We start from the raw sequence: 71753 nt of genomic DNA, 5'->3' as shown, positions 1-71753 counted from the left end.
AATTTTGACCCTGTCCTCCAAAGCAGTTGCAATCCCTCCCAGTTTGGTATCGTCCGCAAACTTAATAAGCGTACTTTCTATGCCAACATCTAAATCGTTGATGAAGATATTGAACAGAACCGGTCCCAAAACAGACCCCTGCGGAACCCCACTTGTTATACCTTTCCAGCAGGATTGGGAGCCATTAACAACTACTTTTGTGAGACAATAGCACTCCGATTGTGAGTCAAGTACCCAGCACAATACACATGCAAATAAAGTGGTTTTATTTATTTATTTATTAAAGTGGTTTTTCTGGTTTACTTTACATTTAAAAGATTAGCTAGAGAAAAAAAAAAGGCACTGTTGCTAGGCAGACCCCAGGAGGCAACAGAGAGCCTGCAGTTCAGACAATAAACACGGGAGGGCACCCCAACACAAAAAAACAGGAACCATGACTTCCAAGGAAAAAAGGGAGGCAGAAGAACAAATCAAAGAAGCAGAACACAGGAGACAACTGAAAAAAAGAGAAAAAGAGGTGGAGCTAAAAGAAAAGGCAGGAGATAGAAAGATCACTCTCAGAGCCGAGAGGGTCAGACCCAAGACAAAGAACAAAGAACTCACACCCAAACTTCCCTCCACCCAGATTTGAAAAAGTCTTGTTTCCTGATTGGTCCTCTGGTCAAGTGTTTCAGGTTACTGGTGTTACCCCTTTACAGGTAAAAATACATTAACCCTTAGCTATCTGTTTATTCTTAGCTGGTGGCAGCGATACCAGGTCCAAGCTGGTACCTAAGCTTGGAGGTTTTCATGCTAACACCCATATTTTGGACGCTAAGGTCCAGATCTGGGAAAAAATGTTATGACACCCCGCCACCAGCACAGCTGTGCCCCTTGGCACAGGTCTTCTAGTAATCCTCTCTCTCTTTTTTTTTTCTTTTTTTTTGAAACTGAGATGAAAGTCACTCAGGAATTTCTTTGCTCTGTGAAGAAGAGCCCAGGGTGCGCAACGTAGAGGGGGGTGTGTGTGGGGGTGTGTGTGTGTGTGCTGCAAAGTCCCCATACGGACCACCAAGTGTAATTTTAGCACCTTCATGGCCAAAATGGAGTCTGCTCTGCAGGCAGCTTTGGCCAAGAGAAGGCGCGCACAGGAATCCAGAGGAGAAATCCCTTCCACCCCAGGGGCACCTATCCCAAACCCCCCAGAGTGAACACACACACACACACACACACACACACACACACACACAGAGGAAAAGTACAGTGGATATAAGAAAGGGAAATACTTATTTACAGAGGGATGAGAGGAAAAATACAACAAGGGGAAATATGGAGGGAGCTGTAGAACAGGGCTGCATCCAAACCAAAGCCCCACCAATGGCCCAGTGGTAGCACAGTCTGGAAGGGCAGACACTGAGCAATGTGCCTGCACACAGAGTTCAGGAGTCCTGAGAAAAGTTCCAGTTCGGTGGTGAGTCTTGGGTGCTCCTGGTCGTCTTCGGCACCTGTGAACTTTCCCCCAACAAACCCCTCTAGTGCCCTTTTCTGCCGCTTTCTGCAAAGCCACACAGAACGACCACCTCCCCACTTAACTGGCTAGTGACTCCCTCCTTGTTCCCAATGCAGAGTCACAAGCCCCAGTACTCCCCGCCCCATGGAGCTCTGGGCAGCCGTGATACTGGTTTCAGCTCTGACCTGTTCTTCTCGGGCAATTCCTCCCTGGCACAATGCTTCTCCTAGCTCCTGTCCTGGGAGTCCCCAGTCAGCCGCCCTGCCCTTCCCAGGCTTCAGGCAGGTTCTCTGCTGCTTCCTTTGCAGGTCTCTCCCTCCAAGCTCCAGAGCCACCCTCTGGAGTTTCCCTCCTTTTGTCTCACTCTCCCCATCCTCCCTAGGAAAAAGATTTAAAGGGGCCATGCTCTCTAAACCCCAAAGGGGTTATATTTATAACAGCCCTTAACATATCTGAAGACTCTGATCAGCCTCCCTCCAGTCTTTCTCAAGATTAAACATGCCCAGTTTTTTTTTAACTTATCCTCATAGATCAGGTTTTCTAAACCTCCTGTCATTTTTGTTGCTTTCCTCTGGACTCTCTTCAATTTGTTCACATCTTTACTGACATGTGGCACTCAGAATATGACACAATATTCCTGAGAAGGCCTCACCAGTGCTGAGTAGAGCAGGACAATTACTTCCCGTGTCTCACATGCAAGACTCCTGATGTACACTTCAGAACAATATTAGCCTCTTTTGCAAATGCATCACATTGTTAAGAGGTAAGATGAGTGAGGTAATATCTTTTATTGGACCAACTTCTGTTGGCGAGAGAGACAAACTTTCGAGTTTACAAGAGCTCTTCTTCAGGACCGACATGGCTACAACATCACACTGTTCACTCATACTCAGTTTGTGATCTGCTATAATTTCAGATCCTTTTCAGTAGTTCTATTGCCTAGCCATTTATTCCTCATTTTGTAGTTGTGCATTTGACCTTTCCTTCCTAAGTGCAGTACTTTGCACTTATCTTTATTGAATTTCATCTTGTTGATTTCAGACCAATTCTCGGATTGCTTAAGGTCATTTTGAATTCTAATCCCGTCCTCAAAAGTGCTTTCTACCCTTCCCCTCTGCAGATTTTATAAGCATACCTGCACTCCATTACCCATTATCCATATTGGTTTTACTGTGACATTATCACTTATATGAGCGATTGATATAAGCTCTTACATAGAAACACTGCCATTATTGGGTCATTTTTGGAATATTACAAATACTTTCGACGCAATTTTTAAAAAATACTTAATGGAAGGAAATTTCATAACACTGTGCTCCCTAAAGATGCTGGCTAATGGTTAGCTTCCCATTAGCTAACGCTGATTAGCTATCTCTTAGCTATCTGTCATCTGTTCTTTTATTGCAATACTACACAAACATATGGATTTACTCATATGTAGTGACAGAGCATGTTTCTCTTCTGCTGTGTCACACAATGTATAATATTTATTAAGATCCCCTGTCCTGACCCATTCCTCCATGCCCTGTTCAGCTAATTCAGAAAGCAGGAGCTAATGTAAAGCTCTTTAAGATGCATAACTGTAAATCATCAGTTTGAAAAAGTAATATAAGTTCTATGTGCAATTGTGAATCATGATGCATTAATCAAGTCAATGGCTTTCAAACTATTTATCATTCAGCCTTTCTTTTATCAAATGAAATAAACTAGGAGGGGAGAGACTTAAGATAGTATTTGAAATGGATGGCAGTTCCCCTATCTTAGTGAGGAGAAGGTATGGAGTCTCCATTTCAGCAGTCAGAGAGACGCGTGCATTTTTGTGTGCATTGAAGGTTGACTTTTTAACCTGAAATTATCTCTCTCTCTCACACACACACACACATACACACACACATTAGGAGAGGAGTAGGGCAGAATTAAAACATCAGAAAGACTAAAAAACATGAATTGATGGTTTCTTATCTCTCATGATTTTGGGGGCCAATCTCATAATTTTTGGTAGTCAAACTTATGATTTTTGATCTCTTGAGGGGGTCCAACTCATTATTTTTGATCTCTTGAGCTTGGCGATACTGCTAACCAAACTTAGCCTCAACAAAACATCTGCTAAGGCCTTATAGTCATATGACTGTTAGTTCCATAGCACCTACAGTCACAGTTCCAACTACTAGAAGGCTCCCAATACAGTAGTTAATGATGTGGATTCATACTTTCTATATGGAAATTACAACCCCAGTGTGCAAATAGACTCTCTCTCCAATTAAACCTTTCTGCCCAGGGTTCCCTCAGTGTAAAATTGTTACAAACTCGTCTACCTATATTTGGTCCTGCCTCAGTGTTGAGAGTGGACCAGTAAATTTACTGGTGCATCTGCTGTGATTCAGTGGGAGAACAAAAAATCTCTTGGGTGCTGCAGCCTGCCCAGGGTTCAGCTGCACTTAACCTGAGTTGCTCGCACACTTGCAGTGGTTGTGCACCACACAACTGGTCATCTATGTTACATGAAAATCTGGCTCTGACAGTATCATAATTAGACTTAACAGTTACTGCTGCGTTTCCTAGAGCTGTTGTCCCAGGCTGGCTGCAGACTCAGGCAGACAGACCTGTGTTGGCTAGACACCCATCACCTTTGGATGATTTTCCTTGTAGTCTTAAGGGCTTGAGACTGCCGTGTTTCTTCACTGCAAACTTGCAGTGTGCTGCCCCTGAATCTCAGATTAATACCTTCTGTGGGCAGGTGCAGAGCTCAGGGCTTGAAGGCCAATGGTTTGAGCCAGCACAGAACTAGGATCCTCCATCTCTTGTGTTGAAAGCAGAACTCCGACAATGACTCCCCAGGGGACCTTGGGCAAGTCACGTCCCTGATCTCTGCCTCAGTTTCCCCAGAAATGGGGCTCTATTTACCTGCTCCAGGGATGGAGCCTTGAAAGGTGGCACGTGCTGAGGATGGTTACACTTTTGCAGTTCTTTAACCCTGTATCCTCTGGCAGGGCTTTGATTCACCCCTGCAGGTGGACCAGTGTCCACAATCTCCTCTTCCTTTCCCCTACCCCCACCGCTGCATTGCTGTCTATAGGGCCAACTGTAGCCAGACTGATGTCACCCGCTCTGATCTGTAGTCGGCAGTCAGTGGGCAGCAGCCACTCCTGCGGCAGGGGCCCGGGACTGCCAGAGCCAGAGGGAGCGAGCTAGGGAGCGATCTAGCAGCCCGAGGGCACCGCGAAGGGAGGCGGCACTGCCTGAGGTTGCAGAGGACACCCACAGAGGTAGGTGCTAATAACACGGCTGCAAGCAGCCCATCCAGCCACCGGGAACAACAGTGTAAAAAAACATTTTGGGGCACCGCTTTTTAGCGCACCCAAATCTTGGCGCCCTAGGCAGCTGCCTAGTTCACCTAGTGGTTACACTGGCCCTGCCCAGGAGGTGTGTGGGTTACACAAGCTCATAATGAACATGTGTAACCCAGGTCCTTTATGCTGCAGGCTTTATTTTTCTCAAAGAAAGGGAGAGAAGCGTTGAGGAGCAGGAATGGGTTTTTGTTTACACAAGCAGAGAGCACAGCAGGGCAGCTCGGTTAAAAGAGCCTAGAAACACCCTGAAGAAGGGCACGGTCGTTTCTAAACCTCCTCAGCAGGTTTTTCAGAAGCTATTGTCATCCCTCTGACCTGAGCAGTTAGCCAAAAGGTTGCAGGGTTGTTTCTGCTGGGATGAGCAATCAGTGATGTGCGTCAGGTACATTCTTGATGTAATGTTTTTTATTGATAAAATTTTTTTACACAAAGTGCAGTTTCCCTGGATACAGTAGAAACAAACAGCTGCAGGCAGCTTCCTTGTTCAGAAATCACCACTTCTGCTATTCCAGGAAGCTGTCCCCAAGAAGCCCTGTTTCTCTGATTCCTCTCATCACCTCAACTCATAAGCTACCCCGCCTTTTCAACCAGGGACACCACCTCAATCCACACATGCAGGGCCGTCCCTAGCCATTTTGGTGCCCTACGCCGGGGGGCTGGCCCCAGACCACCGTGGGGGGGGACATGCTTGGGGGTCAGGGGGGAAATCGCCCCCCAGCACAAGTTGGCAGAGCGGAGCGGGTTGGGGCTGGGTCGCTCCACTTTCTGCAGCCTGGTGACTGCAAGGCAGCCACGCCTGACCCCTCGCTCATGGTGCGTCAGGAAGTGGAGTGACCTGGCCCCAGCCCACTCCGCTGCTCCCCTGGCTCCCAGCCTTGGGTGTCGGGGGGAACCGCCCCCCCCCGCACTCACCGGAGGTGTGGCCAGGAGACAGTGGCAAAGTGGGGGGTGGGGCCAGGTCACTCCTCCACTTACCACAACCTGGTGAGTGCAGGACACCTGACCCTTGCTGCAGTCCTCAGGTGAAGGGCTGGAGTGGGGGCGGGGCGGGGGCAGGAAAAGGAGGGATGGGGCTTTGGGGAAGGGGTGGAGTGGGGGTGGGGCTGGGGTGGAGCAGGGGTGGGAAGAGGCAGAACTGGGGTGGAGCAGGGGTGGGAAAAGGAGGGGCGAGGGCTTTGGGGAAGGGGTGTAGTGGGGTTGGGGGGCTGGGGTTAATACAAGAACTAGGGGTCACCAAATGAAATTAATAGGCAGCAGGTTTAAAACAAATAAAAGGAAGTTCTTCTTCACGCAGCGCACAGTCAACTTGTGGAACTCCTTGGCTGAGGAGGTTGTGAAGGCTGGGACTGTAACAGCATTTAAAAGGGAACTGGATAAATTCATGGTGGTGAGGTCCATAAATGGCTATTAGCCAGGATGGGTAGGGAATGGTGTCCCTAGCCTCTGTTCGTCAGAGGATGGAGATGGATGTTAGGAGAGAGATCACTTGATCATTGCCTGTTAGGTTCACTCCCTCTGGGGCACCTGGCATTGGTTACTGTCAGTAGATAGGATACTGGGGTGAATGGACCTTTGGTCTGACCCAGTAAGGCCACTCTTATGTTCTTATGGGGTGGAGCAGGGGCAGGAAAAGGCAGAGCTGGAGTGGAGCAGGGGCGGGGCCATGGGGAAGAGGTGGAGCAGGGGCTGGAGCAGCACGCAGCTGCACAGGGCACCAGGAAATTTGGGGCAATTTCCTGGTGCCCTAGGCAGCTGCATACTTTGCATATGAGTAGGGGCTTCCCTGCACACTTGCCATCTGGCCTCACCCTTTGTAAGTAGCCTCTATTGTTTGCAGCTGTTTTTACAACATAAAGGGGCTTGATTGCCAACATGGGTTAGACACCTGAAAGTGTATTTCTAGTAGAGAAAAAGTTGTCACCTTTTTCCAGTAATGATGTGTTTTCTTTTATTATTAAGTTACTCACTAATTAGAAATAAACATTATAATTAGGGCTGCCAATTAATCGCAGTTAACTCATGTGATTAACTCAAAAATTAATCATGATTAAAAAAATTAATTGTGATTAATTGCACCTTTAGTTGCGCTGTTAAACAAGAGATTACCAATTGAAATTTAATACATATTTTGGATTTTTTTCTGCATTTTCATATATATTTTATATTCTGTGTTGTAACTGAAATTAAAGTGTATATTTTAATTACAAATATTTGCACTGTAAAAATGATAAACAAAATAAATAGTATTTTTCAATTCACTTCATACAAATACTGTAGTGCAATCTCTTGTTCCTGAAAGCGCAACTTACAAATGTAGAATTTTTTTTGTTACATAACTTCACTCAAAAACAAGAGAATGTAAAACTTCAGAGGCTACAAGTCCACTTAGTCCTACTTCTTTTTCAGCCAATCACTAAGACAAACAAGTTTGTTTACATTTACAGGCAATAAGGCTGCCCTCTTCTTATTTACACTGTCACCAGAAAGTGAGAACAGACCTTTGCATGGCACTTTTGTAGCCGGCATTGCAAGGTATTTATGTGCCAGATACGTTAAACATTCGTATGCCCATTCATGCTTCGGCCATCATTCCAGAGGACATGCTTCCATGCTGATGATGCTTGTTAAAAAAATAATATGCGAATTAAATTTGTGACTGAACACCTTGGGAGAGAATTGTATGTCCCCTGCTCTGTTTTACCCACATTCTGACCTATATTTTATGTTATAGCAGTCTTGATTATGACCCAAAACGTGTTGTTCATTTTAAGAACACTTTCACTGCAGATCTCACAAAACACAAAGAAGGTACCAGTGTGAGATTTCTAAAGATAACTACAGCACTTAACCCAAGGTTTAAGAACCTGAAGTGCCTTCCAAAATCTGAGCGGGATGAGGTGTGGAACATGCTTTCAGAAGTCTTAAAAGAGCAACATTCTGATGCGGAAACTGCAGAACCCAAACCACCAAAAAAGAAAACCAACCTTCTGCTGGTGGCATCTGACTTAGATAATGAAAATGAACATGCATCGGTCCGCGCTGCTTTGAATGGTTTTCGAGCAGAACCTGTCATCAGCATGAACACATGTCCCCTGGAATAGCAGCTGAAGCATGTGCATCTGGCACAGCTGTGGCACTAGCAGTGGAGCCCCAGACAGGGGCTGGCAGCCAGGACTCCACATGAGGGGATAAGAGCAGAGCCCCAGCAGTAGGGCTGGGCATGGGGCCAGGGGCGGCTCTATGTATTTTGCCACCCCAAGCAGGCAGTCAGGCGGCTTTCGGCGGCATGCTTGCGAGAAGTCTGCTGGTAACATGGATTTGGCAGCATGCCTGCGGGAGGTCCCATTGTCCTGCGCCTTCGGCGTACCTTCGCCAAATTGCCACCGAAACCCCAGGACCAGAGGACCTCCTGCAGGCATGCTACCAAAGGCAGCCTGACTGCCGCACTCACGGCGACTGGCAGGCTGCCCCCCGCAGCTTGCCGCCCCAGGCACGTGCTTGGAGCACTGGTGCCTAGAGCCACCCCTGCAAGGGGCCCTGGGAACAGGGCCAGTGGCCAGGGATCGGGGCCAGCAGCTGGGGCCCCAGGAGCGGAACCCCGGGCGCAGGACCAGGAGCAGGGTGGGCCCTGGAATCGGAGGCCTGGGAGTGGGGATGAGGCCAGGAGCCATGACCCAAGCCCCAGGTGAGATGAGAGGTTGGGAAGCAGAGTGCAGGCAGAGGGCCAGGAGCAGGGCATAGGCACGGGAAACCCCCAGGTTTTATGCATGGAGACAATGGCTGAGGAGTGGGGCATGGGGCCACTGGCCCCACATAAAACCTGGGTTATTCCCCACACCCATACTTCCCACACCTATGCTGGCTGGGATGGTTTAGTTGTGGTTGGTCCTGCTTTGAGCAGGGGGTTGGACTAGGTGACCTCCTGAGATGCCCTTCCAACCCTGATATTCTATGGTTCTTCTATGATTCAATGAATGGGATGATTCTTAACCATGTCTTAATGAAAATATATGACACTATATATCTTAAATGTTATTAAGAAAATTTGCCCTCTAAACAATGTAATTTTCAAGGACATATATAACCAATGTATCTAATAGGGAAATATCTAGAGAAACCCATTGCAGGAAGGTAGGAGGAGGGCTATCCCTATGGGGCTGCAGAGCCAGGACAACCCCCACCCCTCTGGCCCAGACCATGCCCCCATTCCACCCCTTCCCCCAAGCCTCTGCCCCCACCCCACCTCTTTCCGGCTTCCGCCCCCTCCCCGAAGCGACACCAGGAGCCGGAGGGGCCGAGTAGAGCGGGGCGGGCTGGGTCTGGGTTGCTCGCTGCTACCAGCACCAGGCCCCCCGCTAATCCCCTAGGCTACCCTGAACCTTGTGTCTCAAAGCGTGGGGTCCCCCAAAGCGTGGGATCCAGGACAGCTCTGGGTAGGAGTGAGTTGTGTCTGGGTCATTGTTGCTAGGCAGATTAAGCACTCCACATCCAGAAGCTTCTGGATTTGGGGTGTGGTAATTTTGAGGATGCTCCAGTAGGTTCCCTGTTGCTGGGATCAGACTCCATGAGGGCAAGCGATCAGGGCAGCTGCTTTGCAGGGGGTCATGTGCCCTGGGTGAGTTGGGAGAACCTGAGCCCAGGAGCAGAAAGCAGGCTGTTTGCCCTAACTCTGAAGCATTTTGCAGCAGGTTAGTGATATTGTTAACCTTCTAACAGGGAAGCATGGGCAATGCTAATTATAGAAGGGGAAATCAGGAGGGAAAAATAACTTTTTCTGTTTTAATTGTATTCTTTGAATGTTGTTTTGATTTTAGTTATATTGTCTCAACTAGTTTGATTCACCAGCTTTTCTTTAAATGTAGTAATGGGGAAAGAGTCATTTCTATTTTACTATTCTCAGGCCTGGCCTGGTTTTATTTTCTGGTTGAGAAGAGGTATGTATAATAACTTCCTCTGATTTCCATCAGGAGCAACTGAAATGTATAAGGGAAGCACTGATGATTACACTGAAAATAAAACTGCTGAGCTTTATGGCAGAGACTTAAGGAGATCAGCACTCATCAGGTCTCTTCTCTCCACCAAGGCTAGCCAGAAACTGCTCCCTCCTGGCTCTCGTCCTATCAGTGGTGTGACAAGGAAGTGCTTTGAGTGCCTCTCTGGTGCTGGAGCCGCTAGCGCAGCTGCTACCTATGGGGGTTCAGGGGCAGGGCCGGCTCCAGGCATCAGCCCAGCAAGCAGGTGCTTGGGGCAGCCACGGGGAAGAGGCAGCACGTCCGGGTCTTTGGCGGCAATTTGGCGGCGGGTCCCTCACTCCCTCTCGGAGTGAAGGACCAGCCACTGAATTGCTGCCAAAGACTGAAGCCGCGGTGGTAAAGCTGCAGATTGCGATTGTGACTTTTTTTTATTTTTTTGCCTCTTGGGGCAACAAAAACTCTGGAGCCGGCCCTGGGTGGGGAGTGGCAGAGGGGTTTCTAATGGGCACACAGATTGGCTCTCAGTGGCCCAGCAGGAGGTAGCATTTGGGAACCTCTTTAAACTCAATCTGCAAAGTGTAGCCCAGTGGGCCAGCTTACCTGTATTAATTCATTGCTTTATTATATTTAGTAGTAATGCAAGAAACCAACAGGCTTTTATTCTATAAGATTTGGCTTTAGTAGACAGTGTGAGGCTTAAGACCTATTATCTTTGGCATAGATCAACTTAAGTAACTCATAAGTTATAGGGAACTAAAAGTAGCATGCAAGAGAGGGATTTTTGTCCAAAATACTGCCATCAGCCACCCACAGATCATAGCTGACACTAGCAAAGAACATAGCTGACACAAGCATCCAGAAGGTTCCGGACAGAACGTCCAATTGCAGAGGTGCCATGACAGCAAATTAACATGTATGCTAATAGGGTAACATCATATATATACTAACCTATTAAAAAAAAACACCTTAAAGGAAGAAAATACAAATAAAAACCTCTATTAAATATGCATGAAACATGGCAGCGTCAGTGTAGCTCACTATAAAATAACATCCCAGGGGCAGCAAAAGGGCCGAAAAAATGTAAACCTTGGGAGGGGCCAAAATAATGGCTGACGAAAAAAATAAAATAAAAAAAAAAGGTTAAGTATAAAAAATGAACCAGTATATAAAAGTATATATAAAATAATGGTTAAGTAGATTAAAAAAAATAAGGGTGTAAGTATAAATGTCCAAATGTACTTTCTGTGTTATCTCTATCTATCTGCCTTGTTAAGGTAAAGTGGATGTATAACTTTGCTAAATTGTTAATAAATTATATATTTGTAAATAGATATAAAAAGTTCCTATGGTGCAAGTGTTGCACCTGTGCACATCGGGGTTCCCAAATTATATAATCCTCAAGTTACAATTCTATATACCCAACTTTGGGTCAGGCTACAAAAGAGGAGGTGCAGGGGGTGGACATAGCCGGGGTATTTACATTTCCCACAGCCCAGAGCCAAGGCTGGAGGGAGTAGCTGATGATCTAGTTCCTCGGGTTCAGCCCTGTCAGCCAACAGCAACTTTTTACTCAGACCACACCTAAGGACTTTGGGTTCCTAGGGTGAGAGTTTCCTGTTTGCACTCCACTGGGGTATGAAACTTGGGGAGGGGGCAGAAGTTCCTGAGGTGTCCTAAATGACTCTTCTTCTTATTATTAATAATAATAATCAATAGGAGGAGGGATGGGGCAGGAACACTAAGAAAATGATCCCTTATTTTTGAAATACAAAGCTGGCAACCCTAAGAGGAGGAGTGCTGGCTGCCAGCCATCTTAGCTCAGAGCATCAGAGGGAAAGGTCCTGAAGGGTTCATCCTTCTGATAGCAGCTTGACATTCCCACCAGCTGCTGTACATGGAAGGGGACTGTAAGCCCATTATTGAAACTTAGTGGGATTTTTGGCTGGCTCTCTCCCAGTACCAAAAGAAAAGGGAAGGGCTGATGAGAAATCTTATAAGATCCTGAGAATGACAGTCCCCAGGGCCAACGCTCCCAGTCAGCCGGATTGACAGGGCAGGCAGGTCAATGAGGGAGTCAGGAGCCTGGAGTCCTTTCCTCTGTGTGAGCTGGAGCTGCCTGAGCCAGAGTAGGGGAGAGAAGCAGCCTGTGGGCTTGGCTACACTTGTGAGTTACAGTGCAATAAAGGGGCCACTGCCGCACTAGCTCAGTACCCGTCCACACTGGCAAGGCACATAGAAAGCTCTGACTCTGCGGCTAGAGTGCTTCTGGTACTCCACCTTGGGGAGTGGAATAGCATTTGCTGCGCCCCTGCTGGAGTGCCGCGACACCAGTGTGGACGAGGTGTTGCATTACTGCGCTGTGATCAGCCTCCGGAAACGTCTCATAATCCCCTTAAATCCCCTCTTGTCATTGTTTTGAACTTGCAGTAGGAATGCGGATATGCTGTTTGAAAGCTCCATTTCTCACAGCCGGCTGCTTATCTGCCCCAAGACAGATTAGTGTGGAATGCTGTGTGTGAGAGAGAGAGAGGTGGGGTGGGGGGATGGAGAGGTCTGCTGCTGTCTGAACTTACAAGATAGCATGCTGACATGCTCTCAGGTCCCTAAAAACCCACTCTCTCTCCCTCCACATACACACAACACACTCCCTGTCACACTCCACCCTACCCCATTTGAAAACACGTTGCAGTCACTTGCATGCTGGGATAGCTGCCCATAAGGCACCGCTCCCAATGTTGCTGCAAGTGCCGCAAATGTGCCACGTCAGTGCACAAGCAGCTGTCAGTGTGGACAGACTGCAGCGCTTTCCCTACTGAGCTCTCCGAAGGCGAGTTTAACTCACAGCACTCTACATCTGCAAGTGTAGCCATGCCCTGCAATGGGCTGGAGGCAGAGCAGCAGCAACAAGGAGCCAGAAGAGGCAAAGCTGGAGAGCTGGAGCAGTGCAGACCAGCCATGCCGAGGGGGGCCCAGGGCTGAGCCACCGCAGGAAGCTGCAGACCCAGAGCTAGGGAGTGGATGCCTGCTGTGTCACAAGTAACACCAGAGATGAGTGCGGTGAGCAGCTGGGGAGAGCAAGGGGAGGACCCTGGGCAGCAAGGGCTCAGTGTGGGGAAATGACATCAGACAAGAGGTCTGGCAGGCTGGACTTGGTGCTGGGGACATGACCCCGATAGGGTGGAGGCGACGCTGGGAAGAAAGGCTCTGCACCTAGAGAGCCTGAGGGCGTGTGGCCACCGCCAGAGCAGGCGCCTGACCTGTCGTGTCACTGCAGCGCAGCCACGGCATAAGAAGGAGGCCTGGGACATGTGAGGAATAGACTGAACTTTCCTTACATCCTAGAGACGCCTGTGTGTGGTTTCCCCGTGCCTACAGGGTGGAGTTCCTTGTTTCCTTGAATCTTTCCCATTTTTCCCTTATACTTGTTTAATAAATTGTATTTGGTTTGAATTTAAAGTAATTATCAGTGGGTCAGGGAAGCGTCCAGTGCAGAGAGAGTGCCCCAGAGTGGGGACATCCTAACTCCTATTCTAAATGACCATGATGAGACTGCGGGTTAAGCCTCCCAGGAATCCTGGGCCCAGCCTTGCCAGGGTTACAAGCTGTGCAGGGCAGTGAAAGAGGAGTCTTCAAGGTCAGGCAAGCCTCTGGGTAAAGGGAGTTGGAGCCAGGACTCAGATCCTTTTACTAGTGATTCCACAGAAACCAGGAAAGTTCCCCACAATAACGGGACCATTCTGTTGCTTACATATAGTAGCTGGGGGAGGGAAGAAAACCATTTCTGTATTTTGAGTTGGGACACTTCACTGTTGTGGGCTCCTAATACACTGTTCCTGTTGTGTTTTTTTGGAGTATTGTAAAAAACACCTTGGTTTAAACAAAAAATCTCCCAAATCTTGGCTAGCCAGTACACTGGTGACCTAGTCCCCCTCTGAGAATAGACAATCAGCCAGGTCTAGGGTAGGTTAAGTTTTTCTCCCTTGCTTCACAAACAAGAAGGAAAAGTGTGCAAAAAATAACACAAGCAACAGTCTGGCTAGGGGATCAGAATGGGGTCCTCTGATCTCTGCTAGCTACCAGGTAAGGACTATTCTGACTCCGCAAGGAGGCTCTACAGGACAGGCTACCTCCTGCTCTGATTAGCCATTCTCTTCTCCTGTTTTCCCTCTTTATATTGTCTAGCTGAGAATATGGGCCAATCATATGAGGATGAGCAGCTGTGTCAGCTGATTCTTGCCTGCTGGACTTCTCTCTGGGGCAGAGCTGGCTGTTCCCTGTTCCCCCCACCCCTGTGGGCTATTAAAGGGGCAGATTGCCTTGTTACAGAGCCTTTATCTCATCATTTCTGTGGTGGGTAGGGACATCCAGACACCTGCTTTGCAGTGCCACAATCTCCCTTGATCTGAACAATTTATCCAAACCCTTTAACTAATGCCCTTTGTAAGCAGCAAAAAGGCTTTATTGGAAGGGTGGTTACTTCCTCACTGATCATTGTAACAGCAGTATATCTACTGCCAGCTAAGAGTTACAGGCTAACTAACACAAACTGCACTTGAAATATTCAGCCACCTAAAGTCTCTGTTACTTCCAAAATCAAGGTTAGTGAGGTGAGGTTGTATATTTTCCTATAGTTGTAAAATCCCCACATTTGTAGAATGTGGTGACTCTCATGAGCCTGCACTGAGGGTTCCTGGAAGGGCTTAAAGCAGATGGCTATCTGAAAGGGGGAGCTCCCTCCCCACCTGCCAGTATCCACCTCCATCCATGTTTAAAAGTAAAGAGAGATTTTCAAAAATAATGGGAAAGCTGCACGAGGGGCTGCCCCTTTTGGCAGGGCCGGATAAGTTAAGGATTTGTACAAAATAAAAGAAGAAATACAGCTAAAATCAGAAAAAAAAAATGGCCCCTGTCCAGAGCTTCCTGAGAGACCTGATGGGTAAAGAGAAGAATTTCCAGTGCTGCTATTAATCAGGGAATGCAGAATGAACTGAAGGACTTCAGAAAAGACTCATCTCCCTCCTTGGTGAGGTAAATGACTCAGTTAATGTAATTAAAGAGTTTTGTCAGAAAAGAAGTGAGAATACAAGTTTTGGGGTTCAAAACTACTTATTGAATTGAGGAAACAATCTCTGTGAGAGGCACAGCTATGATTTTCCTCTGTACAATGAAGTAAAATAAATCTGTCCACCAAGACCAAACACTGTGGGTGCCTTGGCTCAGGTTTCACACACTTTGGCACTTGGGTAAATTTTCAAACTCACAGAAAATATTTTCATAGGAAGACATATGTTCGTACTACGTGATCACCTTCCAGTAGTGCATTAAGCAGTCTGATTAACATCTGTCACATGGTGATTGTTCTCTCATCCTCTCCCCCAAGGGAGACGCATGTGCAGTGGTGTATCTTATTTTGGTAGGATTTTAGGGTTTTGTTTGTTTTGTTTTGTTTTAAGATAAAAAATCATCTCTCTCTCTCTCTCCCTCTGGAGGAGTATTGAAGAGAGACCCAAACAGAATTCATCTGGAAAAAGGGACCCTGAAGGAACATTTAAAGCAAGCAAAAAATGAGGGATTCTTATGGCTCCATAAACAACACATGGGGTCAGCTCTGAGGATAAAAAAAAATATCTAGGAAAGTTATAAAGTGCACGAAATCACAGATGCATAGTCCCTCTGGTGATTGTGCAAGAAGCTGGAACTATTTTTCCATGATCCTGCCAAAAAGAACCATGCGTGGCACCACTAAGTAGGGAATTTCCAAAGTGTTCTGGCTTGCACTCATTCATCAAGGATTGCATCAATGGTAGATGGCTGGTGGAAGTCCCCACCGTGCTAGTTCAGTCTCAGAAGATGAATAGGGAACATGATGCGGTCCCTGAATAGTCGCTTTCTACCAGCAGCACTTTAAAAATACTGATTGTTCTCTTTGTCACGTCATATACAGTTTTATCTATGGCAGGCGTTTGACCTTGGACTGTAACTTCCTGGCCAAGTGTAAACACCTTCCCATACTCCATTAAAGCAAGACACACAATGAGGCTTCGCACTGTGCATTAGAGAAGGAGGAGCTGGCTTGAAAAGGGGCATCACCTACCACATGAGGGAGCTCTGAGTTATCCTCAGCTGCAGTTCACCAGAAGCAGCAGCCATTGCAAAAGCACTATTCTTTGGAATGGATATGGGAGGTCTCTGGCAATTAGGTTTCATAGCAGAAGATATTAATGTGGAATCTTTTGTTTCAACAGCCACCACAGCTGACTACTAGAATAAAATTTTAAAAAACATCACACACATTTCTTGGTCATCCTTTAGAGTAAGTTTCCATTTGTAAATGGCTTATAAAGGGTTAATGATTAATAGATGTTACAGACATCAGTAATATGTGGTTATAAGCACATCAGTAGAAGGTGTTGTAGATGTTTCTAAGCAATCTAGAGACCTGTTGGACTCTATAACAATCAATTAATCAGTTTTTAAAAGATACATTCATCCTTTAGAAACCATACAGAAGTGGAATTTTAATATAAAGTGTGTCCTGTTTATTAACTCTAACTTCTGTCAGCGGAGTATGTCAGAGAATGATTCCCACATGGCACCTTGATTTGGAAGGAGTTATATTCCACCTGTGGTTTTCCATGAGAACACAAGGCATTCTAAGAATGGGAACAGGACATCTTCATTCCCAACCTGCCAGCCCTATCAACAGATGTTTATTCAAATTGACCTTCCAGTACTTTGGAAGTTCATCTATCCCATGTAGAAATTACATTAAAAAGGAACCATACAAATTGGCACTGCAGTTTTCAAACTGTTCTTCTGCAAAGCCAGCCTGACATGTCCTGGGGGTGCTTTTCCTCCTTGTAATTGTAACTGACAGTCTGGTAGATGAACTCAGTTCTCACACACCAGAAAACCAGGTACCACCCAGTTCCTGTCCTAGTGAACAGAGTTTGCTTTTCCTCTCTGTAGTTAAATCCAAAGGGACTAGAGTGACCAGATGTTCCAATTTTATAGGGACAGTCCCAATTTTTGGGTCTTTTTCTTATAAAGGCTCCTATTACCCCCCCACCCCCTGTCCTGATTTTTCACATTTGCTGTCTGGTCACCCTAAAAGGGACAGAATTTTCCATTTGGGGGGTAAGTGTCCAAACCTGGCAGCTAAAGCTTTTCCCCATTCTTTCTGACCGACAACTGAAATGAAGCTGAGGGTGCACATAAGAGCCACCTACCTGTCAACCACTTCCTACACACCACAGCTAAACTGTATCACACATCATTAGTTTCATTCTCTCGCACAGATCTAGACAGCAAAGGGATGATGTGCTGACCAGAGAGAAATGTCCTAGCTGCACCCTCCAAATGGCTATCCCTTTTTCTGTTATAGTGCAATCGACAGATCATTGATTCACCGAAAGCCCCTTAACCTTTTAAAAATCTCTTCCTCATCAGTGTTGTGTCGAAAATACGTGAACAGGTTACATGGAACTCATTTTTCTTTTCTTGTGGGGCTTGCTCAGATCCGGAGAGACAGCTGGACATGGAAATGGTAAGAGATCATCGTTGCTTTCTGGAAAATAAAACCAGGTTTATTATTGCTTGGTTGCTCTGGTGTAGGTTACTGACACGCTGACTGCTTTAAGGTAAGGCAAGAGGTTAGTAGATTAAAGGACCTTTCTATTCTAAGGAAGCAAGAGAAATGTGCCCACAAACCATCAGCTGGAGACAATCCAGAGTGGGACCATTACCTGTTTTGTCTGAGTAACAGATGACTCTTCTAACCCATCACTGGAACAGTGGGCAGATCAAAGGAATACTAAGCAGTCTTCTAGCGCAAATAGCTCTTTGAATTTTTTTTTCCATTTTGCATGAAACTTTAGGAAATATAAAAATAGAAATTGAAATGTCAATGACCTCCTCAGATAACTTGCAAGTGACTTTGGTGTACTTGCTAGTAGAGGATATCTAATCAAGGTTTGCTGCAAATGTGATTAATACCAATTATGTGTTTTCACCCCTTTAATAAATGCTACCTATTCATTCTAGAAGGAATTAGATTAACCATTCTCCATGCACTACAGGTTTATATTAGTATTACCTGTTCGGGTATTCACTTACACTAAGAAATTGGCTGAATATAAGTAATTGGTATCTGTGTTTGAGTCTGAATTAGTATGTTTGAATGCAAAGATGTCTATAAATTGTAATGTCAGTACCTGGGATATTTCTATTCTAAACACTCCAAGGATTTCCAATTTCAGAGGTAAGAGCCGGGTAAAAAAATTCAGAAAGAAATTCTTTCATGGGAAAGAAACTCAGACGAACTGAAGACTTCATTGCTAATTGCTCACATCCAGCACTGGGTACTGAAATTGTATCAGAGCAATTGTAATTTTGAGAGGAGATTGTATTGTATATAATGGAACAACTTGACCTGGCTGTTGCCCCAATCTACTTATAAACAAAATGTTTAATCTCCAGGCAATTTTATCTTCAGACAATAATGCATTGAAACATCTGCATCTTTTTATTAAATGGAGACATTGTAAGGGCAAAATGAAATGCCAGCATCCCCTGCATGATTTTAAATGATGAATGTGACAGTCTCACTGTGAAATGTTCAGCAGGAGATATGTAAATGGAATCAGTTCTGGGATGAGTCAAGTCCTGTGTATCGCGTTCTCTGTATTACTGTGCCCTGAGAGAGTACACACGGTGAGAGTACACACTGAGATCTGCATTTGTCAGAAGCCTTTCTTAGAATCATGGAAAAACTGAGAGGTGTGTAACACTTCATGATGAATTCTGCAATCAAATTCTGTGATGAATTTATAAATATAGAAGACTAACTTAAGATATTTCCATATAGTTATCTCTCCTGTGTTACACCCCCTCTTTCCTTCACTTCCTGTACTTACTATGAATGCCTGTCCTGATACTTTCATGATTTTTACTTCATTTTGTTATTCTCTTTATAATAATGGCCTTTGAAACTGAACTCTTTACCACCATCTTTTCCCCTCCAGTTTAGTTATTGGAGGGCTGTCTCTGAGTACTGCAGGTGTTAGTGTGTTGTTTTCTTCCTTATGGGGAACATGTAAAGGACAGTAAGGAGTCTTGCAAACGCATAGAGCTAAAAGAGGATAGGCCAAATTATGGGCCAAACTTGACAATGGTAATCACTGCACCTACAGTACCTGCGGGCACCACATTTATCCTTTGATTTTCCAGCTCTCCCAGTATTGCAGATCAATGTAATAAAATAAACTCTGTTGCACAGTTCATATTGCACAGGGTTTCTGGGAAAATACACTGTCAATAATGAACATTTCTGGACGGGGAATGAAAATAAAAATACTTAGTTCTCATATCGCACTTTTCATCTGTGGCTCTCAAAGAGCTTTCCAGAATGTGGGCAAACTTCATTTCCCTCATTTTATAGATGAAGAGTCTGAGGCAGAGAGAGATCATTCACTTATTTAAGTTTCACAGTACAGCAGGGGCAGAGAGAACCCATGTCTCCTGTCTTCTGGTTCATTGGACATACCGTCTCTTACCTTCTTCTTATTTATTGTTTGTGTTGCGATAGCACTTAGATGCCCCAGACACACACCAGGACCCCATTGTGCTAGGTGCTGTACAAAGAGCTTGCCATCCAACTAATCATCCTAAATTAATAGAAAATCATAGAATCATACAACCATAGGGTTAGAAGGGACCGCAAGGGTCATCTTGTTTGATCCTCTGCCAAATGCAGGATTCGTTCTGTCTAATCCATGCAAGACAGATGGATCCAGCCTCTTTTTGAAAACCTTCAGTGAAGGAGATTTCACGACTACCCTAGGCGGTTTGTTCCATTGTCCTACTGTTCTTACCATTAGGAAGTTTCTCCTGAGATCTGCTCTGCTGCAGTTCGAACCTGTTGCCTCTTATCCTGCCCTCTGTGGCAAGAGAGAACAATTTTTCTCCATCTTTTTTATGGCAGTCTTTCAAGTATTTGAAGTCTACGATCATGTCCATTCTTAATCTCCCTTGTTCCAAACTAAACATACCCAGGTCCTCAGCCTTTGCTCGTATGACTTGCATTCCATCCCTTTGATCATCTTTGTCACTCGCCTCTGGACCCTTTCCAGTTTCTCTATGTCCTTTCTATACAGCAGTGACCAAAATTGGACACAGTACTCCAGCTGAGGCCTTGCCAGCGCTGAGCGAAGCGGTGTAATCACCTCCTGTGACTTGCATGCAATGCCTCTGTTAATGTAATCCAAAACTGCATTTTTTTTTTTTTTGCCACAGCATCACATTGTTGACTCATGTTGAGCTTGTGATCCGTCACAACTCCCAGATGCTTCTCAGCAATGCTGCTGCCAAGTCAGTTATCCCCCCATTCTGTATTTGTATATTTGGTTTCTCTTCCCTAAATGTAGCACCTTACATTTGTCTTTGTTGAATTTCATGTTGCTGTCTATAGCCCAGTGCTCCAATTTGTCAAGATCCCTTTGAATTTTAATATACTGTATTGAAGTGTGGCTCAGACCCAGGCAGGACTAAAATAAAAAATTGAGAATTTAATTTAAAATGTAGAGCACCAGTTCTCAGAAATGTATACACAACGTATGTATCTGTATACAGTGCCCATCACGATGGTATCTGGATGTTACATACAATGTTAAGTCATCAAGCACACGCACAACGCCCTCACTAGGCTGACCAGAAAGCAAATACTTTATAGCAACCCCTTGGATTCCCAGTTGCAGCAGCCCTTATCAAGTAAATGCCCAATATAAAAATACCCCTTGCTCTGTACTAAAAGACTGCCAACCCCACGGTCTGATGGTCTAGGAAAGGCAGAAGTTGCTACAGACAGGGACTCTTCACGGTATCTCTACTTTGAGATGAAGTAATTTCCTCTTGCCTCATTAGGGCCTGAGTGTACTCCAGTTTCTTATTATCCGGTGTAATCCTCTTCTTCCACTTCCTTTATCATGTTACCACTGGTAACTCTGTCAACTTGCCATCTCCCAAGCTCATGATTATGGTATTGTCTCTGACTCATCTCTTTCCTTCTAACCCCATGTCCAGTCTCTCACTTAAGTTCCATTTGTTGAAAACATATGCCCATGACTTTGGTCACGCTCGCCTTGATAACTGTAACCTCCTCTCTAGCCTCCTTGTTTCTCCCCTCCAGTCAGTCCAAAACTCTGCTGCTAAAACCTGTTCCACTGCACTGACAGCCCCCTCCACCCCTCAGATTCCTTCACTGGCTCTCTGTCTCTTGCTGCCCTTTGCCTCCATCTCCTCGGCCTGGCTGTGAACTTTAGAACAATTTCCTTTTCTTGTTTGCCAGATTTCCTCTCACCTGGTTCAAATCCTTCCTCACAAGCCACTCCGTCCCCCCTTATTCTCTTCACCAATGATCTCCTCATGTCCGCACCACCCTGCGCAGCTGGCTTTTCTTTATCTTCTCATTTTTAAAGCTTCAGCCCTCTAGGTCAGGGAAGATGCTTTACTCTCAATTTTGTAAAACGGCAGGGGCATTACAAGGTATAAATACATACTAATGAATAATGCTTATTCAATCCTTGCTTTCCCTGCTAAGACTGCCAGTGAAAAAATGGATGAGCGATTATTGTTATGAGGTGGACATCACTCAGGCATGGTTCTTAGACTTTTTTCCCTATCATTTCAAACCAAACTAGTGTGATTCATAGTTTTTTTCAGTATTATCCAAGGTTGGAGCATGTATTCCCCAACCACCCATATATTCTGGCTGTATGTTTGTCACCCAGAGTATCTTTGAAAACTCATGGCGAACGAGGGAGGTCCCAGATGACTGGAAAAAGGCTAATGTAATTCCCATATTTAAAAAACGGAAGAAGGAGGATCTGGGGAACTACAGGCCAGTCAGGCTCAACTCAGTCCCTGGAAAAATCATGGAGCAGGTCCTCAAGGAATCAATTCTGAAGCACTTAGAGGAGAGGAAAGTGATCAGGAACAGTCGCATGGATTCACCAAGGGCAAGTCATGCCCGACTAACCTAATTGCTTTCTATGAAGAGATAACTGGGTCTGTGGATGAGGGGAAAGCAGTGGATGTGTTATTCCTTGACCTTAGCAAAGCTTTTGATACGGTCTCCCACAGTATTCTTGCCAGCAAGTTAAAGAAGTATAGGCTGGACAAATGGACTATAAGGTGGATTGAAAGCTGGCTAGATCATTGGGCTGAATGGGTAGTGATCAATGCTCAATGTCTAGTTGGCAGCCGGTATCAAGCGGAGTGCCCCAAGGGTCGGTCCTGGGGCCGGTTTTGTTCAATATCTTCATTAATGGTCTGGAGGATGGTGTGGACTGTACTCTCAGCAAGTTTGCAGATGACACTAAACTGGGAGGAGTGGTAGATACGCTGGAGGGTTGGGATAGGATACAGGGGGACCTAGACAAATTAGAGGACTGGGCCAAAAGAAACCTGATGAAGTTCAATAAGGACAAGTGCAGAGTCCTGCACTTAGGATGGAAGAATCCCATTCACTGTTACAGACTAGGGACCGAATGGCTTGGAAGCAGTTCTGCAGAAAAGGACCGTGGGGTTACAGTGGACAAGAAGCTGGATATGAGTCAACAGTGTGCCCTTGTTGCCAAGAAGGCTAACGGCATTTTGGCTGTATAAGTAGGGACATTACCAGCAGATCAAAGGACGTGATCATTCCCCTCTATTCGACAACAGTGAGGCCTCATCTGGAGTACTGTGTCCAGCTTTGGGCCCCACACTACAAGAAGGATGTGGAAAAATTGGAAAGAGTCCAGCGGAGGGCAACAAAAATGAGTAGGGGACTGGAGCACATGACTTACGAGGAGAGGCTGAGGGAACTGGGATTGTTTAGTCTGCAGAAGAGATGAATGAGGGGGGATTTGATAGCTGCTTTCAACTACCTGAAAGGGGTTCCAAAGAGGATGGATCTAGACTGTTCTCAGTGGTACCTGATGACAGAACAAGGAGTCTCAAGTTGCAGTGAGGGAGGTTTAGGTTGGATATTAGGAAAAACTAGGAGGGTGGTGAAGCACTGGAATGGGTTACCTAGGGAGGTGGTGGAATCTCCTTCCTTAGAGATTTTTAAGGTCAGGCTTGACAAAGCCCTGGCTGGGATGATTTAGTTGGGAACTGGTCCTGCTTTGAGCAGGGAGTTGGACTAGATGACCTCCTGAGGTCCCTTCCAACCCTGATATTCTATGATTCTATGATAATTCCTCTCACAGATGATGTTCTATTACCCCTCCCCCCTAAAAAAGAACCAAAACCCAAAATTGGGGAGGTTAATGCCAAAGAATAGTGTTTGAATCTGTGTGCACGCAAACGCTTTTAATAGCCAAATCTCCTTCTTAGCAGAGTGACCTTTACCTGTGAGCATGAACACAGATGAGGCCAATGTTACGAAGGCCACATCTGAGCAAAAATGTGGTCAAGTCTATTTAAAACTGAACATGCCCATGCACCCAAATAATGTGCTGCTCACACGATCTGTTCAGTCCCAAATGAGTATGCTGCTACTGCAATGGACTCCACAGTTGCCCTGGAGAAGGACAAGCTCTTTGGTTTTACCACAATGATCAGTGAGGTAGAACCAAAAAAGACAGACTAGAAAATAAATTCTCTCATCTTTTGCTTTGTGCCTTTTCCACACAGCTCTCTGTGCTTGGAACAATTTCCCTCTTGACTGCATACTGAGTACTCTCCCTCTCTTCCTTAGCATCCCTTTTAAAAACTCTGCCCTGTGGTCAGTGGTCCCTGGCATGGCTGCTTAGCACAGGACAGGAGTTATGGACACTATATGTAGTGATACTCAGCAGCACAAACTGAGCCGGATTTTCTGGAATCATGTATAGCTCTGCAAAGTGCATGTAAAATACTACTAAGTCACAGGCCTTCACTCATGTATGCTGGTGGTGGCATTTCACGCCCAAAGTGTACTCACTTTGTACTGTTTAAATGATGACACAAGGTATCAGGCAATGATGAATGAGGCCTGTCATGTTTAGTTAGCCCATGAACCACAGAGCCTGAACTACAGGGCCTATCTAGGGACAGAAAACTGAATAAAGAAGCATCTATATAGTCATTACAATTGAGACTTGTCTCTTCTATACTGCAAGGAACTGTAGGTTTCTCCTAGCCTTTCAATGCTGATCTCCTTTCTGGTCCTGTTCACCATGCCTATGCCTGATTTTCTCATTTGTATTTTGTGTTAATTAGATTGTAAACTCCTTGAGGAAAGGATCTTGTCTTCTTATGAGATTTTGTTAAGTACTGTACTACATGTGTTTACGACACACATGATCCAAAACCCCAGATACAAACACTCCCAAACTTCAGGGAACTTTTGAACTGGACCCAAACGTCACAGCTCAGATCCATTTCTAACTTACCTGTCTACATAACAAATGACAATAAAACAAAACAACTTCAAGGAGGAAAAGTTACAAAGACAGAACAGACAGATACCCATTTTTTACTTTTAGATCAAAAATAGTTGGGAAAAGTTTTCAAAGCTGGAGCACAATAGTTACCATTTCAGTCCAGCAGATGGGTACCAGTTCTCCTCTTCACAGGTCAGTTTCAATTGTTGGATACCATCTAGAGATGATATAGTTTCAGAAAGAGCATCAAACCCCTTGGTGGAATGAGCTGATGAGGTAGCTTTTTGTGGGAATCTCTGGATTTTGATACAGAGTTGAGTTTTTGCTAGCTCTCGGGAAAGGTTTTCTTCACTTCTGAACTGTCTCTGTCTGCTGTGTTGCTTTCTCCAACAATTTCTGTGTCATTATTCAGAGCTGCCAGTCTACTACTGTTCCCTTCCATGTCACTCATGTACTCAGGGAAAAAAATGTCCTATTCTGTAGGGAGAGGGATAGCCCAGTGGTTTTAGCATTGGCCTGCTAAACCCAAGGTTGTAAACTCAATCCAAAAGGGGGGCCACTTAGGGATCTGGGGCAAAATCAGTACTTGGTCCTGTTAGCGAAGGCAGGACTTGATGACTTTTCAGGGTCCTTTCCAGTTCTATGAGATAGGTATATCTCCATATATTATTATTTGTATGTTACAGGTTTATATTCTGCATCAAACCATGTCAAAGCTAGTGTCACAAACCCACAGAAGAAAAAAAAAAGCAAATTCTGAGTTCAGATTACCATGGCATCTGACTCACTATGTTGTGTCTACCTAGTACTATAAATACCCATATCAAATTTCCCCTCTCACCTATTTTGGTCAAAAATGGTTGAATTTCTGTCTGGATTCCTGTATCAAACCAGTCCTCTAACTCAAATATTAGTATGAAGTAGTCATGCAATTGGCAAACACTTGGAAGCCATGATCTTATCAGATTTCAACAACTAATATGTTTTGGGACAACTCAACAGTATACCTGGATGGGAAACTTCTGGGAAAGAACCAAGTGCTAAAGTAAGTGATGTTGGTACTGAGATGTCACTCTTTCTTCTTAGACAGCATCATGGTGTTAGCAGACAATGAGCTCCTGGCATTAACCTCTATTGAATAAGCTATAAAGTGGTGGTTATGACCATTACAAAGTCCCATGGCACTTATGCAAGAGCAGAGGAGTTAGCTTCAATGTTCTAATCAAATCTGAATATAGCTAAATACATTCAGCATACCGAAATTTCCCTTCTAAGTCCAACTTGAGTTAATCTTCACTTCCTGTCCCAATCTGTTGTTAGTGTAACTTTACACCGCTCGACTATTGGCACGTTTCACCCAAGGAAATGAAAAAAGAAATAGATTAGGTAGATAACTATGTAATAGGAGAAATGGATGTGTAGTTTGTACAAATCAGTAAAAGTAGTAAACCACTTTGGGATTCATTTGGATTAAAGGCCCTATGAAACTAAGAGATCATTATCATTAAGAGGTATTATCCTCTACTATTCCTTATATGTAAGTATTAGCCATAAAATAGTGTAGGAGACAAGTACTTTTTCAAAGAGCTCCTTACTAATTTGAGAGTATGTCAGGTCCAGTGGACCAACTTGTTCAAACCAAAAAGTTGAAAGATCCCCTTCTAAAGTCCTAAAGCAACAGTCCTTCCTCCAGCATTCATTGTGTATTGATATGTTCTGAAACATATGAACAATGCAGTCAAAAGCAAACAAAAAACCCCAGACATAACATAACAGCTTTACAGGGCAGTAAGGGTATGTCGGGAAACAGTGACTTTTTTCAAAGGGCTGTAACATAACTTTTGTATCTTGTGAAATCATAATTTCCAGTATAAATACACCAAAATGTACATGGATGCTTGATAATCTTCCAAGCAACATGCTGTGTGACTCCGTGTGATGCGTTAGACTTGATGCCTGAGCATTATTAGTGAGTCAATGAATTATTAACTAGATAAGCTTTAGTCAAATACAAGTCAATGGGCTCAATACAGAAGTAATTAGATTAAATTCTATGGCCTGTGGTATACAAAGAGTCAGATTAGATGATCTAATGTTTCTTTCTGCCCTTAAAATTTGTGAACCAGAAATGACCTGAACTGTCTCACAAACCTAGAATTAAAATACTTGAGGTTTGACAAAGTACAGATAACTTTTCTTCTTTTAACATTTTGGCTATCATTCCATTCTCCTAGTTCTGACCAAAGAGTAAAAGCCTTTCCTGAGGCATTTCTTCTCAAGAAAAATTCCAACCATTCTAGATGCCGTCCTAATAGAACTGCTGATGGACTGAATAGAATGTTCCATGGAGTGTCTGTCCCAGGATATTAGAGAGACAAGGTAGGTGAGGTAATATTTTTTTATTGGCCAACTTCTGTTGATAAGAAAAACACACTTTCGAGCCACATAGAGCTAAAAAGATCTCTATATGGCTGAAAAGTTTCTCTCTGTCACCAACAGAAGTTGGTTCAATAAAAAATATTACCTCATCCCTCTTGCACCTTGAATATTAGGTTAGAAAGACTATAAAAGAACAATGAAAAATGCATTAATAACTATATTGTATTTAGAATGTTTAGGAAATGCCACGTTGTTAAATATGTATATTTTCACAAAATACCAAATCAGAACTATTCACATTAAGTCCCAACCAGCTGAGAAATGTCAGCATTAAATACTAAGGCATACGTAGTGTTGCCGGCAGATAACTGCCTGAGGCCAAGCAACAGCGGGGGGGTCTGTCGCCTGGTGTGCCGCGCCAATAAACACACCAGGGTGGAGAAGCAAACCAAATTTATTTGAGATCTCAAAGCGGTGCAGGGAGATTGACTCAGATCAAGCACCCCTAAAACAAGCAGTCTGTTCCTTTATATCCATGAGAACTTTTCTCACTGACTAGCAATCCCCCGTTTCCCCTCCCTCTTCTGTCCGGCTGCAGCATTTTTTTCTCACACACACTTTTTTGTCTTCCCCCTCCCTCCTTCTCCTTCCTCCCCCTGTAGCAATTACGTAAGCGCAGGTGCATTAAGTAATCTTGGCCGCGGCAGCTCGTTAGTAAGTTTTCCTTCTGCAAGTTATCTTGTCCTTCTGCTAAAGGTGCACAGGCCTCATTATTTCTGCTTTAGACCAGTTAGAACTGTTGCAACTGATAACGGCTGTTACACCTGGCCTTTTAGGTCGATTAAAGTTCAAACATGGAGGGACTCTTGTCTGCTGAGGCCTAAAACCAGGAAGGCTCCATACTCTTGTGGCCTTCCACCCTCCCGAGTTATGTAGGATTATGCTTAGTGACACCAACAGTAGCATACATGGCATAGGAATAAAAGAGAAAACATAAAAACCCTGAGAATTTTACTTCCTTTACTCAAAATAGGCTTTGGAGGATTACCAAGGAGGACACACAATGGAATTCTTAACCTCACTTGTCTGATTAGAATTATAAATTGCAGCTAGTTTTAATGTGTAATACACCCACGTGCCAAAAACAATGGGTGCCCTGTAGGCCCAGTATTCAAATAATAAAAAACAAGGAGTTCTTGTGGCACCATGGAGACTAACAAATTTATTTGGGCATAAGCTTTTGTGGGCTAGAACCCACTTCATCAGATGCATGAAGTAAAAGATACAGGAGCAGGTATAAATACATGAAAGAATGTGGGTTGCTTTACCAAGTGTTAGGTCAGTCTAACGAGATAAATCAATTAACAGCAGAATACGAAGGGAGGAGAAATAACTTTTGAAGTGGAAAGGGAGTGGCCCATTACAGACAGTTGACAAGAAGGTGTGAGTTCCATTTGCTGATGAGCAATATCGAGTGTACAATCATTATTATTAATTATTATTATTATTTATTTGTACTATCCTAGCACTTAAGAGCCCCGATTATGGACCACATTGTGCTAGGGCAGTGGTCCCCAACCTACCATGGCGGTGGTCGAGCATCCGCTGAAATGCCGCCGAATTTCAGTGGCATTTCGGCGGATGCTCGACTGCCGGTCAGGACACAGGCGCATTTAGATGCCCCAGTGGGCGCCATGGGTAGTGATTGTATACTGACTGGTTTCAGAGTAGTAGCCGTGTTAGTCTGTATCAGCAAAAAAAAAGGAGGAGTCCTTGTGGCACCTTTGAGACTAACAAATGTATTTGGGCATAAACTCTTGTGGGCAAAAACCCACTTCATCAGATGCATGGAGTGGAAAATACAGTAGCAGATATATAGAGACATAGGACATGAAAAGATGGGAGTTGCCTTACCAGGTTGGGGAGGGGAGGGTCAGTGCTAATGAGACCATTCAATTAACAGTAGAATACCAAGGGAGGAAAAATCACTTTTGTAGTGGTAATGATGGTGGCCCATTTCAAACAGTTGACAAGAAGGTGTGAGTAACAGTAGGTGGAAATTATTTCAGTAAAATTAGGTCTTGTAATGACCTAATGTCAACTGTTTGAAATGGGCCACACTCATTACCACTACAAAAGTGATGAAAACCTAATTTTACCATACTAATTTCCCCCTACTGTTACTCACACCTTCTTGTCAACTGTTGGAAATGGGCCACCGTCATTACCACTACAAAAGTGATTTTTCCTCCCTTGGTATTCTACTTTTAATTGAATTGTCTCATTAGCACTGACCCCCCCGACCTGGTAAGGCAACTCTCATCTTTTCATGTCCTATGTCTATATATACCTGCTACTGTATTTTCCACTCCATGCATCTGATGAAGTGGGTTCTAGCCCACGAAAGCTTATGCCCAAATACATTTGTTAGTCTCTAAGGTGCCACAAGGACTCCTTGTTGTTTTAGGGACCCAAGAACTCACCCAAGAATTCTGAAGGAACTCAAATATGAAATTGCAGAATTGCAAACTGTGGTATGTAACCTATTGTTTAAATCAGCCTCTGTACTAGATGACTGGAGGGTAACTAATGTTACACCAATATTCAGAATATGCTCCATAGTTAATCCTGATATTACAGGCAGGTAAGCTTAACTTTAGTACCACTACTAAACTACAGTAAAGAACAGAGTCACCAGACACACGGATAAACAGAACAGATCGGGGAAGAGTTAACATATCTTTTGTTAAGGGAAATCAGGCCTCAACAATCTATTAGTATTCTCTGAGGGTGCCAACAAGCATATGGACAAGGGTGATACAGTCGATATCGTGTACTTAGACTTTCAGAAAGCCTTTGACAAGGTTCTTCACCAAAGGCTCTTAAGCAAGCTAAGCAGTCAGCAGATAAGAGGGAAGGTCCTCTAATGGATTGGTAACTTGTTAAAAGGTAGGAAACAAAGGGTAGGAATAAATAATCATTTTTCACAGTGAAGAGAGGTAAATAGTAGAGTCCAGTAAGGATATTTACTGGGAGCAGTGCTGTTCAATGTATTCATAAATGATCTGAAATAGGATCTGCACAGTGAAGTTTGTAGACAATGCAAAATTACTCCAGATAGTTAAGTCCAAGGCTGACTGTGAAAATTTACAAAAGGATCTCAAAAATGGGTGATTGGGGAACAAAATGTCAGATGAACTTCAGTATTGATAAATGCAAAGTAATGCACATTGGAAAACATAATCCCAACTGTACATACAAAACGATGGGGCCCAAACTGGCTATTTCCACTCAAGAAAGATTTTGGACTCATCGTGGATAGTTCTCTGAAACCATACACTCAATGTGCAGTGGCAGTCAAAAAAAGCTAACAGAATGTTAGGAACCATTAGGAAAGAGATAGATAATTAAACAGAAAATATTATAATACCGGTACAGAAATGGATGGTACGCCCACACTTTGAATACTGTGTGAAGTTCTGGCTGCCCCATCTCAAAGAATATATATTAGAACTGGAAAAGGTACAGAGAGAACAGCAACAAAAATGATTAGGGGTATGGAACAGCTTCCTTATGAAGAAAGATTAAAAAGACTGGAACTGTTCATTTTACAAAAGAGATGACAAAGGGGAGGACATGATAGCAGTCTATAAAATCATGAGTGATATGGAGAAAGTGAATAAGGAAGTTTATATTCACCCCTTCATATAACACAAGAACTAGGGCTCACCTGATGAAATTAATAGGCAGTAGGTGTAAAACAAACCAAAGGAAGTACTTCTTCACACAACGCACAATCAGCCTGTGGAACTCTTTGCCATCGGATGTTGTGAAGGCCAAAAGTATAATTGGGTTTTTAAAAGAATTAGATAAATTCATGGAGGTTAGGTTGATCAGTGGACAGCAGGGGATGGATCACTCAAAACTGCTCTTTTCTGTTTATTCTCTCTGAAGCATGTAGCACCGGCCACTGTCAGAAGACAAGATACTGGGCTAGATGGACCATTGGTCGTATGGGCATTCTTATGTTCTTATAGAGATGATAGGTAGCCTGGGGATAAATCATGAAAGGCCATGAACATGGGTGGTGGGTGAACTGCTGGCTCAGGGAGGCTAGCCCCGCAGCCCCATCCCTTCCACCCCACTGTGGCATCTGGCCCCCTCCCCAGGCTAGCACCCCCAGCCCCAGAGTGCCACCAGCCCCAGAGCACCAGGAGGATGAGCAGCGTGGCCACAACCCAGGAGGGCTGGGAGGGTGGGCAATGTGGTCTCAGCCCCCCCAGCTCCTGCGTGCCAGGAGCCTAGGCAGCATGGCCCCAGCCTCCCCAACCCTGGAGCACTGGGAGGGCAGGCAGCACAGCCCCAGCGCCAGCCCCAGCTGTGGCCATGGCACAGAGGAAGAGCTGCCTGCAGAGCAGGAATCAAGAGGGGAATTGGGGGTGGCGTATGGGCAGGGGTCACACCTGGCTGTTTGGGAAGGCTCAGCCTCCCCCAGCCTATGATACCCACCACCCATGGCCATGAAAGTGAAGATAAGTAGTTTATGTCTGATGCAATGGAGGAGGGCAACATGGTGGACAGAAGCAAAGAAAGGGGTGACATAGTCAAAGGGAGGAAGTAGGAACATGATCCACGCAGCAGGGTTCTGAATGGATATGAGTGGGGCAAGATCGCATGTCAAGGCCACAGAAAAGGATGCTGAGAGTCTGGATGAGTTTTAGCTGTGTGGATGGAGAAGAAAAGTTGGATCTTAGAGATGTTGTACAGGAAGACTTGGAAAGATCTGGACACAGCCCGGCTGTGAGGATCCAAAGAGAAGACCAAGGTGAAGATGACAGCCACACTATGGGTCTGAGCGGCAGAGTGGGTGGAGGTGTTGTCCACAATCACTTACAAGTGTCATTTTTTGTGCAGCATTGTGCATGGCAGCCCAGCAGAACCCCAAGCATCTCACCTGCCTGCCAGATAAGCAAGCAGTTGCCCTTTACAATGAGTAGGTTAAATGTTGTGTGTTTTTATTAAGAACTTAAAGAGATGTAGGTTGGAATGCTGTTTGGTGAGATTGAGATCTACCAGCTGCTTCAAAGAGGCGTTTGAAGTCTCAAGGGAACTGTGCTTTTAGCTTTAAGGGAAAGTGAGAGTACGTGTTCACGAAATGTCTCTCATCTGATAACTCTTTAATTTTAATCACCCTGACAGTCTGTGGTGAAGTATGTGGTTAACTATTTCGGGTACAGCAGCTTCTCTAGAAGCCACAATCTGCTGCCAGTATATACAAGGCAAATCCTTTAACAATGTAGAGATGCAGGTGGATTGAAGATGTTAAAACAGTTCAGATCATTTGTGCACAATGGATCTCTTTGTCTTCTTCCTCCCTTTCCTCCTGTGTGCTCACTTGCCCTCAGCTTTCACCAAAGCCGGAGAGTACAGAGAGGGGGAGGGAAAAGAACAAAGCGAGACATTAGGTGACCGTGAAAGTAAAGAAGAGGAACCTGGAGAACGACGTCTTAGCACTGGGTTTAGAAATCACTGATTTCCATGGCTGGAAGTAATGTCAGCAAGCCCATGATTATCTACACAGAGAGAACATCTTAGGAGTCAGGGACAGAAAGCAAGAAGAATTAAAGATGGAGGGCTGTCTGGAGTTTGAGATCCTAGCCTTTGTCCTCTGAGGGGGTTGCATTGTTGTTTCTTGTCACAGGAAATGGGAAGAGGTGGTGAGTAGGGAAGTCTCATCATAGCAACTTGCGATGAGTGTTACAGATAAATAGCCACTGACCACATTTGTCTTATCTTTTGCTTCCTACTTTGACTGAAGGCACCTCCATCTACAAATCACCCCCTCTTCTTGGCAGGTTCCCTCTCTAACAGATTCATCAGTTAATCAGTTGCCCTTCCTAACACAGCACCCCATACTAAGACAGCCCTCCAAGTCGAGAATCCCATCTTTGAGTTTCTCAAGATTCAGGGACCCAGAGCAAATGATTCCAGAACCTCATTTGGGAATGCATTCATCCAACACTGGGTCTACAGAGAAGCCTGATCCTGTCTCCCAACCAGCATTAATATGACCCATTCTTAATTAATCCTAGGTGACTGAGAATTATATCTGGATGTCATTTGCTGCTGTCATAACAGTCCTTTTTTTCTGGATGAATTATTTTTAGGTTTGCAACCTGCACTTTCTCACTATAAGCAGTTGTTGGTTGGTTGCTGTTCAGTGTGTGGGGACATAACTGTGAATCTTCTCATTTTTTATTGTTTTGCTTAGTGGCTGTTGTAACTATTACCCGGTGCAATGACTCTGGGCTGGATTATCTTCGTTTTTTCAACATTACACCATACAATTAAGGATGCAAGTACTGAGGCCAATATCAAATTTAACTGTAAAATATATTTTTATTTAATTTCATTAAGAAAATAAAATACTTAACCAGAATATTAGAAATTGTTCCTGATAAATAATTGCCTTTTAACTACCCGTATTTACAGGTGTCAAAATAGGAACTTTGAAAAATAATGTCTGAATCTAAGGAAATGGAAAAATGGGCCAGAATATTTCTAATTAATTTTACAGTGTTTTTGACCCTCATATTTGGGAGCCACCACAAAAGAAACTGGTCACGAATATTCCTCTATATTGAGGTAATGTTATCGGCATTTCGCTGCTGCTAGGCAGGATCAGGAGGTGATCTGAGCCCAGCCAGCAGGGGGCAGGCACGAGATCACACAGCTATTGTTCCTGATAGCCATTCTCAGCCACCATGGAGCCTTCTGTCTCCTGCATTGCTCCTCTCTCAGAGTAAAGGATGGAGCGTCAAACCCACTCCACCTAACTGGGCTCTGAAATTCATTCAGCAGCATCACCCTTACTACTGGGGAGTGGGAGTAAACAGTGCTGAGACTCAGTGATTGCAAGGCAGATTCCTTCTCTGATGGATTAAAGACGAGGGGTGAAATCCTGAGACCACTGAAGTCACTGACAAAACTTCCAGGATCAGGATTCTCCCAATATCCTTTCCGCCTCTTGTAGAAACCTGTGCTGCTAATAATTCTACTGATGAAGTGAATGGCAGCAGCCATCGGCGCATGGGCAGTAAAAAGTTGTATGGAGATCTTTTTTGAAGTAAAAATAATATAAGGCCAAAATGTTCAAAAGCTTGGCTAGGCAGCAAGAGCCATTTATGTACCTATTTTGGGGCTCAGGTGTGATTTCAGTGATATGACGGTTCTCTACACCTACCCCGTGCCTCCCTCCTGCTCTACTTACCATTGAGATGCTATTTGAATAGTCAACTCTTGTCACTGTGCATCATGGATTACTGTCTATGGCATCACAAGAAACTGTTGTGAACCAATGGCTTCTCATCCCCACAAATACTAGAGCGCCCTTGAAGAAGAAATTAAAAATCCAGACTAGAGAAAGTTCTGTCCTTTCAGTCACAAAGGCTTTTGGTTAATATTGGGGTTTGAGGTTTGGACATTATATAGTTTAAAGATGTTTTACATTAATTTTGTGCTGGTTTGACAGCCACAGACTCTGAAGGAAAAAAAAATCAGGAAGCAAATCATCCCACACTGACTCAAGGGTGTGTTGGAAGGGACTCTGTACCGGGAGCCGATTCTTAGAATTCTCTCCCCGAATTGAAGGGTAAATTAGGATGATTTTCCTGCCTCACGTAGACCTTACCCTCTGTCTGGATCTTGGTAAACAATCTGTCAGAGACAATGGGTGACTTTATGGTGTATAAGTACCTTCACAGGGAGAACATACTGAGTATGAAAGGGCTGTTGAATTGAGTAGAGAAAGGCATAGGAAAAGACAATGGCTGGAAGCTAAAGCCAGACCAATTCAAATGAGAAATAAGGCACCAGTTTTTAACAGCGAGGGTGATTAGCTCCCAAGGAGCAGAACTCTGCAGCACACAAGAGGTCCATACTCCCTCCAGGACAGCCCAAATTCTCCCACACCCTCTACCCAGCCAAACAGTCCCAATTCCACTGCCATGGGCCCCTCTGTGTTTATGGAAGAGGGGGCACGTTTGGCTTATCAGAGCCCAGTAAGCAAAGATCTACTCAGGTACCTGAGAACTCTTCTCAAAAGCAGAGTTTTCAAGATGTCTTCCTTATAACACTTGGCAAAACCACCCCAGAGCTTCATTATCAGCTATTAGCAGGTATCCGTGGACTATTTTAATTGCTGTTTTGGAGCTTCAATACTACACTAAGATAGATTAGACAAGTGGTTCTCAACTTTTGGGAGCTCAGGGCCCATTTGTAAACCTTATTGGCCTGTCATGACCCAGATCATGCCCAGGATACCCCTCAGACCTGATGTGAACCCTGGCAGGGGTTCATCAGGGAGATATCTGGGGTACCCCCACCAGGAACTGGGGAGAGGGGCAGTGAGTTCAGAGGTGGCCCCAAAACACAGAGCTCCTCCCACCGTTGATGCAGAGCAGGGGGGGATTTGTGGGCCTGGAGATGAAGTGGGCATAGTGGGGGGCCTGGGGGACATAGTGAGGAAGCAGTTGGGGATTCTGGAGGGCTGGGGAAGGAATTGGGAGGGCAGAGGTTTGTGGGGTGCATTGGGGGGGATGATATGGGGTTAGAGGGAGTACTGGTGAACCAATAGCTCCCCCAAAAACATGTAACTCCCATGCATGGCCAATATGGGGCAGAGAGTAAAGGGGTGGGGAAGATTTGGGGTCCTGGGGCACAGTGGGGGGTCTGGAGAAAGGAGTAGGGGCTGAGCATGCAAGGGGATTATCTAGGGGCCAGGATAGCTAGTATGACAGAGGGGTATTTGCCTGGTTGTAGGGCAGAAGGTATAGTCTGGTCCGTACTGGAGAACGTGACACCAACTGCTCCTGTCCCCCCGCGGTTGGCTGGATTTAGCTCCCTGCTCTGGGGTTGCACCGCTCAGCTTTGCACCAGACTCCTAATGGGGAGCTAGCTGAGCCAAATTTGTGTGAGTGGTATTGCAACCTGGCACATGGGATCCCAATGCAATTTACCCAGTTTGGCATCATGATGGGTGGGGGACTGAGCCAAATCGGAGCAGTGGTGCAGCCCCATACCCCAGGTCACAATGCCCTGAGCGGGACGCTGAGGCCAGAGAGCCCTGTGACCCTTTGGCACATTTGACCATTTTGGGTTGTGACCCACAGTTGGTAGAACCTGATCGAGTGAAGCTATCTAGGGGGTTAGGGCCCCATCCCGAGAGGCAGCTGCACCAGTCACTCAGTGGAAAGTGGAGAGACCATTAAAGGGAGCCCCCGCTGATCTGGGACAGATATTCTGGGTGTCATTTTCCATCCAGCCTGGGTTTTATCATTTCCTGTTCCCTGAAGATGTAGTTCTCAAAGGAGACCTCTGTGTTACTGGCACCTTGGACTGGATTTTCCCAGGGCTACTTTCTATCTGGAATGGGATTTCATCTCCCTTAGTCACGGGGGGTAAGCCCTTTAAAACTCCTCCCCCACTCTCATTTTTAATCATTTTCCTTCTTTTTTTTTAATTCCATTACCTTATATGGAGCTCGTGCTTTACATCAGGGTGACTGAGAGCAGGATCAGGCCCCATGTCATTAGTTTACTTCTGCAGTGATTCTTTCAGCTTCCAAACAAACTATGAGATGGCAGAACCTAGGAACAATGCACGGGAAGAGGGGAGGTATTCAAACATGCGATCCACCATTTGCAGTAATGGAACTAATCAAGTGCCCTCACCCTGTGGCCATCGTTCCTCCCCCTCCAGCCATGTACTGTTACTCTAATGGACCTTCTTTCTCTTTGCAGGGAAGTGCTTCGCCCCACACTACATTGAGTTTGCTGAGGTTACCATTGACAGGGTCATGGTGGGCAGCAAGGTGCGATACAAGTGTGAAGCTGGCTATAGAAGGATACTTGGGGAGAGTAACTTTATTGTCTGTATTAACGATACTGGGCTTATTCACTGGACTACAAAAGCTTCTGTATGTGAACGTAAGTGATTACCATCCGTCACAGAATCATAGAATATCAGGGTTGGAAGGGACCTCAGGAGGTCATCTAGTCCAACCCCCTGCTCAAAGCAGGACCAATCCCCAACTAAATCCTGCTAGATCTAAGCACATCTTCTATATGCACAGGCAATTTTCAATTGATTTAGCTATTATAGTGGCAACACAATACTGTGGTAGTGAATTATGTTTTGTATTCTTACTTCTCCCAGGCAAACTCGCCACCCAGATATTGACTCCCACTGACAATACAAAACCTAATATACATAGAAGTGTGTACAATGAAATTAAAACAAAGGGTTCAGTGTATTATTACTATTTAATAAACATTTCCTGCAGAGCTGGAAACACCACAGTGTTGAACTAGTGCATAAGAAAAGGAAAGTAAAACAGACTCCAATCAGAAAGTGAAACTGACCAATTTAGAATCAGAGAGGTAGCTGTGTTAGTCTGTATCCACAAGAACAATGAGAAGTCTGGTGGCACCTTAAAGACTAACAGCTTTATTTGGGCATAAGCTTTCGTGGGTAAAAAAAAAATCACTTCTTCAGATGCATGGACTGAAAATTACAGATACAGGCATAAATATACTGGCACATTAAGAAAAAGGAGTTACCTTACAAGTGGAGAACCAGTGTTGACAAGGCCAATTCAATCAGGGTGGATGTGGTCCACTCCCAATAATTGATGAGGAGGTGTCAATACCAAGAGAGGGAAAATTGCTTTTGTAGTGAGCCAGCCACTCCCAGTCCCTCAGACAGAGACAAACACCTATCAGATCTTTATCAACCATTCTTACAACTAAAATACCCACCTGGGGAAGTGAGGAAAGAGATTTACAAAATGAGAGGGGTACCCAGAAGTCACCTACTACAGGAGATGCCCTACAAGGAAAATAACAGAACACCACTGGCCATCACGTATAGCCCCCAGCTAAAACCTCTCCAGCACATCATCAACTATCTACAGCCTATCCTGGAAAACAATCCCTCATTCTCACAGACCTTGGGAGGCAGGCCCGCCCTCACTTACAGACAGTCCCCCAACCTGAAGAAAATACTCTCCAGCAGCTACACACCACACCACAAAAACAGCAAAGAATCCTGTGGTACCTTATAGACTAACAGACGTTTTGGAGCATGAGCTTTTGTGGGTGAATACCCACTTCGTCGGATGTCTATAAGGTGCCACAGGATTCTTTGCTGCTTTTACAGATCCAAACTAACACGTCTACCCCTCTGATACTTGACACCACACCACAGAAACACTAACCCAGTCAGTGAGGCACCAAGGGGGTTTCCTTGTCATGTCTCCCTTCAACACCCTGCCCCCATCACCTACTCCTTCTTCTTCAACAAAGAGCAAACTCCTGATGCAGCGATTAAACCTTTTTTGAACTATTTCAATCTGATCTAGTGGAGGGAACATGTATCTGTCCCTGTGTCCCCTGGGGCACACCCATGGTTCTAGTCTTCTTTGCTAGGAGCCATATGCTTCAGAAACATGTTTGATGCTCAGTTCTGGTCTGTGGTTGTTGTTACGTACACTCACAGACATCAGTAAGAATGAACAGTGGAGCCAATCACATGTGCTAAGCCACATGCTGCTCTACTGTCAGTATGGGAGCACCTCCATTGACTTAAACTGAGATACACCAGGGCTGAATTTGTCCTGTTTTGTTGTACTTTAGATGGGAAATGGATTTAGGGATGTCATCTCTGGTAAGGTAAATCATAGGCTTGTATAGCAAAGCCACCAGGGTGCCACATACTGTTTCTTTATATCTAATCCTGTTATGCACCATTAACCCAATACAGGAACACACCAAGTAAGGAAACAATTATCTTTACCTTCAAACTAAGAATGGGGAATATTTAGGTTAAATATAAGGAACGTTTCCTGGCATTGAAATAAGGTGTACTGGGCTGCTGAACAGTCTCCCTATGGAGGTAGTGGAAACCCTGCCATTTGTGACTTTTTAAACTAGACCCCATCAGAACACAGGAATTGCCAGATTGGATCAGACCAATTGTCTATCTACTCCAGTAAACTGTTTGAGAGGGGTCAGACCCAGATGCTTCAGAGGGAGGTCTAAGAAGGCAAATATGGAATACTTTGAATTACGTGGAGGCAGATTATGTGCCGTAAGGAACAACCTTGTACTGGCAGGGGTTGGCCTAGGCAATCAAATGGGGCTTTTCCAGTTATGATTCTATAGAATATCAGCTTCTCTTACCGAAAAAACCACTAAGCTTAATCTTCTCTATAGGGGACTCCAGGGCTACTTCACAACAGTCAGAAAGAAAACCTGAGAATCCAGTCACCATTGTGCCATCTGACACAGCAGGTACCACTCATTAATGACTGTAACATATTTCTCCTGTTGGCTTCCATAGAAGCAGAAAAAGTCCAATGTTGAATATTTTCAAAATCCCACCCTTTAATGTTTTGTATTAGATTTTGTCATCTTTGATTCAGACACAGCAGTTACAAAACCCACTTGTTAGCAGCAGTTGTTACCGTGTGAGCAAATTATTCATATTGCCCCAAAGAGTTGGGAGAGACCGGTTTTCTCCACACAGACCCATTTTGTGCCATTGCAAATCTCACTGATGCAATAATAGCCACAGTGGGATAAAAATAGCACCTAGCTAACTGTCTGACTCCTTTGGATTTCATAGGTTATTGTGGGATACCCAGCCCTGTGGAACATACCACACCTAGGGTGACAGAGTATGCTGTGGGTCAGGAACTGCATTACAAGTGTCTACATGGTTACGATGCTCGGCCCCCAACCTCTGATATCAGCACATGTAAGGAAGAGCGTGGGAAAACCTTCTGGACAAGGCTAAGTCTGCTGTGCACTAATGACAGCAAGAGTGGAGAAGAGATGACTCAACCGATTCCAATAACAGGTTCGACAGGGTGCTTTGGCATTGACTAGTCCCTGATGAATGAGGTGTTAGCTCCACCTCAGGGCTTGTCTACATCAGAAAGTTGCAGCGCTGGTGAGGGAGTTACAGCGCTGCAACTTAGGAGGTGTACACATCTGCAGGGCACCACCAGTGCTGCAACTCCCTGTTTGCAGCGCTGGCCGTACTCCCGTTTTGTCTCGGGTGTAGAGGATCCAGCGCTGGTGATCCAGCGCTGGTAATCAAGTATAGACACTTACCAGCGCTTTTCTTGACCTCCGTGGAATAAGCAGGTATCCCAGCATACCTGAGGAAGCCTCTGGTAATCAAGCTGGTCTCCTTCCCCGGCTTGCTCTCGCGTTCCCCAAACTCCGAGCAAGCAGGTCTCCTTCCCTGCGGTTTGCAGGGTGGTTCGGGGAACGCGAGAGCAAACCGGGAAAGGAGACCAGCTTCGCCGCGGTTTGCTCTCGCGTTCCCCGAACAAGCAGGTCTCCTTCCCTGCGGTTTGCAGGGTGGTTCGGGGAACGCGAGAGCAAACCGCGGCGAAGCTGGTCTCCTTTCCCGGTTTGCTCTCTCGTTCCCCAAACCCCGAACAAGCAGGTCTCCTTCCCTGCGGTTTGCAGGGTGTTTCGGGGAACGCGAGAGCAAACCGCGGCGAAGCTGGTCTCCTTTCCCGGTTTGCTCTCTCGTTCCCCGAACCCCCCTTGAAGCCGCCCAACAGCGCTGCAGTGTGGCCACATCTAACACCACTTGCAGCGCTGGTTGCTGTAAGTGTGGCCACTCTGCAGCGCTGGCCCTATACAGCTGTACTAATACAGCTGTAACAACCAGCGCTGCAAAATTTTAGATGTAGACATGGCCTCAGATTCATTTCCCTTTGTGCAGGTACCAGCCATCTCCAGCTGGCTGTGACTCAGTGCCTCAGGTGTCGGAAACAATGTGGAATCTTCAGAGCTTCTGAGCATGATGTGGAAACCACCACTGGGGAAGGGCAGAGGAACTGCTATGCTGCAGTATAGTGCTGGGTTTCTTTCACGCTATAGTCACATCACTAGGCACGTGGCTACCAGCAAAAGCAAAGATCAGTTTGGGGCTAGATTGTGCCTGACCCTTGTGCAGACCCAGTTTCTCCAGACATGCTACTGCCAGACAAGGAAAAAAAGTCTCCTTATTATAGATGAGGTCTCCAAAATCCACCAATCCATCAGCATTAACTGCTACTTCTCAGGGTATATCCACCATCTCCACAACACGCTGGCACTAGGTCACACACATGAAAGCTTCAGAAAATGATGTCTCATCGGAGCCCTTCTTGTAGCACTGGGGGTTTAGGGACTTCATTGGGCTGTAGGCAGATCTATATACGGTCTTTATACAGTCTCCCTTGCCATAGTATCCGAGCACCTCACAATCTGTCATGTATTTCTCCCCACCACACCCCTGTGAGGCAGGGCAGTACTATGACCCCTATTTTACAAATGGGGAACTGAGGCACATAGAGGTTAAGGCCCAGTGCTATAATTGATTTCTGTGGAAGTTAGAAGCCTAAGTACTGTTATGAATCTAGACCAAGGTCATTTGCCTAAAGTCACACAAGAAGCCTATAGCAGAACAGGGAATTGAATCTTTGGTTTCCTAATGTCTAAGCTGGAGGCCTAATGGCTAGACCATCCTTTCTCTCCAAGCTGACATGGAATAATATCGTGCCTCTTGGCGAGATTGATCCCAGTTCACTGGATGCTGCAGTTTACGTCACATTCATATATAACAGGCAGTAGACTGGGCACGCTAGCAGGCTGGAAGTGTTGATCGGTTGTTTAAAGAGCAAACATGGCAATTATATCTCTGTGTGATGAAAGTGAGCTCTCAGATGCAAGTGCCCACCTCAGCATGGCTCTGATTCCATGAATGACCATCCCTTCTCATTGGAAGCAATACAGCAATAATTAAACAACAGGAATTTCTCTCTTTTTAGATACATTGGAACCGTCCCATGTCTCATCAGTGACGTTTCCTGTCACAGGTATACCAGGCTCAGCTCATTCATGGGTGGTATTTCTCCCTCCTTTAGGACAGTCACTTTCCCCCTTTAAATTCATGACTCTCCTTAAGATACCTGGCACAATTAGAACTAAGGAACAGTTTGCACCACACAATAATCACCTACTACTCTGTGATGGATGCAAACCCCAAAGAAGGACATACATTGTTCAGGGTGGCAAATGGGGGTATAAGCATTTAAGCCACTTAGGGTGGAAACTTAGGCACCTAAGGGAATTTGATGCCCAAGTCATATTGAAAATCAATTTGCTGAGAACTGACAGTGAACTTGGCCTGTAAGGATCACAGAGAAAGGTGCCGTATTAGTTTGTATCCACAAAAACAACAAGGAGTCCGGTGGCACCTTAAAGACTAACAGATTTGTTTGGGCATAAGCTTTTGTGGGTAAAAAAGTGAAGTGAAGTGAGGTTTTTTATCCATGAAAGCTTATGCCCAAATAAATCTGTTAGTCTCTAAGGTGCCACCGGACTCCTTGTTGTTTCAGAGAAAGGTGTAGTTCCCATCCATGAAGCCAGTACCCATAAAACCATACAAATCAAACCAAAGCTGCACCAGCCAAGTAAGTAGATTGTAAGCTGTTTGGGACAGGGACTGACTCTTACTATTTGTATGTATAGGACTAACACAATGGGTTCTGGTCTCAGTTGGGGCCTCTAGGTGCTACTATAATACCCATAATAAAAATAAGTGGGAGTGATGGAATGAAATTAAATGAACAGAGTAAATAGCATCACAAATATTTCCCATGAGAGAGGCATTTGTATCCCAAGGCTATTTTGCAATGGCCTAACCATAACTGCAGTGGTGAATGCTCTTAATATGGATCTCTCTGGCTCTTCTGTATGAGTTCTGCAGGAGGGCTGAGTAAACAGCAGTGCCATGGTGCTGGGATACAGCTGGCTTTCTCTTTCTCCATTGTGCAGGGAGGCGAGTTCCAATCCCTTTCCTTTGCAGCTGAAGAAGTGAGTTTTTCACCCACAAAAGCTTATGCCCAAACAAATCTGTTAGTCTTTAAGGTGCCACCAGACTCCTTGTTGTTTTTGTGGATACAGACTAACATGGATACCTCCTGATACTATCCCTTTCCTGACACTTATTTCTCTAAATTAACTTTGGGGAAACTGCTGTTTTCTTTAGAACCATGCTTATCACTATGTAATGTTTCAGACAATATCATCAGCTAATATATTTGATTTTTTGTGTCCTCTCAAAAGTTGCTGTCTCTACTGTCTTCCCAATCGTTTTCATCATTTTAGGGTGGATCATCGTATAGAAACTATGGTAAGTAGCATGGCATGGCATGAATGAGTTAATTGAATCTAAACGATCCCTAGCATGCATGGAGTTATTAGCCACATGATTCCATACACAGCATAGGCAGCATTCATGGATGTATTCTTTTTACGATATAAATGATTAACTATATTAAATAAAGGCACAATGAAAAAATCAAGATTAACATTTTTAAGCTTGAAATGGGCACAAATCTGCTTACTCTGTGAATCTTGGAAATGAGTCTGTGAGACAGAGGTGTCAATAAGGGAATAAGTTGTCTAATAATGAGTGGACAATATTGCTAAGAGGTAAATGAGGTTTGATTGGTGCAAATACACTGGATTTAAGGTGAATTCCACAACATTGATATAACAGGCATCACAGAAACTTGGTGGAATGATGACAATCAATAGGACGCTATAATACCAGGGTACAAAATATATAGGAGTGACATAATAGGTCATGCTGGTATGTGAGAGGTCCCATCATAGGTGCTGGAACTAAGGGTGCTGGAGGCGTGGGAGCACCCCCCAGCTTGAAGTGGTATCTATCATATACAGGGTTTACAGTTTGGTTCAATGGCTCTCAGCACTTGCTCTATGCAAATTGTTCCAGCATTCCTGGGCACTATATGTGAAAGAAAGTATAGAGTCAAATATAGTAAAAATCTTAAATGACTCAAACTGTACCATAGAATCTCTATGGATAGACATTCCATGCTTGAATAATAAGAATATAGCAATAGGAGTATATTACCGACTTGCTGACCAGGATGGTGATGGTGACTCTGAAATGCCCAGGGAGATTAGAGAAACTATAAAAATATAAACTCAATAATACTGGGGGATTTCAACTATCTGGGGGGAAAGAGGGTTCGGGCACAGGATGGGGGTTGCAAAGAAAACCTAAAAAAATGTGAATCAAGGTTCAGAGAAAAATGTGAGGAGGCGCTGCACTGTACATCAAGAATGTATTGTATACACTTGTTCTGAGGTCCAGAAGGAGATGAGAGGCAATAAGAACATAAGAATGGTCATATTGTGTCAGGTGAAAGATCCATCTAGCCCAGTGTCCTGTCTTCTGACATTGGCCAATGCCAGGTGCCCCAGTTCAAAGACCAGTTGAAAGCCTCAGGGTGGAGATAAAAGGGCAAAAAATAGGGGCAATATCATGGTAGGGGTCTACCACAGCCCCCCAAATCAGGATGTATATAGAGCTGTTGGGAGTAGATAGTGAGGACGCATGGGCTGTGGTGTCTTCAGTCCCCAGCTCCATATTTCTATCACTTCTGGCCCTTGGAGGAATGGTGTAGCATCTGTCTATAAAAAGAACAGGTGTCCTTGGGGCGCCTTAGAGACTAACAAATTTATTTGAGCATAAGCTTTCGTGGGCTACAACCCACTTCATTGGGTGCATAGAATGGAATATATAGTAAGGAGATATATATACACATACAGAGAACATGAAAAGCTGGGAGATGCCCTACCAACTCTAAAAGGCTAATTCATTAAGATGAGCAATTATCAACAGGAGAAAAATAACTTCCGTAGTGATAATCAAGATGACCCATTTCGAGGACTGGATGAAAGTTAGCAAAAAAGTCTCAATCCAGATAAGACTGAAATGATGCTTATAAGATGATGGAATCAGTTATTGTCAGTTGTGTTTCTTATCATCTGTATTTGGCAAGCAGGCTGTGCTCTTTCCTTTCCAAGGGAGGATCTCAGCGGTTCTCGGTGCCTTTTTCATCATTATTGCCTTGTGCCTAACATAGGGCTGGCCCCATCAAACCATTCAGAAACAGCAGCCAGGCCTGTTTACTAAGCAAGCTCTTACACGGAAGGCACTTTGCTCCAGGGCTGCGTAGCCACTTCTGATCAATTTCCAGTTTAAGCTTAAAATATTTGTTTCAGTTTTTAAAAACGTAATTGCTTATTTTAAATGAATGGTGCACCTGGGCTCCAAGGTTTTGTTTGCTAACAGATGGCTGCAATACCCACTCCCTTCTGTCCTCTACCAAAGAACTTTCAGATACGTGCTGCATTCCAACCAAAGGCTGTGATTTTACTGTCTTTATAGGAGACGGAAGAGTTTGACAGAAGACGTCAAGATTGAAAAGACAAAGTCCATTCTAGTAACAGCAGCAAGAGCGGCAATGGAGAGTGAGGAGGAAGCTCACAGACTAAAATCTAATATGTGAAGGAAGTAGCAGATGTTTCACTTTAATGCTCAAGTTGGATTGCACTGGCAAAGACTGGTTCCTGCTTAGAGCCAAGATATCTGAGCTCTTAGTGCTAGGAAAAGACATATAGCACATGGAATATGGGCTGTATTGTTATTAACAGACAAAGAACTTCTTTCACGTTCATTTCAAGTTGCTACTATGTATGTATCTTGAAGAACATTAGAGTTAAAAACCTAAACAACTGAAAGTATGGAAATCACTAGTTAAGAGCAAGTAAATACATATTCAAATATATTCATAGCTTATATAATCTTTTTTAAAAGGAACGTGTAAAATATCACATTGGATATTCTAGAAATAGCCTTCAATCTGCCCCTGTATCCCTGCCTAACCTGAAAGTGTTTACCAGAAATGCTCTTCACCCTCCTCTCTTATATCATATGTATTTCCAATATGGGCTATAAACTCTCACTAACTACCAGCCAGCACATGTGGTCCACAGGCCTAACCAGACTATGTGGCCATTATTAGACAGAGACACCAATATCATGATGCTTACTCTTCCTGTAAAAGCTACATATCTGACTCTCCCCATCCCATCTCTGACTGCTACACTCAAGAGATCACAGCCTATCTTATTTTCCACACATTGCCCAGAAATGACACCTTTCTCGCACACTCCCTATTCTACTTTGTGGGAGGAAAACCCAGTAAACCCCAATCACTCTTTTCATGTGAGCTGAAAACTCATCATATCCTCTTCCTCCTTTCACTGTGAACCAGAAGTTTCACTTTGCACATACTGACCACACATCCATCTTCATCCATCCCCTCTGCCCTTATATTTCAGACTATCCCATTGATCAGAGCAGGCTAGTACATTGTTTAGCATAAAGGAAGGAAGGGTGTTGGCCTTGTCTGTAGAGCAGTGCTCCCCAAACTGTGGGTGCAGAGGAACATTGTGGAGGGGGCATGTGTCAAGTCCCGGACTAGCCCCTGCAGGGGGCAAGGAGGGAGTGCCATCCAACCCCACTCTGACTCAAGTCCAGTTCCAGCTCTGGCCCCAGCTCCACTCCACCCCCTGCTCTGCCCCCAACCCAGCTCCAGCCCCACTCTGCCTCCTGCTCCTCCCCCAGGTCCAGCCCCAGCTCCACTCCACCCCCAGCCCAGCTCTGCCCTCATTCCCTCTCTGCCCCCATGCCAGCTCTGCTGCTAGTCCCAACTGCTCCCCCATCCCCAGTTCAGCCCCCAGCTCCACCTTCAGACCAAGCAGCTCTGCTGAGCCAACTGTGCAGTAATGAATGTGGGAAGCAGACAGATTCCATTACTGGTAAGGGGGATGCAATAGGAACAGTTTGGGCACCACTTCTGTACTGCGTATCAAAAAGTATTTGACAGCTCATTCTGCCAAAGTACTCAGGACCCAGGTATACAGGAGCAGAATGAAGTATGACTTTGGAATACACAAACTGATATTTGACATGTACATTTATTTATGGGATTGTATGAACTGCAAGTGCATTTGAATATTTATCTACCTTCCCATAACTGCTCATTTTATACTATTGTAGACTATTAGACTCTTGGGGTGATTCCAAGAATGGGAACTACAGCATCCTGGCTCAGCCTTATATTCTGCACCACTGGCTTGTTAATTCTTTTCATTTTTTTTCTTGCTCTACTTTACATGGTTGACACTGAATCCTGTTGGGATAGAAGTAGCTTATTATATGAATGGCTTTGTTAAGGTGGGCAGCTGATTATCTAATCTCAGTGCATTATAGAATGCTTGTACAACATTTTACCTTTAGATGCTATTGTTTTGCGTGGGAAAGGAAGAAGATCTATATTTATGTTATAGGGTAGATTGTTCACACCCTTCAGCTGCTGCAAGGGTGCCAAGGCCTGGCAGGTTCGGTTCTCAAACTGGGGATCAGGATCCCTCAGGGGGTCATGAGGTTATTATATGGGGGGGGTGTGAGCTATCAGTCTGCACCCCAAACCCCGCTTTGCATCCAGTGTTTATAATAGTGTTAAACATATTTAAATGTTTTTAATTTATAAGGGGTGTCGCACTCAGAGGCTTGCTATGTGAAAGGGGTCACCAGTACAAAAGTTTGAGAACCACTGCAATACACTGCCTTGTTCCTAAATTATCTGACCCTCTTGCTGCTTATTGCTTGCAGCTCCCTAATATTTTCATTATACATTGCAGATGTTTCTGTCATATATATGCTGGCAGGCAGTTGGTCCTGCTCTGCACAGCTGGTTCAGTGAGCTCTCCTGCTCTGAAAAGCTCACTGGAGAAAACAATCCTTCATCTGTCCTAAGGTGCACATTATTATGGAGAATTCTAGATAATTTCCCCAAGAAATAACTGCACTGTTATATGTCCCAACTGCCTTGAAGCTTGTCCACTCTCCTGCTGTCTGGCTGGCTCATGAGTTCCCTCTCATGTCCTGTTATTTCTTTGTTTCTTGAAAGTGTACCTCTTAACATTGAAAGAGACAAGCTTTCGAGTTACATTCTGCCTCAGGTCTGGGAAAGGTAATCAGTGTCAAAGCTAAATACAATGTGGAACAGACTGTTAAGCATAAGGAGTTAACACATGTTGCAAGAGACCATTCAAATTGAAGTTGGCAGTTGACACCTCTGAAGTCATAGGACAAAAGAGGGTTAGTAAGTTACAGATTGGTGTAATGAGACATAAAACCAGAGTTCATGATTTTTGGGGTCTAGCTGTGGCTATGTTTACACTGGAAATTGAAAGACAAAAGTTTTGCTGGCAACAAGCACCAGTGTGAACAGCACTTTGTTGGCAGGAGTGCTCTCTTGAGGACAACACACAAGCTGCTCGTTGGGGGTGGGATATTTTTGTCAGTAGAAGAGTCGACAAACAGCAGCTACACCGCGCAACTTTTAACTGCAGAGCTGTAGCAACACAGCCGTGTCGCTAAAAGCTGTGTAGTATAGACATTGCCTGAGTGTGAAGGCCAGAAGAGCGGGTTCCCAAGTAAACTCCCAGGTTTGACTTTTGAAGGTGTTGTGCAGGTTCCCTGTGAGAACGAGGATTGATTGAGTGCCACTGCCCAGGTGGTGGCAGGGTAGGAATCATGGGGACACTGGTTGGCTTATAAAATTTACCACTAAGTAACCATGGTTCACAATTTCTGACCAACTCTTCAATGTGACTACCAATTCCTGGCCACCATACCACTGTGCAACACCTCTGCTTCATACATACCACTCCACGGGGCCCTTTGTGGACAGTGCGCCAGCACTTCTCCCCACGTGGCCTCTGGTACTATCACCTGGGCGCCCGAAGTAGACCACAATCAGCCCATGGTGACAATTCTTGTCTCGCATGAAAATAAGCCCCCAAATAATCAGAAACAGTTTTTGGCCAACCCTGACGAACATGTTTGAGACCTTCTTGTAACACCACATCCTTGGGCAGTGCCTTTAACAATGATTTGGGAGTGATGAGAGAGAGAGACCAGTGAAGGCGTTATTAGCCCTTTCCTGGCTCATAACCCCTCTTTCTGTGGGTTTGTCGGGTAAAGCCCAGGATAGATGATCAACCACCTGATTAAGTTTACCCAGATAGTATTGTACTGAGAAATTGTACTGATGTAGGCGATCAGCCCATCTATTTCGGTATTCTGCGAGTCTACCTGGATGGCATTAACAGTGTGTTGAACACCCAGTTCTTCAATGTGTAAGGTGAAAGTGAAGCCATACAAATAATGATGCCACCTTTCACATGTCTATATGCATGCTAGGGCCTCCTGCTCCCCTGCCGACTATTTCTGCTCAGCTGAGAAGAGCACTTGGGAGGTGAATGCCACTGTGTGTTTCACCCCCTGGTGGATCTGAGAGACCACAGCACCAGGAGCCACAGGTAAGGCATCACATGTGACAAAAGTAGGATCTCATAAGGCATAAGGCAAAGTATGCCAGCGTGGGAGCTGATGTACTATGTTGTTTGAGGTCTGTGGCATGGTTGTATAATTGGAGTGGCCAGTGAAACCACCCATGGATGATGCTTATAGCTACAGCAACAGCCAAGACCAGAGGAGACGTTGGGGAATATGTCTCTCCAATTGTTCCCCACAAGGTGAATTTCTGTATTCTGCAAGTCTAATACTTCAGAGCTTAGTGTCTGGAATAGATCCAGTCTGAGAAGGTTGACCCCAGAATGTTTCACATAAAACGGGACCACTCCCACTTCTTGTTGATGATATGTCACGTAGAGATCTATCTTGACCAGCAAAGTGATTTTTGCATTGCCATATCCAGATAGCGTGGACTGCACTGGCCGCAAGGCAAAATAGGCAAAATATCTATGGCGTGTGGTATATTTTATGAGTCAGATCATGCTCCAGTGTCCAACAGCAGCAGTGTCTCCACACCCGCTAAATGGCAGGGGCAGACTTAAAAATTCTTCTAGGCCCATGTCACCAAGTTGATCCCCTGACCCATGGAATCATCGGTGAGGATGAGGTAATTGTGATGGTGTCATCATTTTTATGAAAGAATTCTTTTAGGTGGAGTCAGCAGAGTCTAGTTCTCCACAGAAAAAATAACCCCCCCTCTGACCACATACCCCTAATTGTCACATACCATCCAACACTAGAACTCATCAGGGAACCTTATCCTGAAATAAATCTTTCCTGAACTACCTCTTCCGGCCTTCTAACATCCCCCCCACCTACCAACCTCTCCAAGCTCATCATGAGAACCAAGTTCCCCACAGATCAGGACACACCAACTCAAAGCAGCACCAGACCCTGTCAGAACAACAGATACAAAACCTACAGACATATCTCCACCGTTACAATGATCAACTCTCCCATCCACAACACACCTTTTGAGATCCGTGGGTCCTACATATGTCAATCCCAAAGTCCCAACATGTGATGTACCTCATCCATCCAGGAGAGGCTGAGGGAACTGGGATTGTTTAGTCTGCAGAAGAGAAGAATGAGGGGGGATTTGATAGCTCTTTTCAACTACCTGAAAGGGGGGTCCAAAGAGGATGGATCTAGACTGTTCTCAGTGGTACCTGATGACAGAACAAGGAATAATGGTCTCAAGTTGCAGTGGGGGAGGTTTAGGTTGGATACTAGGAAAAATTTCTGGTTCAGAGAGTGGTGAAGCACTGGAATGGGTTACCTAGGGAGATGGAGGAATCTCCTTCCTTAGAGGTTTTTAAGGTCAGGCTTGACAAAGCCCTGGCTGGGATGATTTAGTTGGGAATTGGTCCTGCTTTGAGCAGGGGGTTGGACTAGATGACCTCCTGAGGTCCCTTCCAACCCTGATATTCTATGATTCTATGATCCAGTGCACTAAATGCCCCGATAACAACTATGTGAGTGAAACCAGATAATCACTATGCTCTTGAATGAACTCACACAAGAAAATTGTAATAGACAAAAACAACTGTTCACCTGGGGGTGAACACTTTTCACAAAGTGATCACTCTATCTCTGACCTCTCAGTCGTCATCCTCCAAGGAAACCTGCACAACTCTTTCGAAAGCCGAGCCAGGGAGCTTAAATTCATAACTTTGTTGGACTCTAAAAATCACGATCTTAATAAAAACACTGGTTTTATGGCTTATTACAACAATCCTCCCATTTTTGTCCTATGACTATAGAGGTGTTAATGAGCCACTGCATCTTGAATGGTTTCTTAGAATATGTGCTAACTACTTATGCTAAAATATCTGTTCAACCTTGTATTTATCCGTGACCCTCTGAGTATCTTTCCCAGACCTCAACAAAAGCTTTGTGTAGCTGGAAAGCTAGTCTCACCAACAGAAGTTGGTCCAATAACAAATATTACCTTACCCACCTTATCTCTCTTATTGTAGAGTGGAAGTGTTAAATGTTTTCAGGCAATATTTGAATTTTTTATTTATCCTTTTCTCTTTGCTAAGGTTCAATTCCTCACTGATTTAATTAATAATTAGAGGATGTGTTTTAACGATTGCAAGTAAAACTCACAATGTATGAATAGTCATACTGGGTCAGACCAATGGTCCATCTAGCCCAGTATCTTGTCTTCTGACAGTGGGCAGTGCCAGGTGGTTCAGAGGGAATGAATAGAACAGGGCCATTTTGAGTGATCCATCCCCTCTTGTCCTGTCCCCAGGACTGCAACCCTGACCATCTTGGCTAAAAGCTATTGATGAACCTATCCTCCATGAAATTATCTAATTCTGTTTTGAACTCAGTTACACTTTCTCTGGGCAGTCCAGTGAGTCTAGTCTCTTCTGTGTCTGTCTTTTAGAATGTAAGCTCTTCAGGGACCCTGACCCTGGAATGAGCTCTGCATCGCCAGATCTCTGTGTCCACATGGAGCCCAATGGAAGTCAACAGGGCTGTACATGAGTGTAGAATTCCACCCATGAGGACCCCATGGCACGATCAAGGCCCAATTTGCTATGTTTGGCTACAAAGGTCATAAGCATTTTCATGCTTAACGTTGGTATTTCATATAAAATTGCTAATTTTACAGTGACCATTGTCATTTATGTTAATGTAGTGTGAGGTTGTTGGGGTTTTTCCTTCTACTTAGGCAAAATGATTTTTCTCAACACTGAATGAATAACAAAATAAAATAATAATTGTCCCAGGTGATTTGAGGACATCTTCTGTGTCACTTCTGTAGATCTTGTTTTTGATGCAAGATTCTGAACACTTAAAGATCATATTTTCTCTCACTGGAATAAGCACCCACATTAAGTGTGAGTGCTGGGGGAGGGGATATACAGGCTGGGCCCATAATAACATCAGGGACATTTAGAACCACACTGAAAAATAAAATATTTGACAGATTTGTAGCAACAACAGGCCCAACAAATATCTTATAGTGGGAAGACAGCGATTCCTAGATTCACAGCGCCTAACGCCAGAAGGGACCGTTAGATAATCTAATCTGACCTCTTTTATAACTCAAGCCATGGAATTTCACCAAGTTACTCCTGTATTGAGGTCAACAACTTATGTTTGACTAAAATACAGCTTCCAGGAAGGCAGCCAGTCTTGATGTGAAGACATCGAGAAATGGAGCATCAACCACATCCGTTGGAGGTTTGTTCCCATAGTGAATGCACAAATCAATGATAATAATTATTATTCATTATCCACACTGTGGTAGCAAATAGGAGCCACAGTACATGCTCAACACAGTACAAACACATGCCCTTCCAAGGCAAAAAAAAGGAGTCCCTACTCCAAAGAATTTATATTGTAAGTATAAGACAAGAGACAGACAGACGGAGCCCAAGGAATCAGTGAGAGAAAACAGTTCTGCCTGAGTTAACACATGTTGCAAGACACCATTCAAAATGAAGTGGGCAGTTAATACCTCTGTAGTCATAGGACAAAAGAGGGTTAGTGGGTACAGATTGTTGTAATAAGACATAAAACCAGAGTCCATGGTTTTTGGTGTCTAGCTGAGTGTGAAGGCCAGAGGAGCGGGTTCCCAGGTAAGCTCCCAAGTTTGACTTTTGAAGGTGTTGTGCAGGTTTCCTGTGAGGATGAGGACTGACTGAATGCCACTGCCCAGGTGGTGGCAGGGTAGGAATCATGGGGACACTGGTTGGCTTATAAAATTTACCACTAAGTAACCATAGTTCATAATTTCTAACCAACTCTTCAACGTGACTATAATTCCTGGCCACCACACCACTGTGCGACACCTCTGCTTCATACATACCACCCCACGGGGCCCTTTGTGGACAGTGCACCAGCACTTCTCCCCACATGGCCTCTGGTACTATCACCCAGGAGCCCCAAAGTAGACCATGATCAGCCCATGGTGACAATTCTTGTCTCACAAGAAAATAAGCCCCCAAATAATCTGGAACAGTTTTTGGCCAACCCTGACGAACATGTTTGAGAACTTCTTGTAACACCATATCCTTGGGCAGTGCCTCTAACAATGATTTGGGAGTGATGAGAGAGAGAGACCAGTGAAGGCGTTATTAGCCCTTTCCTGGCTCATAACCCCTCTTTCTGTGGGTTTGTCAGGTAAAGCCCAGGACAGATGATCAACCACTTGATTGAGTTTACCCAGATAGTATTGTACATTTTAAAGCTGTACAACACCCATTCCTATCTTTTCCTGAGAAACTTTTTGCTGTAGTTCTCTCCCATAGTATTTTCCCCACTAGTCTGTTCTGCAGAGAAGAAACCCAAAGGAGTATTGCCTAGCTTGAATAGGAAGAAAGAGCTGAGCCATTCATACGTGCACAGAAGGTTATTTAAATCCCTTATACTGCTTTTGTACAGGAAGTGGGAAGCCAAACCACTTTTTCACACCCAACTTGAAGAGTTCCCCTTTAAAGCAATCTAACATACACTTGTCCTAAGCCAAAGTCATATCAGTTGCTTGATCTTCAAGAGTTTTCCCATAAGGATGCTACTACCAAGTCCTCTTTCCATCTCTGACACAGAATCCCAAGGTAGCTCCACATTTCAACACGGGTAGCTGTCACTCCCCTCAGCAAAGAAGGGACAGTATTTACATCTCACTCTTGTGCTCTTTTCCCCTTCTCTAATCTACTTTGAATGAATGAATTAGAACATAGAGATTAAATATAAGATACTCTGTGATGTTGCTTGATATAGTACCCATAAGCACTGGTGCATCTAATCATTTCAAGGGTATGATTAGATATTAATACAATACAATCATCATAATAAGGCATCCATATGTAATCTTAGCACCACACAGACACAGGATAGGACAGGTCCTTGCACCCAAGAGCTTACAATCACAATAGATGAACCAGAAAAGCACTGGCTGAAAGAGTTACAATGTACAAGCAAAATGATTCACCCACTCATGGCTTCTCCGGCCCCTCCTCAGAGTCGTTTGACAGCCCCAACCATTTGCACTGCAGACTGGGAAGGGCTGTCTGGTCAGTTGCAGGGTCCGCTGGGGCAATGGACAGAACCTTTATGAGCTTTCCTACAATCTCCCTGGATAGTTTTGCTGGCTCCCGCTGCATCCCTGCAGAGTTGGGAGGGTTTCTAGTATGGGGAATGCTGGGTCTTGCCTCATTCCTAAAGCCTCTTTTTCTTCCCTGAGGGGATGGAAGCCCTTGTCCAGTTTGCTGAAGGTTGGGTAAGGCCCTCCTGGAGTCTCTGGTGGTTCGAGTTGTTTCCCCTGAGAGGAAGGATTCTCTGGTTTGGCCAGGGGTCTGCTGAGGTTGGAGACCGGCTTCTCCTGGCCTCTCAGCTAACCCATGCGTCACCATCAGTGAAGGCAATGGAGAAGTACACACAGCAATGAATGACATTTTCCTGTTACAGTTATAGGCTTTTCTGTGATGCTCGTGACAGCAGTATCTGAGCACCTCAGGGACATTCACAGATTTATCCTTATGGCAGCCCCCTGAGGTAAGGAAGAATTATATCCCTATTTTATAGATGGGAAACTGAGACACAGAGAGGTTAAATGGCTTGCTCTAGTTCACATGGGATTAAGTCTGTGGCAGAACCAGGATTAGAACCAGAACCAGAAACGTATAGTTTTAAATACTTTGGAGACATTTTAGATGGGGACAAGATCTGACTTCTATCTGACTCCCACTCCAGTGCCCTTCCTCCCTAAGACCCTTCCTCTCAATGACAACCTTTTACTTGTCCACACACACAAACAGAAGAGGCAGACATATGTCAAGGAATGAGTGGATTAAGTAAAGATCTATTTGTGGGCTGTGTCTGAAAGGTATTGCCTTTGTTTCATAGCACGAGAGCAGGGGCAGCTCCAGGCCCCAGCACGCCAAACGCAAGGTGCCGCAAGGGCGGCAGGCAGGCTGCCTCTGGCGGTTTGCCTGCGGAGGGTCCGCTGGTCCCACGGCTTCAGCGGACCAGCGGATCCTCCACAGGCAAACCACCGGAGGCAGCCTGCTTGCCGTGCTTGGGGCGGCAAAATCGCTAGAGCCATCCCTGCATGAGAGTCAGCAGAAAAGACATGCAGTGAGGCTTCCAGTGTGAACAGAGATGGAGCAGGTTGGCTGACATTATTATTATTATTATTTATGGTTTGTATTACCTTAGCATCCAAGGGCCCCAAACAAAACCAGGGTCCCATGGTGATAGTGTTTTACGGACATAACAGTCCCTGTCCCAGAAAGCTGACGATCTCAATAAAGACAAGACACAATGAGTGAGGGTAACCAACAACAGGGGAGAACGGGGGAGGGTATCAGGACGGAGGGTATGTCTAAGCTGCAATCAGCAATGTGATTGCAGCTTGCATAGGCACACCTTTAATCTAGTTAGTGCAGCTAAAAATAGCAGTGAAAAAGGTGGCAGAGTGGGTTAGCAACATGAGTCCATCCCAGGGCTCTGGGCAAAACTTGTCTAGCCTGTACTGCAGTTGGTGCCACCTACTACGTTGCTATTTTTAGCCGAGCCAGCTAAATTCAAGCTAGTGTGGGTATGCCCACCCTGACTGCAACCACACCTCCCATTGCAATGTAGACCCGCACTGAGACCACGTGGTTAGTTACAGGCATAACTTCATAGCACCCAGTCTTTTAAAACATTTCCCCCTTCAATATAAATAAATAGCAACAGCCCTCTACCTACCCTTGCCCAGCCCAGCCTGTCACCCGAACACCCGCAGGAATTACCTTCCTTCTCCGACGCAGTTCCCAGTGTACGCTTGGCAGGAGGAGCTCTCTGCCTGCAGGAGTTTTCAGACTCCACGCGGAGCAACGCAGGGTACTTTGTACATGGCTCCCTGAAGAGGCATTTGGGTCACCACCACACTGGACATTATTGGCTGCATCACTTTATTGACAGGGATTTAGCACAGTCACAGAGGGCTCTGTGACTGGGGCATCCCTCCACTGTGCTGCCTACACCAGTGGAATGTGATGTCTCCTTGCAATTGCTGGGACTCATGCCCTGAGCTGGGCATAGCTGGTTCATTCACTCCTCTGGAGTCCCAGGTATTTCATACCGTTACCAAAGGGAGTAGGGCATTTCTAGGTATAACCAGAGAAGTGTCTGAGCTTTCCCAGGGCTGAGGCTCTGAGAGACACTAGAGGAGTGTGTCAGGTGGTGGAGGGAGAGGTTACTAGCCGAATAGGTGGGGGATTCCAAGTAGCACTGGAAAAAGAGAGAGGTTGTTTCCATTGTAAAGAGAGGACGGGGGATTGTGAGTGTGACTGTGGTTTCTAGCCTCTCAAAGGTGAGGAGGAAGGTTTCTGAGCACTCTAGAAGGTGGATGGAAGAACAGAGTGTGTGACAGGAAAGGCCCATGAGTAACCAGAGAGGTGGCTGGTGAAACCATTCATCTCCTATTGCTGATGCCCTTGGATGTCCCCATTTCCCTGAAATAGCATCACTGGGTTTCATCTGTTCTTTAGTCCTGGTTTCAGTGATTAGCCTTTGATAACTTTTTTAATTAGTGGTGGTAAGCAACAAGGAACAGGCCTTGGCCTGGGAGATGCTTCAGTACCCTAGTGTGCATTACTCCATGGATAGTTACCATTCAGTGGGGTTTTCAAAGAAGTTTATATCGCTTATTAAAACCCAATTCAGTAGTTCAGCCCTGTGAGCATGAGACTCCTTCCACCTGAGTGAGTAGCAGCACTAACTAAAGAAAATATTATCATTATTATTCTTTGTATTACAACAGCACTGAGACACCCTAGGATCAGGGCCTGTTGGTGCTAGGCATTGGATGAGCATCAAGTAAAAACACAGTCTCACCCTAGAGAGTTTACAATCTGGATTTATCATGAGATCCAGCAGGTGGGTGAAAGAGAAAAGGTGTGCTGTGTAAAAGTTAACAGTAGAACAGGCCTGGTTTTGCATAGGCTGCTGTATTCTGCATTTATTTACTTATCTATCAGTTGGTAGGATTCTGTACACATCATGGCATCTTCTGGTAGTATTGGACGGGCATCCTCTTTGGAAATTAACAGTTACTATCGCCTTATTGCACGGATGTTTTAATTGCTCCTCATCTAACTCAATCCACAGGGCACCCACCAGTGTCCTTCATTTATTTTGGTCTTGTGTGGGTCTGATCAGGCTTCTGAACGTCACCACCCATTATAAACAACATTTATTCATATTGTATTTTGGAAAGAAACGTTTCAGATTTCATTGATTTCAACCCCCGTTCCATTTACTGATGTATCTGTTTTCTCTTCAGTGCCCCTTTTTCTCCCTAGAGAAGCAACCTTCCTATTCCCTTTAACCATTTGGCCATCACTCACGCCCAGATACTCAAAGGTATTTAGATCCTAACTCCCACTGAAATCAATGGGAGATAGATTCCATAGGTGGTGGGTATAATTGGCCAGGGGAGGGTAAGCCTCCCTTGGCGCCGCTGCCACTCACCTGCCCGAGCTGTGGTGGCCCCGCCTGTGCTCTGCCCCTTCCCCGAGGTCCCCACTGCCCGCTGCTGACTGGTTGAGTCCCTCCTCCCTTCCACTCCACCCCCATGGAGGTTCTTGCCACTCCACACGTCCCTCCTCTCCTCTAACCTCTCTCCCTTGTGAGGCCTCCCCCATCCCGCGTCCCTCCTCTCTTCCACTCCCCTCCCCTGTGAGGCTCCCTCCACTCGCTGCTCACTGCATCCCTGGGGTGGTGGGGGCCTCATGGGGGAGGGACGCAGGAGAGGAGGGATGCAGTGAGCGGTGGGCAGTGACAGCTTTGCAAGGGGCAGGAGAGGAGGAACACTGTGGGTGGTGGGGGCCTTGGGGGAAGGGGAGTTGTGGATGAGAGGAGAGTTGCGGCAAGCAGCAGAAGGGCCATGGAGCAGGGGTGAGGCCTGGAGCAGAGCGGGGGTGCAGTGTGTGCGGGCCACGGGCAGAAGAGACAGGACAGAGAGCTAGCAACCCCCAAGGGAAGCTTCATCCACTGCCCATGATAGACACCTAAATATGTTTAAGGATCTTGGCATCACACCTTTCTCCTCCCCATTTGTCCATCTGGGAGCCTTAACTGAACCTGGGTGTTTTCTGTGTTGGGTGATCTCTCCCATTTCCATCTCCACTTAGGTTTTTTTTAACCCCTTATGTCATCACCTGGGCTGCTGCTAGCTCCATTCTTCTTTTACACAGAGTGATGATGAACTTGCAACTAATCTGCTGGCTCTTTATCAGACACCACTGCCCTGCCCTGCATGAGCTAGAGGAGAAGAACAGAGCCACAGGTCATTCTCTGCCTAATGGCCAGAGAAAAGAACTGTCATCTGGGTGTGGAGAGCAGAGGGAAAAAGCCAAAGGACTGTGTGAACTGCAGGCCAGAGACAGTAATCTGGGAACTAGCTGTGGAGGGAGAGCCAAGCAGTGGGCAGCCTGAGAAAATAATGATCCTGGAAAGCTGAGAGCCAACCCTAGAAGCAGGTTGTGACAGACGTAGATGTAGCATTGGCAGGATAGACAAGATGGAGCCTATAAGCAGAAGGCATGAGCTGTTACAGCAGCACCATCCTTCCTCATCTACACCTGCTAGCATTAGAGGTGGGTGAATAATGGATTTTTTGATTTGCTAGTGATTCCGAAACAAAGGGTCAAAGTGACAATGTCATTTTTTTTCAAAATTTGTGGGGAATTGAAAAAGTTTCAAGTCAAGTCGAAACAAAATAGCTTATTTTGACCTGACTCAAATTTTCACATCTTGATTTTGGGTATCTTGACAAAAGCAAGGGTGGACCAGAGGCACAAATGCAGGGTGGGGGAAGGTGCAGGTCATAGAATCATAGAATTATCAGGGTTGGAAGGGACCTCAGGTGGTCATCTAGTCCAATCCCCTGCTCAAAGCAGGACCAATCCCCAACCAAATCAAGGTCCTTTACCCCAGGGTACTTGCTCAGAATGGGAGAATTGCACTTGGGTCTCCCACAGTACAGAAGAGCACATGGGGCTATGCTGGTCTAGGCTTCTCTCAGTTGAAGCTATTCCACTTTTGATAAATAATTGAATAGTCATTGAATCAAAGATGAACTCCCACATCCCATGTGAGTGCTCCAATTACTAGGCTATAGAATCAGTCTCACTCAGGTTCCCTGGCCCAGTGATTATTCATTGTCATTTGTAGACTATTCACTGAGAAAATACACGCAGTTCTAGCCAGAGCGTGTCCAAGTCTGTGCCAGGAAAAGGGGTGGACCCTGGTTTGGTGAGGGGGAGGAGTAGGTGAACTGGGGGTCATGCACTCTGGTGCCATTAAACTTACCAAGGAAAAGTAGTACAGCCCAGGCTGTATTACATTTCCCCCATAGCACTGCCTTCAGGGGCGGCAAGAATTCAGGCTGGGAGACAGACCTTTCCTTCATGCTTTGCCCCAGGGGTATGTGCAAAGCCCTCTTCCCAGAGAGCATCATAAAGAGGAATCTCTGTGAGATCTCTCGTAGACATTTCCAACTGAAGAACCTGCCACCTATGACTTGTAACATGGGATGGGAACAAAATGGCCCCAACCTTTCCAGACTCCTTCCTCTCATAACAGGAGAAGTTTGGATACAAATGCTTAGACTTGTTTGGGAAGAAAGAGCTGTAAACACATTTAATAAACAAACAGAGAGGGCTAAATGCAGTGTGTATAATGGCAAGACAGCACAGCTACTGGTGAAGGCTCCCAACCCCTTTCTCCAGGGGGATATAGAGAAGTGTGTGAGTGGGGTCAGGAGTTTATTGTCGGGGACAGTCACTGTTAAACAGAAGGATCTCCTCCTTTCTGTACAGTTCAACCAGCTTCTCCTCTAACTCACCCAGAGTGAGCAGCTCCACGGCATTCTGATCATTCGGAGCAATGACTGCCCAGGACTTCCTGTGATTGTTATCAATCTCACAGCAGATGGCAGACCAGATGTGGCTGGGCTTATTGACTCTGCCTCCAGCTATGTAATTGTTGCCAGGGACCACTCCCACAATGACGTATGTGGTAGCACACCCTTCAGTCCTACTCATCATTACTTCTTGTTCATAGTTGTTCCATTTCCCACTATTGAGATTCATAAACTGGGGCACAATGTTGGTCAGGGTGAAGGTAGCAGCCTTGTAGTCAGGGTCAGGTTGGTGCCCATTGGGGTTCAAGTGGCCCCTGTTGAAATTAGTCAGATTCTTATAATCTTGAAGGCCGGCCTGGCTCTCGACAAGCAGTCCCTGGTCAACACCGACACCATTTAAGAGCATCCATTCAGTTGCCATTTCCTTTTGGTAATTTGAACCCATGAGCTTGAAAGTCAAAAAACAAATACAGGGGTCAGTCACGTGTGCAGCAGAAACATAGCCAGTGTCCTGGGGCAGGTGCCTTTGGAGGTCTAAAGGAATTGGTAGCACTAGGCAAGAGAGCTCCCTAGGGCTCTGTGTTCTTGCTTCTTGGGCCCCTGGGGCCAGTGAGTGAGCTGGAAGGAAGTTCACCAGCAGCCTCATTCACAGTCGTGACTAGTGTGAAAGAGGAGCCACACTTGGAGTAACTTCCTTGCTTCCTGAGGGCTGGATTGTGCCCACAGTAATGTGGCACAGAGCTACCCTGACCCAGAGGAGCGCAGAAGTCTGCATTCAGTTTAGGGCAACTCATTCATAGAAAAATGTAAAAAAAAAATGGGAGGGAATTCTGAGATGAGCAATAGATGATCCACTCTCAGTGCTCTACAGTGAGCTGACAACTCCCAAGGTTTCTGCTAAAATGCCCCTAGGGGAACCACAGATTTGCCAGTTGACTCAACCCTGTCCTTGTGAGCCAGAAACACCGGGGTTAGTATATAATTCCATTTCAACGTGGAGATTGCATTTGTACAATAACTAAGTACATTTTTGACCACTGTTTTCTTGAGTTCCAGTAAGAGTAAATCATAAAAATGCTTTGCATGACCACAGCACATTTTCCCTGAAGAGTCCAAACCACCTGACAAAGATCAATTAACTCTCACAATAACCCTATGAGGTAGATAAGCATTAATATCTCCACTCTATACCTGGTGACGGCAGGGCACAGATAAGATGTGACCTGCCCTAGGTTGCACGGCAAGTCAGTAGAAGTGAGAAATAGGACTGAGCAATTCTAGCTCCCAGTGTCCTGCTGCAACTACACATCTTTGTCACAATGATGTGATCCTGCACTACAGCATGGCACAGGGAATTCCCGTGTGTGTGTGTGTGTGTGTGTGTGTATATATATATATATATATATAGGGATTTATTCTATATTTCAATTTTTCATGTCCAAGATTGTGCCCTATTGTAACGGAGAGGCAGTCAGGAGAGCATCTTACCTGGGGTTCTACCATCCAACTATCAGGTCGCTTACCATAACCAGGTTGGTATACATACGCAGAGTATATTGGAATGCGGTTGTCCCTGTCGTACAAAGTAGCAAAGCGATATTGATTCTTGTAAAGTTGGCAAATCTGGGCTGGATTGGCAGGTTTGATGGCATCGTTTGGGGGGGTTTCCCTGAAGAAAAACTGAGGGCATGTGTTTTCAAAAGATGTCACCACCTCACTGTTCCCCAGCATGAGGCAGCATATGGAAAACTGGAGCAGCAGCAGCAGCAGCATGGGAACGAGTTAACACTAAAGGCTCTTCTGTACCTGGGGAACAAATGTAAATACAATTTAAGCTTGATGTAAACGTGGTCTCCAAGAGGAGGAATGAGAGGCTCTAGCCAGGGAACAGCTGTCCTATATGGCAACCACCTTGTCTCAAAAAGTGGAAACTAATATGGAAATTAGTGCTGCTCCTTGAGCCATCAGAGAAGCGGGTTAAAGCACATAGTTCAGGAGGGAGTCAATGGCACCATCATTTCTGACTGAGTCACACTCCTATAACAGGGGCAGGAAGAAGGAGGAGAGTTGTGTGAACAGGTTGATTGCCTACGTAGACATAACCATATTTCTCCATCTGGCTGGTGAGAAAACCACACTTCTCCCCTATCTCTGTGGCTGCAAATCCCTGTTCCCAAAGGAAAAATGCAGGAGATGTCTGCAATTTGAAATATGTAGAGTTTCAGGATAATTTTCTCCATGGTTATTCTATGTGAGGGGAGGATTTGCCTCAATCATTCACATTTGGAACAAAGTAGACCTGCCAGCCAACAACCCTACATCTGCCTGTCCTTAGCTGTTAGCAGGAGGATACCCTGTTGCTTGGAGAAAACGATCTATACAATCACCACAACAATGCCAGAAAATCTGGATGTTTTATCCTAGTTCAGCCATATCTCACGATGTAAGATGAACTGGTCCAAAACTTCCAATTTCACTGTAAAACTTCAATCATTGGTGCTGAGCAAGTGCTATTAAAATAATTAGCCTACACACCTGTTTCAGATATCACCATAACAGAAAGCTTTCTGCATCAAGTAATTAGAACAATCATGTTATAATACATATCAAACTGTATTTGGATGGCTGCTGCTCTATATCAGCTGATCCCTGCTATCAGCAGCCAGGGAGCTTAGGACATGATCCAAAGCTCACTGTTTTTCCATTGTCTTCAACATCTTCATAGGCTAATTGCCCTTGGGTGGAAGGAAGAGTTCCAGAAACAGGTCTCTGTATTAGGTCTCCCTCCACAGTGTTTGCATTTTTTATCTCAAGAGACAATTGATTTGCTTTTCACTGAAATGTCTTCCGGTCGGGAACTCATGATTACAAAATATATAAATAACAATTTTTCAAAAAGAAACCAACCTACCAAGTGAAAGGTCTGCACACGAACTTGTCAGTTGGCTTGATTCTGTTTGCACCACCGAAGTTGTAGTGGATTTTTCAAAAGCTTTGTTAAAGAATGAGCCTAGGAGCCTGAACCTGTTTATATATGTGTAAGCAGAGTCTGAGTGAGCTCTCTCCTGACATCTAGTGGTGAGCTGTGGAAAAAGACTTCAGAAGCTGATCTTATTTGCATGGACACATTCACCCTGTCTAGGTGCTCAGCATGATGGGATTGCTTGCCCAAATGATCACTTGTGGCTGGTGTTGGATCGCCAGTGTCATAAACAGATAAGAAAAGTTAATAGAACAGAAGTGCTTCATATCTCTTTGCCTGGAAATGGTTAACAAGAACAGTGAGCCTGGCTGCCACCTGACCAGAGGACCAATCAGGGGACAGGAGACTTTCAAATCTTGAGGGAGGGAAGTTTTGTGTGTGCTGTTAGTTTTGGTTGTTGTTCACTCTGGGGGCTCAGAAGGAGCAGATGTGCAACCAGGTTTCTCTCCAATCTCTCCAATACAGGCTCTTATAAGTTCAGACTAGTGAGAACTAGGTAGATAAAGCGAGTTAGGCTTATGTTTGTTTTCCTTATTTGCAAATGTGTATTTGATTGGAAGAAGTTCAAATGTGCATTTGGCTGAAAGGAGTTTAATTGTGTATTTGGCTGAAAGGAGTTCAAATTTGTATTTTTGCTGAAAGGATTTTAATTTGTACTTGTATACTTAGGCTGGGAGGGTGTTCCCAGTGTCTATAGCTGAAAGACCCTGTATCTATTCCATTTTTTTAAAATTTACAAAGATAATTTTTACTGTTTTTTCTTTCTTTAATTAAAAGCTTTTCTTGTTTAAGAACCTAATTGTTTTTTTATTCTGGTGAGACCCCAGGGGACTGGGTCTGGATTCACCAGGGAATTCATGGGGAGAAAGAAGGGAAGAGGGAGAGAGAGGCTGATTTCTCTCTGTGCCAGGATTACTTTCTCTCAGGAAGAGTCTGGGAGGGGGAAAGAGAAGGAGAGAGGAAGGTGAATTGTCCTCTCTGTTTTGTGATTCAAGGAGTTTGAATCACACAGTGATCTTCCAGGGTAACCCAGGGAGGGGAAGCCTGGGAGAGGCAACGGTGGGGGAAAGGGTTTACTTTCCTTGTGTTGAGATCCAGAGGGTCTGGGTCTTGGGGGTCCCTAGGCAAGGTTTTGTGGGGACCAGAGTGTACCAGGCACTGGAATTCCTGGTTGGTGGCAGCGCTACAGGTTATAAGCTGGTAATTGAGCTTAGAGGAATTCATGCTGGTACCCCATCTTTTGGACGCTAAGGTTCAGAGTGGGGAATTGTACCATGACACCCAGTCTCCTTCTTATTGGGGAAGGAGTAATAAAGGGTTGTTATCCTTGTTATGTGAACTGACGGCAGCAGAACTGTACCTGGCATAGCCCAAAGGAGGGACTCACCCTCAAGTGAATGGCACTTGCTAGGCAGGGGACATGGGTTCTAAAGCCCAGTGAGCTGAGAAAGGGTAGGGGGCAGATATTTGTGCCTGGTGGTGTAGGCCCTGGTTAAGAATCCTAGATATCACTTGGTACCTCATTTCTCTGAGATATAAAAAAAGAGCTAATTTAGACTCAATTCAAAGTCTTGTAGGGGTGCAAGTATGCAGGAAGCCTGGGGAACAAGCAGGGAGAACGGGAAGTCCTGGCACAGTCAAGGAACTATGATGTGATTAGAATAACAGAGACTTGATGGGATAACTCACATGACTGGGGCACTGTCATGGATGGATATAAACTGTTCAGGAAGGACAAGCAGGGCAGAAAAGGAGGGGAGTTGCATTGTATATAAGAGAGCAGTATGACTGCTCAGAGCTCCGGTATGAAACTGCAGAAAACCCTGAGAGTCTCTGGATTAAGTTTAGAAGTGTGAACAACAAGGATGATGTCGTGGTGGGAGTCTGCTATAGACCACCAGACCAGGGGGATGAGGTGGACGAGGCTTTCTTCTGGCAACTAACAGAAGTTACTAGATCGCAGGCCCTGGTTCTCATGGGAGACTTTACTCACCCCCATATCTGCTGGGAGAGCAATACAGCAGTGCACAGACAATCCAGGAAGTTTTTGGAAAGTGTAGGGGACAATTTCCTGGTGGAAAACTGGAGAAACCCACTAGGGGCAGAGCTCTTCTTGACCTGCTGCTCACAAACTGGGAAGAATTAGTAGGGGAAGCAAAAGTGGATGGGAACCTGGGAGGCAGTGACCATGAGATGGTCGAGTTCAGGATCCTGACAAAAGGAAGAAAGGAGAGCAGCAGAATACGGACCCTGAACTTCAGAAAAGCAGACTTTGACTCCCTCAGAGAACTGATGGGTGGGATTCCCCAGGAGAATAACATGAGGGGCAAAGGAGTCCAGGAGAGCTGGCTGTATTTTAAAGCATCCTAATTGAGGTTGCAGGAACAACATCCTGATGTGTAGAAAGAATAATAAATATGGCAGGCGACCAGGCTTAACAGTGAAATCCTTACTGATCTTAAAGACAAAAAAAAAAAAGCTTCCAAGAAGTAGAAGATTGGACAAATGACCATAGAGGAGTATAAAAACATTGCTCAGGCATGCAGGAGTGAAATCAGGAAGGCCAAATCATACTTGGAGTTGCAGCTAGCAAGAGATGTTAAGAGTAACAAGAAGGGTTTCTTCAGGTATGTTAGCAACAAGAAGAAAGTCAAGGAAAGTGTGGGCCCCTTACTGAATAAAGGATGCAACTTAGTGACAGAGGATGTGGAAAAAGCTAATGTACTCAATGCTTTTTTTGCCTCTGTCTTCACAGACAAGGTCAGCTCCCAGACAACTGCACTGAGCAGCACAGCATGGGGAGGAGGTGACCAGCCCTCTGTGGAGAAAGAAGTGGTTTGAGACTATTTAGAAAAGCTGGATGAGCACAAATCCATGGGGCCAGATGCGCTGCATCTGAGGGTGCTGAAAGAGTTGGCGGATGTGATTGCAGAGCCATTGGCCATTATCTTTGAAAACTCATGGCAATCGGGGGAGGTCCCGGATGACTGGAAAAAGGCTAATGTAGTGCCTATCTTTAAAAATGGGAAGGAGGAGGATCCGGGGAACTACAGGCCAGTCAGCCTCACCTCAGTCCCTGGAAAAATCATGGAGCAGTCTTCAAGGAATCAATTCTGAAGCACTTAGAGGAGAGGAAAGTGATCAGGAACAGTCAGCATGGATTCACCAAGGGCAAGTCATGCCTGACTAACCTAATTGTTTTCTATGAAGAGATAACTGGGTCTGTGGATGAAGGGAAAGCAGTGGACGTGTTATTCCTTGACTTTAGCAAAGCTTTTGATATGGTCTCCCACAGTATTCTTGCTGACAAATTAAAGAAGTATGGGCTGAATGAATGGACTATAAATTGGATAGAAAGCTGGCTAGATCGTCGGGCTCAACGGGTGGTGATCAATGGTTCCATGTCTAGTTGGCAGCCGGTATCAAGCGGAGTGCCCCAAGGGTTGGTCCTGGGGCCGATTTTGTTCATTATCTTGGTTAATGATCTGGAGGATGGCCTGGACTGCACTCTCAGTAAGTTTGCGGATGACACTAAACTGAGAGGAGTGGTAGATACACTGGAGGGTAGGGATAGGATACAAAGGGACCTAGACAAATTAGAGGATTGGGCCAAAAGAAACCTGATGAGGTTCAATAAGGACAAGTGCAGAGTCCTGCACTTAGGATGGAAGAATCCCATGCACTGCTACAGACTAGGGACCTAATGGCTAGGCAGCAGTTCTGCAGAAAAGGACCTTGGGGTTACAGTGGACAAGAAGCTGGATATGAGTCAACAGTGTGCACTTGTTGCGAAGGCTAATGGCATTTTGGGCTGTATAAGTAGGGGCATTGCCAGCAGATTGAGGGATGTGATCATTCCCCTCTATTCGATAACAGTGAGGCCTCATCTGGAGTACTGTGTCCAGTTTTGGGCCCCACACTACAAGAAGGATGTGGAAAAATCAGAGAAAGTCCAGCAGAGGGCAACAAAAATGATTAGGGGGCTGGAGCACATGACTTATGAGGAGAGGCTGAGGGAACTGGGATCGTTTAGTCTGCAGAAGAGAAGAATGAGGGGGGATTTGATAGCTGCTTTCAACTACCTGAAAGGGGGTTCCAAAGAGGATGGATCAAGACTGCTCTCAGTGGTAGCAGGTGAAAGAACAAGGAGTAATGGTCTCAAGTTGCAGTGGGGCGGGTGGGGAGGTTAGGCTGGATATTAGGAAAAGCTTTTTCACTAGGAGGGTGGTGAAGCATGGAATGGGTTACCTAGGGAGGTGGTGGAATCTCCTTCCTTAGAGGTTTTTAAGGTCAGGCTTGACAAAGCCCTGGCTGGGATGATTTAGTTGGGAATTGGTCCTGCTTTGAGCAGGGGGTTGGACTACAAGATGATCTCCTGAGGTCCCTTCCAACCCTGATATTCTATGATTCTCTATTCTAAGTATTAAACCTACTTTAGGACAGTGTCTCTATTGCAAGAGTGTGCCCAGTGGTAAGGCTCCCCGCAATAGCTGAAATCACTGAGAGCTGTGTTAAGTGTGGGGGCGGGGGGGCGGACCTTGAAGACATCTTGTAGAGAGGGCAGCTGGTGGATAGGTGTGGCAAGCAGCCAGAAGGGTGGTTGGGGGAGGCGTGGCAGTTGTCCGCTGGGGCAATGAGTGAGTGCCTGAGCAGTGCAGTATGTAAGGTGCGTCCTTACCCCCTCTACCTTCCACACAGGGTGGGAGATGAACTCTGTGGATGCACCTCTGAACTCTGGGGCTGCACTGGCCAAGGACAACTGTGAGTGGGGTGCAGAGAAGGGACAGGCGCATTAAGGGACTTTTGGGTTGCTGGACTTAAGATCCTGAGGGTAAAAGGATATTGCCCAACTTTCTTGGAGGTGGGTCTTTTGCTCATAGTTTGTGTTTATGAACCCTAGTTGAGGTGCTTTCCCAAATTAATGCTGAGTTAACTCCCTCCTTTTATTACAAGTTTTTGCTACACTCAGCCTCTGTGCTTGAGAGAGGGGAAGTATTGCCTCTTAGAGGCACCCAGGGGGTGGTGTGTAATTGTCCCAGGTCACTGGGTGGGGACTCGAGCCGGTTTTATGTTCTATTGTTGAAAAGGAACCCCTACATACTGAACCTGGTCCTTGTTTCTGCTGGCTCCACCTGGCAGAAGGGTTACATATGTCCTTAAAGAAGGGAGGCGTGTATGTAATTGCATTTTATTAGCTTTCTCTAGCAATGTTTGTACTTCATGGGCAGAGCTAGGACCAGTATTGCAATTTTATTATTCCATGTGTCTTTCACAAGGTCACTTACTGAGATAGCTCTGTGTAGAGCTACCTCAGGTTATTTACAAGATAAACAATTGAATTAAATTCCTTGCCCTGTTTTATGAGAATTGCCCAGGTGAGTTGGTGGCTGGGTCTCAAATGTTTATTATGCAAGATGGAATGATCCCAAGCCACAGCCCCCTTCCCAAGCCCGGAGCCAAACTTCATATCTGGCCACTGGGCCCAAACAAAACATTGAACCTATATGTTCTTGAACTTGGAGGTTCAAAACCCTGATATGAAGTTGAACTTTCCCAAATGTTAGTGTCTTTGGATCTGATGTCTGGATCTGAGCCTATTTTAAAGAAAAGGGTGAGCTTAGGCCTCAAGTCCAAACCTGGATCCAAATTTGGGGTTCTGATCTGAAACTCTGGCCTGGGCCTATCTGTAACTCACAGAAAAATATCTCAGTAGATAGCATAAAGTTGATCTGGTATCATCTCTGCCCATATAGGACTAAATTCTTCCCAGATGAAAGCAGGTAACATATCAATAGGGCAATAAACGATTACCCCCAATTAGCAAAGTGTGGTTTGTACAAATGGGGATCAATAAATCCCAGGATTTGACTTTAGCATTGCAGGGTGAAGGGACAGGTTGTTACAACTTGTCTCCATTATACAAAATGTTCTAACATAGCTGTGGCAGCTACCACCAACTTTGTCAAAACAATGTGTGAACTGACAGCTGTGTCTGGGTCCTGACCTGCCAGAGATGCTCACAGGCTATGAATTTAGAGTTCTTGCACTTCTTCAGTGACATGTTGCTTAGGGTTAGGACAAGCCTATCCTAGGGTCCCTGTAAATGGAAAGACATCCTTACAGAATAACAACCCCAATAATTATCCTATCATTGCATCTTGCTCCCATCCACCCCTGTTTGAAAACTTCCAGAGGCATAGGTACTGTTTATGTGAGTCAATCTGCATAAAGCTGTGATGGTTTCAAAAGTCACATGCCTCAGATCAGTGGGGGAACCAGAGGCAATGCCTGTAACAGTATGGGACTCACCCCTGCGGTGCCTCCTGCTAGTTGTCTCTGGGAATTAGCTCATCCAGCCTCCAGAGCACCCTCTGCAGGCTGGTGTCCTGCTGCCGCTTGGCCCCCTAGCAATACCCTCACACTCTGCCTCTGGGTCTCCACTCTCTGGGGAGCCCCCAACCCTCTGATCCCCACCTTGCCTCATTCTGGGCTACTGCTAGTCATCACCAGGCCCCCACTCCCTGGGGCAGACTGCAGTGTAAAAGCTACTCATCATAGGCGACGGGGTTTTGGACCTGCTGCCTCTGCCTGTCTCCCAGTACCTCTGTGGGCCTTGGACCAGACCCTCCAGCCTGGGGAATTGCCAGCCTGGAGCTCCCCAGCCCTGTTTCACTTCAATACCCTTTAGGACTCAGACAGCTAAGTCCATCACCCTCCTTTGCTAGAGGGAGACTGCTTGCTCCTGGCCCACTGCCCTCTTATAAGGGCCAGCTGGGCCCTTATTAAGCCAGCTACATCTGTGGCTGCTTCCCAATCAGCCCAGCTTTCAGAGCTGCAACCCTCTCCAGGGCTGCTTTTACCACTGCAGCCCTCTGTCAGGGCTGATTTCAAGCCCTTCAAGGCAGGAGTGGGTGACCATCCCACTACAATGTCTTATCAGGTGGATCCTTCCCTTAGGCTAGGGGGGTGGGTGGGCTTCTGCCTGCCCACTTCCCGGAAACCCAACAGGTACAATGCCTTATCAGGGCAATATTCTGGCACAGTGCTGCTCAGAGTCCTATCCTGCACCAAGAGTATCAGGGGGGCTAGTCTCATTGTCCTAACAGTTGTCCCAGCTGAGTGCCAACCTGAACCATCAGAGAAAGCTTGTCCCACTCTTTTGCAAATCTGAGAGGAGAGGGACACAAGCGAGCCAAATCTGAGGCTCTGTGTGGGTTGTGAACATATACCCTGAGGTGTAGTGTCGCTGGAATGGTCTGAAGCATCGGGCTGGCACCTGACATCCAGGATGGAGCAGTGCTCCAGCACTTCACCTGGCACACAGGTTTGAGACGTCAGTTTGGTCCCGCCACCCTTCCATCATGACTAGGGTGGCCATTGACACACTCCCAGAATAATGGATGTTCCAGTATTTCCAAGAATAGCATGGGCCCAATCCTGCCTGCATGACCCTGCCTCCACCCACATGACCTCACATGCATGGTATGTGTGAGGTCATGCCACATGGAGAATGCCATTCAAGCACCCCACCCCACCCCACCCCACTCCAGTCCTGCCAGTATGAGCTTGCATGCACAGCGTATGCTGCAAAGTCATGTAGCACAGAGGCTGCATTTTGAAGCACACGCTTCCCCATCCCCATGAGTGTGATCTTGCACACACAGTGTGTGCGAGGTCACACCGATGAAGGCGGAGCGGCACGCTTTTCAAAATGGCATCCTCAGCACGTGACACCAGACAAAACCACGTTGGGTTTTATATGAGTACCAGCCAGGGAACAAACGACATAAAAACAGGACTGCCCCACTTAACACTGGACAGATAACCTCCCTAATCAAGACAAGGCGGTGTCTGGGCCAAATGTGAATGAGTGGCATTGTGACCTGGTGCAGACCATTGCAACACCAGTCAAATTTGGCCTGTGCGGCATGGCCAATGGGAGTGAGCAGAGCTGGATGGCTGGGATCGGGAGGAGCAGCCCTAGCCCAGGACAGGAATAGAGCGCTGAGATGAGGGGACACCAGTAAGTGGCTGTTGGTGGGCTGTGACGATTATTGAGGGGGCTGTGGGGTGAGCTGTTGGAGGTGAGTGAGGGATGTTGGGGTGGTGCTGGGGGGGAAACAGGGATTTAGGGATTGTGGGGTGGGAGCCAGGATGCTGGGGGATCAGTGGGGAGGTCAATGAGGGCTGCAGTGACAGAGAAGTATACCAGGGCTGCTGGGATATCTGGGGGGGCTGTCAGGATAAGTGGGGGCTGGTGGAAAAACCATTGTCAACCTGGTCTGATCAGCCAGTTAAACTGGGTGTATGGAGTGGCCTAAATGTAGCTGGAGCATAACCGTGAAGCTTGCCCTTGTTTGAAGTTTGCAGAGAACATTAACGTTGTAAGAACAGTATTTTACATGTTCTGCCAATAGGCTTTTTGCCTGCCTCTGCACTTTGGCTCTGCCTTGCTGCTTAGTTTAAGTTTGGCATGTAAAAGCTGAGTTAGGCATGATTTCTCTTGATACAATGTGTATTTATTACTAGCGTGAGGTCTCATAATTGCTGTTGCACAGATTTTCAATGAGATAAAAGATACTGGTAAAATGTCAGTTAAGTTTTGAGCATGGTGCTTTATCTTATGGTGACATCACACAAAAGATAGTCTCTAAAATCTGTCTCCTGCCTGACAAAAGTATCAACTTGAGATCGCTACCGCAGGGCTTCTGCACTATCAAATGTAGCACTACGTCACTGCATACACATATTATACTGGACTAAAGTTGGGGATCTGTGCTCGGCAACTGGCATCCACATATGGACTCACAGACAGCAAAAAGTGATGGGCCCTGCCCCCCCACTGTTGGAACCAAGTGGCCCTTCTCAGGAGCTGCTAGCAGATACAGTGCCAAACACAACTTGCAGCAATTCGTGAGTGACGCTGACAAAATGCAAGTCGCAGATTGCAGAACTCCCCTGTT

At 45.4% G+C, this 71753-nt stretch overlaps 2 protein-coding genes across 6 annotated transcripts; one reads left to right on the top strand and one right to left on the bottom strand.

The window, feature by feature from the left end:
* The first annotated feature begins 12406 nt into the window (after nt 1-12406).
* On the top strand, nt 12407-45976 carry IL2RA (interleukin 2 receptor subunit alpha). 5 transcript variants are annotated; one of them, XM_050936995.1, is made up of 8 exons: nt 12407-12869; nt 17262-17358; nt 36400-36585; nt 38872-38949; nt 39284-39517; nt 41490-41537; nt 42790-42856; nt 44930-45976. In XM_050936995.1, the coding sequence occupies exons 2-7, from the start codon at nt 17292-17294 to the stop codon at nt 42846-42848; spliced, it is 672 nt and encodes a 223-aa protein (XP_050792952.1). In that variant the 5' UTR covers nt 12407-12869; nt 17262-17291; the 3' UTR covers nt 42849-42856; nt 44930-45976. The 5 variants fall into 5 exon arrangements, with proteins under 5 accessions (XP_050792952.1, XP_050792948.1, XP_050792951.1 ...); XM_050936991.1 differs by lacking the exons at nt 42790-42856; nt 44930-45976 and having other exon boundaries at nt 41490-41860; XM_050936994.1 differs by lacking the exons at nt 41490-41537; nt 42790-42856; nt 44930-45976 and adding an exon at nt 40400-41076.
* A 13733-nt stretch (nt 45977-59709) lies between these two features.
* LOC127043177 (endonuclease domain-containing 1 protein-like) lies at nt 59710-61580 on the bottom strand. The gene is made up of 2 exons (XM_050937016.1): nt 61296-61580; nt 59710-60255 (listed from the first exon to the last, which is right to left on the bottom strand). The coding sequence occupies exons 1-2, from the start codon at nt 61578-61580 to the stop codon at nt 59710-59712; spliced, it is 831 nt and encodes a 276-aa protein (XP_050792973.1).
* Between the last annotated feature and the right edge of the window lie 10173 nt (nt 61581-71753).

This window comes from Gopherus flavomarginatus, chromosome 1 (genome assembly GCF_025201925.1).
Source record: "Gopherus flavomarginatus isolate rGopFla2 chromosome 1, rGopFla2.mat.asm, whole genome shotgun sequence".
NCBI classification, from domain to species: domain Eukaryota; kingdom Metazoa; phylum Chordata; order Testudines; family Testudinidae; genus Gopherus; species Gopherus flavomarginatus.
This window is presented reverse-complemented; position numbering and strand designations above follow the sequence as displayed.

What these genes read in the sequence shown, in the direction of transcription:
- IL2RA (XM_050936991.1), top strand. Translation starts at nt 17,292, where the DNA reads ATGGAACTCATTTTTCTTTTCTTGTGGGGCTTGCTCAGATCCGGAGAG. An exon ending in AAAAGCTTCTGTATGTGAAC is followed by an intron (nt 36,586 to 38,871) that starts GTAAGTGATTAC and finishes TCTTCTCTATAG; the next exon opens with GGGACTCCAGGGCTACTTCA. An exon ending in TCAACCGATTCCAATAACAG is followed by an intron (nt 39,518 to 41,489) that starts GTTCGACAGGGT and finishes CTCTCTTTTTAG; the next exon opens with ATACATTGGAACCGTCCCAT.
- LOC127043177 (XM_050937016.1), bottom strand. Translation starts at nt 61,580, where the DNA reads ATGCTGCTGCTGCTGCTGCTCCAGTTTTCCATATGCTGCCTCATGCTG. An exon ending in GTTGGATGGTAGAACCCCAG is followed by an intron (nt 60,256 to 61,295) that starts GTAAGATGCTCT and finishes TTGACTTTCAAG; the next exon opens with CTCATGGGTTCAAATTACCA.